This window comes from Meriones unguiculatus, chromosome 4 (assembly GCF_030254825.1).
Source record: "Meriones unguiculatus strain TT.TT164.6M chromosome 4, Bangor_MerUng_6.1, whole genome shotgun sequence".
NCBI lineage: Eukaryota > Metazoa > Chordata > Mammalia > Rodentia > Muridae > Meriones > Meriones unguiculatus.
Genome location: NC_083352.1, coordinates 69,048,491 through 69,109,037, shown reverse-complemented (window position 1 = coordinate 69,109,037; position 60,547 = coordinate 69,048,491). Strand labels below are relative to the sequence as shown.

The 60,547-nt window shown below is 47.7% G+C and overlaps 2 protein-coding genes across 4 annotated transcripts; both read left to right on the top strand.

Annotated features, from left to right (window-relative positions):
• The first annotated feature begins 3,395 nt into the window (after positions 1-3,395).
• LOC110551991 (potassium channel subfamily K member 16-like) lies at positions 3,396-9,468 on the top strand. Its single transcript, XM_021642940.1, has 5 exons — positions 3,396-3,596; positions 6,885-6,999; positions 7,992-8,152; positions 8,837-9,002; positions 9,251-9,468. Exons 1-5 carry the CDS (start codon positions 3,396-3,398, stop codon positions 9,466-9,468), a joined length of 861 nt encoding a protein of 286 aa, XP_021498615.1.
• A 1,614-nt stretch (positions 9,469-11,082) lies between these two features.
• On the top strand, positions 11,083-20,705 carry Kcnk17 (potassium two pore domain channel subfamily K member 17). Of its 3 annotated transcripts, none has more exons than XM_021642938.2 (5): positions 11,083-11,400; positions 13,671-13,785; positions 15,053-15,213; positions 15,506-15,680; positions 20,125-20,705. In XM_021642938.2, the coding sequence occupies exons 1-5, from the start codon at positions 11,134-11,136 to the stop codon at positions 20,409-20,411; spliced, it is 1,005 nt and encodes a 334-aa protein (XP_021498613.1). In that variant the 5' UTR covers positions 11,083-11,133; the 3' UTR covers positions 20,412-20,705. The 3 variants fall into 3 exon arrangements, with proteins under 3 accessions (XP_021498613.1, XP_060237270.1, XP_060237271.1); XM_060381287.1 differs by having other exon boundaries at positions 15,478-15,680; positions 20,125-20,371; XM_060381288.1 differs by having other exon boundaries at positions 20,235-20,367.
• The last annotated feature ends 39,842 nt before the right edge of the window (positions 20,706-60,547 follow it).

The window sequence follows — 60,547 nt, the reverse complement described above, 5'->3', positions numbered from 1 at the left end:
ACTGGAATTCTGCTTGGCCATTAAAAAAGTAAAATCAAGACATTGTCAGGAAAATGCACAGAACTGGAGATTATTGTGTTTAGTAAAATGATCCAGATTCAGACTGGCAAATACTGCATATTTTCTCTCATAAGCAGAATGTAAATTTAAGTGTGTGTGTGTGTGTGTGTGTGTGTGTGTGTGTGTGTGTTTCTACATGGAAGCAGAAACTGGGCCTTGAAGAAGGAAGAAAAACTCTTAAAGTAGGGTTGGGGAATGGTAACGAGATGCTTGTGACATATACACAGATTGTGGTAGTATATCGGGTGAAGAAGGGCAGTGAGAGTGGGGGTGGGGTGCTGGTTAGTTTTAACCATCAACTTGACACACGATCTACTATCCCTTGGGAAGAGAGTATTCATGAAGAAATCTCTACACTGACATGTCTGTTGGGGACTGTCTTGATTGCTAATCTCTGTAGGAAGACTCATCCCATTGTTGGTAGCACCATTCCCTAGGCGTGTGTGTGTGTGTGTGTCTGAACTGTATGGCTGGAGAAATTGAGCAGATTGCAAGCAAGCAAGGATCCATGATTCTTTTCTCTCTGCTCTTGACTGCAGAGCTGACTAGCTGCTTTGACTTCCTCCAAAGGCCTGGGACAATAAGCAGAGTACACTCCCTTCACCCATAAGTTGCCTTCTGTCAGATGTTACAGGGTGTTACAGCAACAGAAATAAAATTAGAAGAGGGCAGTAATAGAGAGAGATGAATCAGAACAAAGTATAATGACATCTATGGATGAAAATGCCATAATCAAGCCCATAATTCATAACTCAACTTACAAATTGAATGGAAATAAGTGAGGTCGTTAAAGCAATTAAGCATACTCACCAAAGCAAAGCTTCCACTGGGAAGACAACTGACTTACAGACGTGTGGAGATAAAGTGGTTGTTTTTGTTTTTTAAAGTTTGTTTTCTTTATTTTTTTTTAAATGTATGTATGAGTGTGTTTTGCCTGAGTGTATTTGTCTGTGTGCCAAATGTATCTAGTACCCGAGAAGGCCAGAAGAGGGTGTTGGATTCCCTGAGATTGCAGGTATAGAGGGTGGTGAGTGCTGGGAACCCAAGCCAGGTCCTCTGAAACAGCAGCTAGTGTTCTAACCACTGGTCCAGAGGTTTCTGGTTTCTTTAAAGCTGTTTTGTCTATAACAATAAAATTTATTTACATATAAATATAAATACATATATCTGGGGAGACAGCTCAGCAGTTAAGAGTACTTTCTGTTTTACCAGGGGACTGGAGGGTCAGTTCCTAGCATGTAAGTTGAGTGCCTCACAGAGAAGATGTGCAAGTGCTGGCATTATGCTAAATGCCTGAGGCACCAAATTTACAAGCTGGGATGTACCTCAGTTGGTAAAATGCTTGCCTATTACCACAAATCCCCAGCATCCTATAAAGCAAGCATGGTGGTTCACACCTGTAATCCTGTCCCAAAAGAGGTAGAGACCAACAAGATCAATCCAAGGTCCTCCTTGGCTAAATGCCAAGTTTGAAGTCACCCTGGGCTAGGTGAGATCTTGCCTCAAAAGCAAAAAATTGAGGGCTGAAGAGATGGTTCAGTGGTTAAAAGTTCAGCAGCCACAGTTGTTAGCATCAGCTGCCTGTAACTCCAGCTACAGAGTATCTGACGCCCTCTTAGACTCCATGGGTGTCCACACACATGTGGCATACATGCACACACACAAATGTACACACATATAAAAATAAATACTAAAAAACAAACAAATAAAAAGGGCTGAAGAGATAGCTTGGTGGTGAAGAGCAAACACCGTCTATTCTCCCAGGAGGACCCAGGTTCGAATCCCAGCATCAACAAAGCAGCTCACCACACCTGTAATACTGACATCCTCTTCTGGCCTGCACATGGTGCACAGACATACATGTAGGCAAAACACCCATACATACAAAATAATACTAAACAAATATTAAAAAAATACAGTGGGATAGCTGGTCATGGTAGTGTATGGCACTCAAGAGACAGTGGATCTCTCTGGATTTGAGGCCAGCCTAGTCTATGTAGCATGTTCTGGGCCAGCTAGAGCTATACTGAATCCCTGTCTTTTTTTTTTTTTTCCTTAACTTTTCCACTTTTATTTATGACAAATATTCCCAATCTCTTCTGATCAAAGTAAGACAATTCCATCAGCTTTAGCCAGCTGGAGAATAGAATCATCTGACTCGCCCATCCTGCAAATAGCCCCGCAGATAGCACAGGTTTTAAACTTGCCATTAAACCGGCCTGTGACCCTGTCAGCCTTGGCCACATTCATTTGGATGGACACGTGGTCCTTGGTACCAATGATGCAGTTGTTTGCTGAGCATTTCCACAATATGAACAGGTCTACTATCTTGGTTCTGCATGTCAAGGCTGTGCCTGCTCGCTGGTCCAGTGGGAGCACAAAAAAGAGAGTTCCTGTCTTAAAATCAAAACCAAAACCAAAACAACAAAAAGATAGACAGACAGATAGACGATAGATAGATGGATAGGTTGGTAGGTAGGGAGGGATGGAGAGATGGCTCAGTTGCTAAAGGCTAAGCTAATAAAAAAAAAGTAAATAAGGGCATGTATATGCAATATGTTAAGTGAGCTAGTATATAATGTCACTAAAGCTGCCACATCCACCAAAGACCAAATGAAGCTCTCTAGGTCCTCCTGTGGAAGAAGGGGCCACCAACAACACCATGGGGGTGGAGACTCACTTCCAGTTCCTGTCTTCTTCACACTTCTGTCTCTTGAGCTCAGCATCCTGCAGATAACCTGCTCAAGGTCTCAAGCAAGACCAACCATTGGCAGAAGTGATAGCTAGTGGTAAGCAGGGCCTCCTGTGCATCAGTAGCAGCAATTGATATGCTGCTAAGCAAGGCTATCATCTGCCTGTTTGCTCTGATTTGTTTTACTCCAGTTTACTCATCCCCAGTCTCTCCCAATAGGTGGCTCAATCCTCCCTTGTTCCATTCTGTAACAAGGCCAACCCACACTCTTTGGAGACTTTCCTCCTAGCCTATCTGTATTTCTTCCCAGGTGAGAAATCTGCAGTTAGCAGGATCCCTTCAGCGAAGTCTCTCACAGACAGTCAGCCTTGCTTGGAAGCAGAAGATGAGGACAGATGAGCTCAGGAGAAGCCCATAGGTGTCACCGAGGGGCCCATACATTGGCTGTTTTGCTGCTGAGCATGGAAAAACAAGGCTGGGTTGGGGATGGCAGGCCTGTTTGCGCACCTCACTGTTCAAACAGACTCCCCTGCCGCAGACACCTGTGCAGTGGAGGACAGGGCAGGCAATAGCAGGGGCTCTCACCTCTTCTCGATGCTCCTCACAGCCGCCCTGGCAGCTGCTGCAGAGTCCGGACCACATCATGCCCCAAGCTGGGCTCTGCAGCTGCTGGGGTGGCCAGGTATTGCACCTGCTTCTGGTCTACATCTGCTACCTGCTGCTCGGGGCCACTACCTTCCAGCTGCTGGAGAAGCAGGCAGAAGCTCAATCCAGGGACCAGTTCCAGCTGGAAAAGCTACGCTACACCTGCCTGGACCAGCAGGCCCTGGAGCAGTTTGTGCAGGTAAGGGAGTAAGGAAGGATGGGACAAGAAGATGGGGAGGTGAGTACAGGGGCCAGTGGTAGGTGCAGAGGTTGGTTCCTTGTTTTGAAGTGGAGCATGGAGGATGCCAGAGCCTGGAGAGATCTAGTCTGAGGCCCTCGGGTCTATTCTTTGACCTTGATCAAGTCACTTCACCTAACCGTCCTCATCAGTAGGGTGAGAAGAGAAAGCCTATCTGGGGCTGGGGAGGTGTCTCAGCCAAGCATCTGCCAAACAAATACGAGGACCTAAGTTCTAGGCCCAGATCCCACGTTCAAAAGCCAGGTGTGGGCTGGTAAGACGGCTCAGCAAGGAAAGGCACTTGGCACAGGGCCCAAGGATGGGAGTTCGATTCCCAGAACCCACGTGGTGCAAGGAGAGGACCAAGTCCTGGAAGTTTTCCTCTGATCTTGACACACATACAATGGCACATGCATGTCCACATATATATAAACACACGCATACACACACACACAGCTATGTACTAACTTAAATGTAATTTTAAATAATAATTAAAAAAAGCCAGGCAGGGTGACTTGTAAACCTAGCATTGAAGAGGCCTACACAGGCAGATAGATCCCTTGGGCTCTCTGGCCAGCCAGTCTTGCCAAATGGGCAACTCCTGTTTTGAATTCCAAGCACCCAGGTATAATTCTGGGTATGGCTGCAAGGGCCTGTGATCCCAGCATTTGGGAGACAGGTAGATCCCGAGAACCAGGCCAGCCTAGCCAAAAAGGCAAGCTTCTCAAGAGACAGACAAAATCAAACAAGGTTGACCCCTGGCCACGCACATACATTATGCACACAACTATCTGCACGTACACAAATACATACAGACACATATCCATACTCACAGAAAATGCATGCTGGTGGTCTAAAGCTCTCTCTGAACATCTGCTTGCTTCATGAACATGAGCTGTCAGTTATCAACACTCTAGAAATTTCTTCTCCCACACTCTTCCACTTCTCAGGAGGGCACTTCATCTGCTGGCTCCCAGCTTGTGTCCCTGGGTGGAGATGCAGACAAAGGTGAGAACCAGCTGGGCTGGTGGACAACCATCAGTCAGGGTGGATGAGCACTGCCTGGGTGCTTTCACTCCCTGCCCGGGCCCCTCCTGCCTTCGTATCTTCCTGAAACAAAGCAAAACTAGGTATTTTGAGCAAAGGCAAAGGTGGGGGCATTGAGAAGATGGGCAGAACAAATGGACCAAGTGGTGTTGGTCACTGCAGAGCGGCAGGGCAAGTGCAGTCAACACAGTGATATTATATGTTGATGTGGATCCAGGCTGTTCCATCGTGCTTTAGCACCTGGGGCTGAGTTCCCTACAGGTGTTTTCTCCCAGCTGCTTACTGCAACCAGAATCTCCAGCTTGCAGGTGGGAGCTGGGGCTTGGGGAGATGCCAGGGTGCTGGGGCTGCACAGTCACCGGCTGAGGCAGAGCTCACAGCCACGCCTCTCTCTGGGGAGCCCTTTACTCTTCACTCTATGAACAGCTCACCTGCTGAGGGCAGGGCACTGCTGAAGCTGAGAGTTCTTAAGGTTGGGCCTGTGGGCCTCCTCCACCAGCAGCAGCAATGCCTGAGAGGGTTGGGAAAGCAAGTGGCAACTCCCACCCAGACTTGCTGACTCAGGTGCTTCAGGTGAGGTCACTGGGTGGTGCTGAGGCCCTGAGATTTCTGAGAATGAGAGCAACTGGCCTCCTAGATGAGATGTAAGCAGGAAGGACGGCCCCTGTTGTTCCAGGATGTACTCCCTATACAAAGTAACTCAGGGCTGATGCTCACCGCCAGGCCTTCCAGCATCCCAGAAGTAATCCTGAGACAAGGACACCTCAAAACCTCTTCCTGACCTGAGCTTGAGGGGAATGAAGAGTGGGCAGACAGGTGGCAAGGCTTGAATCAGCTTTCTTGTCAAAGGGCAAGGATGGGCTAGATCTGGCTGTATCTCAAAGGGGCCAGTGCTTAGCCCAGGGACTAGGAAAGATGGAACAGAAAGTCCTCAGTCTCAGGACAGACTCTTACTTTCCAGAATAAGTAAGGCTTGGAGATTTGGGGGAGCCCAGTTCCTAGCAAACTCACACCCTGAATTCACACATAGTGCTAAGTGTAGTGTTCAAATGTGATTTCCATGAGGACGAAAGCTGTATATCAGCTCCTTTCTCCTTTACCGTTGGATTCCCTGAGGCCACTCACCCACACTCAGAACCATCACAGGAGTCAGAACCATGAGATGGAGGGCTCAGAGGTGCAGTGGTGACAGCCAGGGACCTGGGCAAATGCTGTCCCCAAAGGTGAAAATCTCCAGAGAGGGTGCATGCTCTGAAAAGTCTGTCCCAGCTGTCTGGGTATGAGGGGACTAGGAGGCCAAGCCTACATCTTAAGAGGTTAGTTCCTGCCCACAAGGAGATCTCCACCCAGCTGGTGAAAATCAGTTCCCACAGGAAAGGGAGGCAGGAGCAGCCATACTTCCCAATGGCTCCCCACCTTTGGGCCATCGCCAGATACCAAGGCTGAGCTGCTACCACCCTAAGACAAGTTCCCAGCTACAAGGGAGAGGGCTAGAGCCTGCAGAGAGGGAACCTGCCAATTTCCCACGAGGAGATGAGGGCACAGTCTAGAGCCTGTGAAGGCTCCTGTTCTAGAAACACAAAACATGGACACCTAATGCAGACACACATGCAACATATAGCACTATGCAGCACATGCAGTCAACACACCACATGTGAATAGAACCACTGTATACCCATAAGAAAACACACACACACACACACACTCACACCTTCTTGTGGGTCTCTCTGATGGAATTTCTCCTGCAGGCATGAGTTGCACTCACTAGAGAGTGTCAGAGAATGAGGCTGCCAGCACCCCCCCCATGCCCTCCCATGGGAGGGCAGCCCCACACTCCAGTTTGGCTAGCAAACCCTTCCAGAAGCATTCAAGACAAAACCCACCGTGTCCTACACCCACCTCTGTCTCTGTCTCTCTTTCTCTGTATGTGTATGTGTTTCTGTTTGTGTGTGTGATGTTTTCCTAGCTATCAAGAGTATTTCCACACACCTCCTTAGTTCCCTGGCTCATCAGAGCACAACTTCAGTCAATTGCTAACTGCTTAGAAAGTGTCTGAGCCACTGAGAGCATCAAAGCTTTCATGTCCATTTCTGAAAAAACAGGAATGATGCTATCTAAGAGACATGAAAGCACTCTTTTGAGACCTTGGTGACAGTGTGCACTTAGTGACTGCCGATCCTGCTGACCATGCCACCTCCACAGGTCATCCTGGAAGCCTGGTTGAAAGGCATGAACCCCAAAGGCAACTGTACCAACCCCAGCAACTGGGACTTTGGGAGCAGTTTTTTCTTTGCAGGCACAGTGGTCACCACCATAGGTAAAGGGGCGAGGAGGGAGAGGGCTCCCCAGGCCCTGCTCTGCTTGGGATCTGTTCCAAATGCCATCAGTGGGACAAGGATATGGTTTAGTCAGGAGGTAGCATGTAAGGTGCAGGTCGGGAAGCCAGTAGGGGACACTTGTAAAAAAGGAAGGCGACCAGGCTGGCTGTAGCTGTGGTTGCCTGGGCTCACTTCCCTGGCGCACATTGAAGGGCTAGGCAGAGCCCTCTCTCAGCATAAAGGCGAGAATGGGTGCCTGTCTTTTTATCAACTTCAGTCCTGCTAGGCAGATAGCTGGTCCTAGTGTGTTAACACTTTGTGCCTGGTCATAGACCAAACTCACACCTAGGACTTAAAGTCCTCTCAGGGAACAGATGGAGGGACTAGAAGTGAGAGGACATTTGTGCACAGGACCATTTCTCATGGCAGCAGGTGATAGCTCAGTGTCCCAAAAAGATGGGGTACTAACTGAAAGCCCTTTCTGCTCACTGCCAGGGAACCCCCAGGCCTCCCACACACAGACCTCCCTTCCATTCAGTTAAATCCAAATCCAATTCCATCCATCTTCCTTGGCAAGCCAGGCAGAGTGACAAAGGAGGGGTGGGGTACAGACTTGGATCTGTCCCAGGCTTGGCCTTCAGAGCTTTCAACCCACCAAAGAGGGATTAAATTGTGATAATTACACAAGACAAAGTGGGTAATAAGACAGAAATGACACAAAGCATCTCAGGGAATCATGCCTGGCAGGGAGGCAAGAGTGCCAGTCAGGAGGGCTTCACGAAGGAAGCATCATTGGAGATGAGTGTTCTGTAGGTAGAGAGTGTTCTATCAGAGAAACAGGGTGAGTATCAGTGAGAGCAGGGAGCTTCCCACCCTCCTCCAGAGGTGATGGAGACAAGCCTCTGCTAGAGCTGGGAATGAGGGTGGGGTGGGTGGGAGTCAGTTCTGGGCTCTCTCTTCCCCTGATCCGTAGCACTCCCTTGCTCTGCAGGCTATGGAAACCTGGCACCCAGGGCAGGGCAGGTCTTCTGTGTCTTCTATGCCCTGATGGGCATTCCACTCAATCTTGTTTTCCTTAACCATCTGGGCACAGGGCTGCGTGCCCACCTGGCCACATTGAACAGGTGGGAGGACCATTCCAGGCATTCCCAGGTAAGGTAGAATCCTCCCTACCCTCTAAGCCCTTGGGGACAGATAGCTGAAAATTGGGAGAAGGGCTTGGGTATGTAGCCCCCACACACACAGTCAGTTTGGACAGCTGCAGGGCTGGAAGAGTAGAAGGATGATGCCGACTGGGCAGGGTGTGACCGCAAAGGCTCAATGGCATATGTGACTATGGCATCTACCTGCAAAGAGGTGAGGGCCAGGCACTGGGCATGACCTCCTTGAGAGGACTGTGTCTGTGTGCCAGGCAGCTCTACACAGCACCCTTTCTTTGGTAGAGAATCTGAACAGCACATTATCTCTCCATGGTCATCATGGGCATACTTTGATGTGGTCCAAAACAATCTCCAGGCTACCCAGCATGCCCCACAGAGGAACCTGGGACGATTTGGTGGGTGACAGATCTCAGTAGGCTCTGGGGAGCCTGCTCAAGGGTGATTCTCAAGTTCAAAAGAGTCTTTGGCTCTTTCCTTGACCACTAACACATTCCCCTGCCCCCAAATCTTGGCACATACATGTCAAATGCCCATGGGTGCAACCCCACCCAAAAGTCTGCAGCAGGGAAGGGGGTGGAGCTTAGATATTGCCCTGCCCACACTCAGTTTCTTCCAGACCTCCCCCATATGCTTTCAGAGTCTTCCAAGTAGTCTCAAGGGCAGCCTCTTCTCCCAGTTCCTGCAGGTCCTGGGCCTGGCTCTGTTTCTCACCCTGGGGACCCTGGTCATTCTCATCTTCCCGCCCATGTTCTTCAGCCATGTGGAGGGCTGGAGCTTCCAAGAGGGCTTCTACTTCACCTTCATCACCCTCAGCACCATTGGCTTTGGGGACTATGTTGTTGGTGAGAATGGGATAATCAGGGTATCTTGGTGGGCACCCACTAGGAATGATGGGGATGCCAACCAGGTGAGGTTGGTTACTTCTGGGACCACTGTGGACTCTTGGTGGCATCCTCAGGGGTTTCTGATATAGTATCCACCACTGCTTTCTCCACTACTAGCCCTTGGTATGAGGGCCAGGGAGGAGGTATCTCTATGGAAGCTGGGGGTGGCAGTGCCCTCAGACACCAGCCATCACCTTCCCCGGCAGGCACAGACCCCAGCAAGCATTACATCGCTGTATACCAGAGCCTGGCAGCTGTATGGATCCTCCTAGGGCTGGTGTGGCTGGCAGTGAGCCTCAGCCTGGGATCCCTGCTCCTGTGCAGGTGCTCCCAGCTCTGGCTGCTCATCAGAGGCCTGGAGCCCAAAGATGGAGCAGTGCCTGACTCTGACCCCAGATCACAGAAAATCACCATCTCTGCATGAGATACAACTGCCCTGCCCTCCCTAAACCCATGACATTCCCTGCCCTTCCTTTTCCTTCTCAACCCACACACTATCTAGCAACTCCCAAGAGAGAAAGGAGATAGGTGTGCCTATAAAGCAACGGAGGGGACATGAGGAGACAAAAATCAAAGACCTGTGAGAATGAAGATATGAAGGCTGACCTTAGAGCTCTTTTTTCCTGTATTCAACTCAAAGAGAACCCAGAGAAGTCAAACCCAACCTGGATCATGGTGGTCACACTATCATCTCACACACTCCTAGGGGAGCCTTAGGCTGCAAGCAAAGATGACTTGATTTTTGCATTATTTGCTACATACATGGTAGGCTCTTAATAAGCCCCTATGGTGTACCATGCACTATGCCTGGTTCTGGGGATATGACAGTGATGGTTTCTGCCTTCGGTGTGTCTTCAGTCTTGAAGGAGGCCCAATGCAACACTCGCAACCTTGACGAGACTAATCCTGGGGAGGGTGAAAGTTCAGGGCAGTGGCTGGAGGAAGTGAGCTGGGCACACATGTGGGGACACTTTGGTGCCCACAGCAAGCTGTCCTCAGAAGTCTCACAGCTGAAGAACAGGAAGGCAGCCAGTCAGCATTCTCCAGCCCTTCTAGAACAATGCCTGGGACCTGTTTCAGGGGTTCCACTACTTCCCCTGACCCCCAGAGCACCCTTAGACCTCATTACTCCCTGGAGTTGCTGGAGGGACAGCAGACCCCAGAGGTGTTATAGAATAGGAGCCCCCTAGTGGCGTGGACTCCATGGGAACACTTCATCCAAACCTGGTCCTTCTGGCAGACTGTGACACTGAGGGCCAGAACGGAGGAGAGGTTTGTCTCACAGGTTAAGGAATTAATTTTTCTCAGACTTCCTTCACCTCCCCAGTGGTAAGGGGTTTCCAAGATCTGTGACCTCTTTACAGCATCAGAAGTGAGGCTGGGACTGTGAGCCCAGGAGGTGAGGGAGTCCTGTGAAAGGACCCACATGGGCAGAGGGTTCCCAGAGGGCAGTCCCAGGAAAGGACTGAAATCTGAAGTACACATGCTGGGCCCTGCTTCTGTTCTGGGTGGATGGAGCCATGGGAACTCCCCTCCAAAACAGCAAGGGACAACCTTCGTCCCCGGTTCTCTTGCCTGCTACCCCTCTTCCCAGAACACAGACACAGCATACTCAGCTGGCTCCCATTTTATGTCTTTGAGTGCATGGCTGTGTGAGACCTAGAGTGACACAGGCGCTTGGAGGAAGTCCTCCGCCCCTCACCTTGTGCAGGAGTCCTGTAACAATAAACTTGGCTGCTATTTCTTCTTTGCACAGTGGATTGTAAGTGTCTCCTCCTGCATGGACACACTGGGGGGTGAGAGAGTAAGGGAGGTCTCTGGGCCCTTCTCTCCCCTGCCTGTGGCTACCCGGTAGCTCTCTCTCCTTCCTTCTAATGTGGGGGCGGGCACACCACACTCTACTGGGAGAGGCCATTTTTGTCCCAGGAAATGGACCCTTGAGGGTGGGCAGGGCCATCCCATCGTCCAGCACTCCTAAACAGGGAAACGAGACAGGAAGGTATTTGCTTAGAGAAGGGGACCTTTCTGGCCCTTCCTGCCCAGCCTGGTTCCTGTCCACCATAGCTCTCTGGAGCTCTCACTCTCCATCATGCCAGCGCTCCCAAGCTCCCGCTTCTCCATCACCTGCCGACCACGATCTCCCTCAGTGCCTTGGTGGGCTGGGGGCTGCCGGGTGCGGGGCACTGGGTTCCTGCTGCTCTCCTATCTGGCTTACCTGGTGCTGGGAACTGGTGTGTTCTGGGCGCTCGAGGGTCGCTCGACTCAAGACCGTGGCCGCAACTTCCAGCGCGACAAGTGGGAGCTGCTACAGAACTACACGTGTCTGGATGGCCCTGCGCTAGACCTGCTGATCCGGGTTAGGGGCCAGCCTGGGAAAGAAGGGATGGGGCAGGGGGCTCGGGATGCACGGTAGGGATGCACGGTAGGGATGAAGGAGCTCTGGCTGGGGACAGTGAAGCGCTCGGAGTGGTTATTCGATGGAGAGGTGGAGGACACAAGCCTGGGAACAGCAGGGCTGTGCTGTTGGGGGTGGCGGTGTGTGTGGGGTGACCACAGGGTTGGGCTGGACAGCAGTGGAAAAGGCCTCTAACCTTAAGGAACTACGGAGGCATGGCGAGCCTTGTAAGAACACAGCTATCCTAAATTTGGAAATAAGGAATACAGACAGCGTTCTTCCCTGGGTCACAGGCTACAGGGCTGTCGTGATAGAGGTCAGGTAGCATTTGATCTGGTGGCAGCCTGATATGGAACTTATTGGAACAAGGACGAAAGGCCACATCTTTCACAGGGTTGGGGCAAATAAGAGCCTTTGGGGTTAGGCTAGGCTCTAAGGTGGGACAGGACCCTGGGGCACTTGGGAAAGGGCTCATCCAATAGAGCTCATCTTTTGCCCGGTAGAGGGGCAAAGGAGACAGGGGCTGTGAGTGAGGGGACCTCAGAGGACATCCTACCCCACCTGCAGTAAGGTAGGGATGAGAGGAGTGGGCAGAGGAAGGTGCGCAGATCACTGAGCCAGAGGCTCCTCAGCTAATGAGGACGCAAAAGGGGAGGGAGGCAGAGGTGGTTCACCTGGCAGGGCTTCCGGTGGAGGGACTTTTACACAGGCAGACAGCTGAGCAAATCAGTGCTTGTGTTAATATCCTGCTCCACATTCCTCTGCCGAGAGCACAGAGACCCGGCTTAGACCCACATGCTTGGGTGCAGAATCTTCACACTCCTGCAATAGTTCGTCAACAGAGAGGGGCAAGACTTGCTCCCCAAGTCTCTAAGCTGAAGCCAGATACCAAATGGAAGAGGAAATTGTAGGGGTGGGACAGGAGGTCTGCTGAGAAGAGATAGACTTCTGCACTTTTGGACAGGCCAATTGGGAAAGATCTGCAGTTAGGCAGGGCGGGGGCTGTGTCTACTCACAACCACTACAATCAGTAAATACTTCTGCTGTAGCCTTTCCCTTGCCCGGCCCCCTCCTCCTTCTCACCAGTCTCATTAGCAGATGCTATCACCCCCAAGGCTCAGAGTAGGCTAGTATGAATGCTGCACAGCCAAGAGCTGAGGGCACTGACTGCCCAGAGGCTGCTTGTGTGTACCCCTATGCATGTGGATCTTTCCAGAATTCCCAGGCATGCACCACAGATTTAACCTTCACAGAAGGGATTTGCCACAGTTGATATTAATATTTTACAGATAAGGAGATTGAGGCATGCAGAAATCGAGCAACTTCAACACAGCCTCTTTCATACCTGAAACAGCCTTGATGGACTGTGTCAGCGTTAGTTCAGTTCTCCTCTGTCCCACTAAAGGTCGTGTCCCTGCCATCTTCCAGTGACACTTAGGCTATTGCTCCCTGCAAGGTTGGAAATGAGCTGGGCAGCAAGTGAGTGGTTAAGCCACATAGATAGCACAGGACCCATCTGGATCCCCCTCTAGGATATGGAGTGGAAGGGTTGTCCTCATGTTCCCTGCCTCTGGGGAGCCCTATGTTGGTAAGATGGATAGAGACCCCTTGCCCTGATTAGGCTTGGAGTAAAGAATGAGATACTGTGTGTTTCCCTGGGGACACATGAACAAAAATCTTTTCATCTCAGTTAGGGCACCACTGAATTACCAAAGGAACAACCCAACCCAGGTCTATATGGATGAACAGTGAATTTATTGGGGTTACTAACAGGGGCATGGGTGGGCCAAAGGCAGCTGCATCCCTGGAAAGCCCCTCCCAGCAGGGCAGGGCCTCAGAAGCTCAGAGCTCACTGCAGAACTGCAGGCAGCCACACTGAGGAGTCACCACTCCTCGGCAAATTGTCACTGTCTATACAGCATGAAAGAGGGACCTCCTGAATCCTGTAACTTTCTGAGCCTTAGAACCTTGTAAGTTAAAAAAAAATGAGAATGAGGACATGCAGCTCCTACGAATGGTTGAAGAGAAAGTTTTGTTGTAGATATGAGAAACAACACAGCTATGGACATCTGGAAGAGTCCAGACTGAACATGGCTGGCGACTGAATCGGGCCACGAAGGGAGAGTTACGTGTGTAGGTGTGGGTATAGATGTGGGTATATGAATGTCGTGGGGTGCAGGTGCCAAGCCTCTCTCCCAAGATCCTATTGGTTACTTCAGCTTCTTCCCCAGGGCATCATCCAAGCATACAAAGATGGGACCAGCCTCCTGGGAAAAAGCACCAGCATGGGACGCTGGGAGTTTGTGGGCTCTTTCTTCTTTTCTGTGTCCACCATCACCACTATTGGTAATGGCTGGGTGGGGACAGTCTGGGGAGGTGGCTTCCTCCTGAGAGTCAATAGAGCCTCCATGAGAGGCAGTGGACCTTGTGGTGGCATTGGGGGGAGGAGCACAGCTAATTTGTCACATGACCTCCTGCCCCAGGACTTAGTTTCTGCACTTCACCAGGCACCAGGGGACTGTGCACATTTTCAGCTTTGAGAACTGCTGCCCTATGGGGCGTTAGTCGTTCCACCCAGGCCCTCCGACAATCCCTTTTAGCCCACCAGCACCTCACATCCCTGTCAACATTCTAGAGACTCAGTTCCCCTGCAGACCCAAGCTGAGATAGAAGATGTCCCAAAAGAGCCCCTACGGATTGTTGTGTGGAAACAGTATGAGCCGAAAGCACTGGGCTCCTGTAGTCCTGAATCCCGTGGAATAATGCCAGTCAGTGGCCCTAACGATGCCTTTGTTCTTGGCATCCCCTGCATGACCTGGCACTTACCACCAGGGGGCGAGCTCAACCGACGATGACTCAATTCCAGCTTCCAGCCTCCCTGACCAGCATTCTTGCCTTGTCCTCCCAAAAGGGGGCAGGTGAATTGCACTATGCAGAGCGAGCTCTCTGTGTAGTTTAAAGTCAGCCACTAACTCTAGGAGAGAGCTCTGAGGACTCCAGGGAGTAGGATAAATCTTTGAGACAAGTGTATGTGGAAGGTCCCTCTGTCTCCTGGTTTGTTTTGTTTTGAGACATGGTCTCTATTATGTAGCTCTAACTGTCCTGGAACTCATTATGTAGTGGCCTTGCACTTACAGAGATCCACTTGCCTCTGCCTCTTGGGCACTGGGATTAAAGGCATGTGCTACTGTGCTGGACTTTGAGACCTTGTTTTTAAGGCAAACAAAAGAAAGCCAGCAGCAGCTTTCCATCATCCATCACCGTCTGTGTATTCACTCAGCTCTTGCATGCATTGCCTGCTCAGGGATTCGCATTCCCACAGCGTGTTCCCACAGTGGCTTCATTATAGCTGTGCCACGTGAATGTCTGCACCCCATTTTAGGTCCAAGGACACAGGCTCAAAAATATCAAGGCCCTTGTCCAGAGTCCCCCAGCCTCACAGGGGACAGGGCAGCTGGGTAGGGAGAGCACTGACTCATTGTTGGAGCTGCCCATTCACAACAGCAGGAGTGGAATTTGGGAGGTTGAGCGGGGTGGGCAGGGAAAGGGCCTCAGTGGCCCTGTGCGGAGAGAGGGGAAGAGCCCCTTCAAGCACTCCTCTCTCTTGCCCAAGGTTACGGCAACCTGAGCCCGCAGACCATGGCTGCCCGCCTCTTCTGCATATTCTTTGCTCTGGTGGGGATTCCATTTAACCTCGTGGTGCTCAACCGGCTGGGCCACCTCATGCAGTGTGGGGTGCACAGATGTGCCCACCGGCTGGGGGCCAGATGGCAGGTAAGGGAGTGGTTGGAAACCCCGATGACTCTGTGGTGGATATGGGGTGCAGGACCAAGAAGGGTGGAATGGAGAAAATGAGGGGGTGGTTAGGATTGGGGGAACAAAGTCCAGGATGGGTTCTTTAATCATTAAGATATCCATCATAAGAATGAGAAGTATGGCAGGCATCAAAGCCACTGAAGACTCTTGGCAGGAAATGTGGGGCATACACAAAGATGGAGAAGGGGGAATAGAGCACCTCCTTCTCCATCCTCCGGTCAGAGCCATGGGTCAACGTTGTGCACTGCAGGACTCTGCGTGGGCACAGTGGCTAACAGGCTCCGCTGCGCTGCTCTCAGGCCTCCTGTTCTTCCTGTTGTTGCCTCCGCTTCTCTTCTCCCACATGGAGGGCTGGAGCTATGTGGAGAGCTTCTACTTCGCCTTCATCACTCTCAGCACCGTGGGATTCGGCGACTATGTGATTGGTGAGAAAGGCTCGCGGCTGGGCTGGTGGGCTCCGGGACTACCTGATCGGTGAGAAGCTTGGGGTGGGCAGGGCTGTGACTCAGCTACCTGCACCTTCTGGGCTTGGCGTTCACCTCAGGTGTCTCGTGTAGGTGAGCTTGGCACACAGCTTGTAGCCCAAGCATGCTCTACCCTTTCCTAGTGTGGTAGGCTAACATCTCTCTTCCTTGCTGGCAAGTGTAGCATCATCCCCCAAGGCTATGGACTTACATGTAGATGAATGCTTTAGAGGGACAAGGAGCCCAGTCTCCTTCCTACCTGATCTCTTCCCCCATGTATCTCATCCCCCCAGCTGCGGGGGAGGAACTTGGCAAAACAGTCAGAGAACCAGGACACCTCAGTCTCTCCTGGGCCCAGGGGGAAACAACAGCAAGAAGCCTGCCAAGAAGGCCCCAAAAAACTGCAGTACTGTCACCTGGGACCATGCAGGCAACCACAGAGGCAGCTGGCTTTATAAGAAACAGTGGAGGCGAGTTCCAGCAGGTGGCAGTGCAGGGACAGTCCGAGCAGCAGCTGAGGCTGACCATAGCCTCAGCATCTCTCTCCCCTGCTGCCCCTGAAGATCCCTTAAGAATGAAGGTCACAGGTTCCTCCACCTCCAGGCTGGCACTGGGAATGCCACACACTTCAGTAGACCAGTGCCCTGTTCTGAAGAGGGGGTCTGTCAAAAGAATGTTCTCCAGGGGCTGGCAGGGCTAAGCAATGCCTATCCCCCCTTTTTCTGAGGTTTCAAAGTTGGACTCCATCACCCGCCCACACACACATTGAGGAACTGTGAGTTTACTGGGCTTATTTGCAGAACACAGGTGAAGGGTTACAGGAAGAGTGGGGTGACCCCAAAGCACTGCACTGGAAGGTTTTCATGACTCCCTCATGGCTCTCTTGCTCCAAATATATGTATTTGGAGCCCCCTCTCCTAGTCTTCTTTCCCAATCTATATACTACAAACCATATACTATATAGTCAGGTGAGAGCTCAATGATTCTTCTCTTCCCTAGCTTCTGTTTGGGAATGCCAGCAATTCACAAGCTCAGCTATGATAATCTTTTTGATTTGTCTTTTTGAGACAGGGTTTCTCTGTGTAGTTTTGGCTGTCCTGGACTCACCTTGTAGACCAGGCTGGCCTCGAACTCCCAGAGTTCCACCTGCCTCTGCCTCCCCGACTGCTGGGATCACAGGTGTGTGGTACCACCCCTCCTGTGATGAGCTTGCAGGCGGGTTCAGCTGATGTAATGTAATTTGACTTGGATGGTAGTCCTGTACAACAGGGCCCTTCCCATAATTCTTCAGTGACAGTTGAGTTAAGGCTCTGCCCGCAGGACGGTAAGCCACTCACTCAGCCTGCAACCCAGAGTGAGTGCCATCATTTAGCAATGAGGAAGCTGAAATTCAGAGTGGCCAACCTGTCTACTTGAGACAGCACAGTGAAATACAGCTTCTTATCGGCTCCATTCCAAAATCTAAGCTGTTTCTAGAATCTTCTCTGGGCCTCTGGATCCCTAACTGAAAGGATCCAGTTTGAGGCTTGCTGAGAACCTGCTGCTGCCTTCTGGCCTCTTGGTTCAAGGCCTTACCTCCCCTGAGAGGAGGAGCTCATAATGGGGACCCTGTACCTCAGCCTGGCTTTCTCCCACCTGTGGCTCAGGAAGAAGGCACTTGGACAGATTGTTTCTAACTGGGTCAGGTACTCACCTCCACCCTCATGGTGGGAGCCTGTGTCTGAGGAGAGCTTCAGCCAGAAGCAAGGAGGGTCAGGCTTACCCCTCCTAGTTCAGGAGACTTTCCTGGAAGCTGTTTTCCCTTCCCCGTTATTTCCCCTGTCGCAACAGGACTACAGCATAAACGTGCACAAACTGGGCACCACGCAAGTCTACAGGGTTCACATATGCATAGTGTAATGAGGCTCAGCACGTGCATCACACTTAGCCCCTTTGGAAACCTTCAGTCTTAGGATGGAACTCAAATTCTACATTGAGCCCCTGGTGTGGTTCAGCCCAGCCATCCCAGCATTTTTTAAGAAGACAGGGGGAAGCAAGAGGATCGTGAGTTCAAAGACAGCCTGATCTACACCATGAGGTCCTCTCTCAGAAACAAAAGAGAAGAAATTCCCCAACTGGGTGGCATTCTCGAGACATCAGCATTCTGGAAATAGGAAGAGAGGCATCAGCCAGCTTCCAGTAAGGGCAGAGACATGGTGCCATCGCCTGTGATTATAGGAGTAAGGGGGGCAACCAGGGTCTTTCTGCTCAAGAAGTCACTCTGTGGAAGGCAGGGCAAACTGCTCAGTCTCTTGCACTGTAGCTCCTTGCCCTGAGCTCAGTCCAAAGTCCTGGATGCTAGAGGAGCTGCTGGGAGAGCAGTGTGGCCTACCACGATCCCCTTCAGTTACCCAGCATCACTGCAGAGGACCCAGGCTGCTTCACCTGCAAGGGCTGTTGCTTATGTAAATGGAGAAACTGAGGCCTGGAGAAGGGCAGAGTAGAGCCCCAGCAGGCAAGTCTGGGCAAAACTAGGGTGGATTCACAATTTATAAGTGTTCTGAAAATTTCCACACCTCTTTCCCAAACATCAGTTCTCTTGGTCCTTTATGGATGAACCAACCTCTTTCTTGGGTGGGAATGCTTCTCTGTCTCTCTGTCTGTCTCTGTCTCTGTCTCTCTCTCTGTGTCACACACACACAGACACACACTCACAAACACACAAACACACACACACACACACACACATCTCATGGGGTATCATTGTCTCTACATGAAGCCACTAGCCAGAGTCACCCTAGACCCCAGCCACCAGCTCCTCCCATGATGTGAAATTCTTTTAGCTGATCAGTGAGTGCCTTGCCAGCTGCCCACTCTCCTGCCAAAAAAATGAAATCAAGGGGAGAAAATGCTTCCCCCACTTCTGTGGCCAGGGGCTGGAGCTGCTGCCTGGGTTCGGCACTGGTTCCGCTGATCACATTTGGTACCACAAAGGAATCACAAAGCTAGCCACATAACCCTATCATCTTAATCCAGGCTGCCAGCCAGAGCTGGGACACTGGCCAGGTCTGATGCGGAGCCAGTGAACAGGGTGGAGGATGGGCCAAGACAAAAAAGGCTGTGGGAACCTAAGAGGCAGATCTCTATCCAGGACGGGATCCCACATTGATAAATGAGGTGGGTCAGCTCCCTGGAAGCATAGGCAGTAGAAGGGAACATGTTACAGGGTAGGCCTATGGCAGGAGCCAGCTGAGTCTCAGGGTGACCCCTTCTGTCTCTTTTTCTGGCCATGGCTGATCCAATGTGTCGGGGCATCATGGGTAAGCACTGGATGAACAGCCCTAGATTTTGGGAGTGTGTGGCACCCAGTGGTTTTAGGATACATGATCCCAGAGACAGTCATGGGAAAGGGTTCTTTTGTCACATCCAAGGAAGAAGACACACAAAGACACTCCAGCTTTGAGAGTGCGACAGGCTATCTCTCAGGAAAGATGTCTGAGCCAAGATGCAAAGATGATGGGAAAGATCGCAGGCCTCAAGTTGAAATGAAGAGCTGTGGGAGCCAAGGGAACAATGGGTATGCAAGAATCCTGAGGTAGAAAGAAGGATAAAAACAAACATACAACACAAAGCAAACAAACAACAACAACAAACAGGGAAAGAGAAACAGCAAAGAGGGGGTGTGCTGGAGACGCAATAGAGAGCTCGGAAGCCAGGACCTACAGTGGTTTCTAGATCCAAGAGGGAGATTTCCCTCTCTTGTCACAAGTTCAGGGTACTCAGATGGTGGTCATCACTGCTAGGAACAGAGGCAGTACAGTTCTTTAACATCACTATGGTTCTTCTTAAACTCCCTGGATCCCACTACCTGTCCCGTTTCGGCCCAAACAAAACTAGAACATATGGAGTGCGATGTAGCTGAGTGGATAGAGTGCTCCCCTAGCATGCTTCAGACTCTGGGTTTGATCCCCAATGGCGTAGAAGTGGGTGTGGTGGCACTCAGGAGGTGGAGGCAAGAAGGATCAGAAGTTCAAGGTCATCCTCGGCTACAAAACAAGTTCAAGGCTAGATTGGGCTAGGTTAGATCCTCTTTCAAAAATAATTGGATAGGGGTTGGAGAAATGGCTCAGTGGTTAAGGTCACTTGCTGCTTTTGTATAGGACATAACTTTAGTTCCCACCTATCTGGTGGCCCACAACTACCCGTAATTCCAATTTCAGGTTATCTGACACCCTCTTCTGACCACCAAGAGCACCAGGCACACATCTGGTGCATAGACAGATATTCAGGCACATAAAAAAAAATAAATCTTAGGAAGTTTTTTTTATTATTATTTTAAAGCACCCCACTAAGTTGACCAGCCAGAGCTCCCAGTTTCTGTCTGACTTCCACAGGTAACCCTCCTCTAACCAAACCTTTTCCCCAGGTATGAATCCTTCTCGAAAGTACCCTCTGTGGTACAAGAACATCGTGTCTCTGTGGATCCTCTTTGGGATGGCCTGGCTGGCTCTAATGATCAAACTAATTCTGTTCCAGTTTGAGACTCCGGGGGATTTAGGCACCTGCTCACAGTGCTCCAGGAGGAACTGGAGGCCAGGCCAAGAAGGGAAACATGGGGTTCCATGGCCAGGCTGCTGTTTTGAGGGGTCTGAGGGAGCCACACAGCATCTAGAACCTTCTGCTCAGGTTATGGACTTTGACAACGACACCTAGCTGTATTTCACAATTGCTTGTCAGACCTCTAATTTTAAGCCAGATTTTCCATCCTTCTTTCCAAGCGAGGTTCAAGTCCAGCCATAGGTTGCCTCCCATGGAACTTATGGGATGTGACTTTGGAAATAAAGAATACCTTTCTTCCCTTACATCTTTATTCTTGCCTTTTGCAATGTTGGCACAGTGGCTGGAACTCCAGCAACTATACTGCACTGTGAGGTAGAGACCATGATGAATGAAATTGGTTGCATAGCAACAGAAGCTTGGATTCCTGGTCATCACACCATCATCATAACAAACAGGAACTGAATGCCATTTAACTTGACTGGCGTGAAAACAGTAAACATCGTATTTGAAATTGTTATTTAGATGTTTCTGACACAGTGAAACCTAAATTCAAAATTTTACATACATATTCAGAAACAGACAACAATTGAGGCTATCACTGAAGAGAGGCAATGCCTGCCCCAGAATAAAGTTTCCTCAGGATTGGTGGAAGGATAGACAGAGGGAACGGGAGATTCCTGGGCTCTCCATCCTCAGGCCCTACAAAGGAATACATGGGACTTTTTGATGATTTCCAGGGACGGTCCAGCAAGCAGGTATAGCAAGAACCCAGCTAGCTACCGGATCCTTCCTTGCTCTCCGACTCTCTCAAGCCACAGAAAAGCAAGGCCTGACCAGTGGTCTGCCATTGCTTCCCCTCAGTCCTTTGCCTTGGAAGGCTCAGTTTACAGAGCCCATCTGTTTACAGTGTGTCCTCTCCATATCTGCACTTTTCATGCCTCTCCTCTGGTGCTGTGACCACAGCAATACAAAGTCAGTCTCTGCAACCCAACCATACACACCCAGGCCTCCAGAATACCCAGGCAAAACCCTGGGCTCCCCTGAGCCAGTAGGGTTCTTGGCCCTAGCAGGCACTTATCACTCTGTCTCCTCCATCCCTCCTGTAGGCATTCTCTGTACTGAACTCTCAGACCCAGGGGCCTCCTGGAACTGGGTCAGTGGCAGCCTTTTGGCCAAGAAAGCCTGGAAGGCTGTTACACCACCGTGTTTGCGCCATCTGATCTGTTCTTAGGTGGGCCAAGGCCAGGCAGAACCAGAGCCAGACCAGAGTAAAGGCCAGGGTCCAGGCCTTCTTCCAGAGACCTTGGGTCTGGACAAAAGAAGCAAAGATGAGACAGAGGTGTACTCTCGGCAAATAGGACCTGGTAATTCAATGCTCCCCTGGTGGGGAGGGGGCAGTGTCTTCTCCTCCACCTCCTACCCAGTGGTGCTCAGCAGTATTTGCCTTCAGGAGACAACCTAGGGAGGGTATCCAAGGGAAGGCTGCTGATTGGCCAGATCCTCATACTTGTGCACCAATGGGAGGAACTCTTGGCGTTTGGCCCTCCAAATCTGCCCAGATATCAGCCAGCTCTCCTGGATTCCCAGCACTGGGGAAGGTGGAGGCAGAAGGATCAGCAGTTCCATGCTATCCACAACTACACTGTGAGTGGACGCTAGTCTGTCTCAAAAACCAAGCAGGAAAAAAAGAAATCACCACACCAGGAAGGGTGCACAGAGGGGGGCAGGAAAATAGGGAAAGGATAAACAGAGAGGCTGAGTCTAACTTGTTGTCTGCCGGAGGACCAGCATCCTGCCTCCCTGGCAGCCTCAGATGTGTCTGCCCATTACCCACAGACCGGAAGGATGCTCCGAAGCAGGCCCTTCGGGGGCCAAGTTTGCAGCCCACCTTCCTGGGTGGGAACCTTGGTTCTGCCCTGTTAAGCTCTGTTACTCCAGGCAGGCTCAGGAGTGAGCGTCAGTTTCCCTCTGCAACACAGATAAGATCTCCCAGGATTGATGACTAAGGCTTGCAAAGAACTGTAAGCAGTGCGTCAGCCTCTGCAAACACGCATGCCTTTCCAGCCAGGTCGGTGGGCCAGGGCAGGAGGAATCACTGCTCTGCAGGCCCCGGCTGACGTGGCACCTTTGCTGACCACTTCCGCAGTAGCCAGGGCTGATCTGGGCTCTATCGGGAGGGGGGCAGGGGCTCCCTGCTGACACTATCACATGCTGGCCAGGATGAGGGGCTCTGGACATATGTGACTCATGGAGGAGCATCCAGGCAGAGGCCAAGAAATGTGGGCCAACTGTGCAGATGTGGCTCAGGGACCAGCCACAGCTGCTCCAAGATGCTTCCTGCAGCCAGATCTTGCTCTTCTGTCCCTCCAGCACTTGCTGTCCTGACTGCTTGGCTTCCAGCATGATCCCAGCACATGAATGGATTGCTTTAAAACATCTTTATCATTATTCATATCTTGTTTTGCTTAGGTTTGGTTTTGAGTTTTTGAGATCAGGACTCATGGGATCCAGGTTGGCCTTGAACAAACTATATAGTTAAGGATGATCCTGAACTTCTGATTTTCCCTGTCTCTACCTCCCATGTATTAGGATTAAAAATGCGCACATGATCAGGAGCACTGGCTTAGTTTTCTGTAGGGACAAGATTTCCTAAAGCCAAACCATGCTAGGTATTGAATGCCTGTTATCCCAGCACTGAGGGAGGCAGAGGTGGGCAGATTTCTGAGTTCGAGGCCAGCCTAGTCTTACAAGTCCAGGACAGCCAGGGCTACACAGAGAAACTCTGTCTCAAAAAGCCAAAAAAAAAAAAAAAAAAAGAGTTCCTGAAGCCATAGAGAATATGCTGTTTGTTGACGGGCATAGTGCCACTAATCCCAACAATGGGAAGGCAGGCCAGCGAGAAATAAGATATATATAGTGAAATACTGTCTTTAAAAAGAAAAAAAAAGTTGGTTGGATGGTTCAGTCAGTAAAAGCACTTACCATCAAGCCTGATGACCGAAGCTCAGTCCCCAGAACCCATGAGGTGGAAGGAGAGACCTAGCATCTGGAAATTGTCCCCTGACTTCCACCTGCATGCCAATACACATAAACACTGCCCCAAACACAATAACAAACAAATTCTAGCTATGCCAGACACGGTGGTGCAGGTCTATAATCTCAGCTACTTAGGAGGCTGAGGTGTTGCAGCTTGGCAGCAGAGTGCTTGCCTAGCACGTAGGAAGCCCTGGCTTCGAAGAACAACAAATATAAAATGATCTTTCCAGGCAGACAGGGGAGACGTCCTTCATATCCTATAAAGTCAAGCATTTCCTCCCACCTATGAAAGATGAAATGGCTCCAGGGCCTTTGCCTTCCTATCTGTCCCTTCACTCCAGAGAGCGTTCCCCACCCTACCTTACCAATTAATAATCTCTCTCTCTGTCTCTGTCTCTCTGTCAGAAAGGAGACATGCATTAGGTTCACTAGGACTCAGTCCACTTGCCCCCAAGTGTCCTTCTGGATCTTCAGCCTGAGGAAGTATATCCAACAATTCTAGGAGCCAGACACAAAGGTGCTCCACCGACCCTGAAGAAGCTTGTGAACTCCTAGGGCTGAGCCAACTCTAGTTTGAGACTCTCATCTCCAAGGGCCCTGGGCCCTTATCTCACCAGATCCCCACCCTGGGCTCCAGGCCAGGAGCTTGCCTTCTTGAAGTAGGCCTGCTGACCTCCACCCTCACCAGGCCACCCACTGGGTTATTTCCCACCCATCCATGCTGCTCCAGCCTCCCTCCTGCCCCAGACATGGCTGGCGCCTGACTCCTGCCTTCCTTCACCCTTAGCTGGACAAATTCCTGAGTAAAGTCCCCCTTGGAGTCGCAAAGACATTCCCTAGTCCAGTTCCAGCACCTTAGCCTGGCGCTGGTATCTAGCCACAGCAGGACCTGTCCCTTTCCCACCCCACAAACTGGTGTTTCTCAACCTTCCTAATGCTACAATGCTTTACTATAGTTCCTCATGTTGTGTTGACCCTCACCAACCATGAAAATTATTTTTGTTGCTACTTCATAGCAGTAACTTTGCTACTGCTAGGAATCATAATGTAAATATCTAAATATGCAGGATAGCTGATGTGTGACCCCCATGAAAGGGTCATTTGACCTCCAAGAGAGTTGTGAGTCACAGGTTGAGAACCATGGATGAAGACATGCCTGCTCTGAGCTGCTCCCTAAACCACCTTCTGACCCATCTGTACAGGAGTGCTTTCTTTCTTTGCCAGATGTATCTTTTCTGTAGCGGCCACCAACCTGTCGGTCACTTGATCACTGGCACAGCTATTGAACAGACTGCACCACTGAAGCGCACGGTCAGGGTTCTATCTGCAGTCTCGATTACCCACTGGGGTCTGGGAACCTATCCCCCTGCAGACAAAAGAGATCCATATGTCCATTCATCCCCCTTGCTGAAGACTCTGGTTTGAACAGAACCTGCTCACCTGGTTTAAGGACATAGTGTCTGTCTGGGCAGTCCTTCTCCTAGTGTTGTGCCCTCAAGGCACTGGCCCCAGCATTAGACTGCCAACTATCATTATTGCTGGAAGCCACACCATCCTCAAAGCTGACCCCACCCCACTCCAGCACACACACACACACACACACACACTGGGCATTGCCTCTGCATTATGTGTCCTTAATGCAGCCTGGGGAAAGCCATTACCCAGAGCATTAGGCTCCTGTAGCAACAGGGATAGAGACTCGAGCAGGAACTGACTGTGGAGAGTGACACGAAGTCACACCCCAACCCCTGGAGGTGCCACATCCCTGGACTTAAAGATAACAGAAGGTTGTCATACTACAGGGTGCCCATGGGACAAGTCACCTGTGCCTGCATAGCTCCTGTTACCACAGCCCTGGACAGGACTTAATGCAGAACTTAACAGAAGGTTGTCATACTACAAGGTGCCCATGGGACAAGTCATAGTCACCTGTGCCTGCATACCTCCTGCTGAGAACAGTTACAAGAAGGAAGGAAAAGGTTTCCTGTAAAGTCTAGTCTTATAACACCTTGATGTCATGGAAAGGCATAGAAGTTCAGAGTGTAATCTTCCTGCCTCCTAGCAGGAAGCCACTCATGTCAAGGCCCTCAGAGCAGGAGAAAATTTGCTAAATTGTGCCTCCCAGTCCTACCTGGGTTCTCTTCCAGTATCCTATTATTCTGATCTATGTGCCCTTAGGCCAGTCACCTGTCCTTGGGGTGACCAACTCTCCTGCCAAGTTTCCTGGAATCATTCTGGGAAATCACCACACTTAAGGTCCCTTTTAGTCCTAGGAGCAATGGGACAAATGTCCTGGATTCTCTCCACTCAGCTGCTGGTGTAAGGAACGGCTCTGCCCACACATCATTACAGGGAGCAAGTGTTTCCTTCCAAGGGGGCACTGAAGGAGACATGGAGGCACCCAGCTCATGGGAATTCTAGGCCCAACACCTGGAACCTTCTATAACCTCTGTCTCCTCTGTTTGTATTCCCCAGAAGTATAGTCTGGAACAGGATCTAGCCAGAAGCAGCTTATTTGAAGACCAACTTTAAGAAGCACAGAATTAAAGAAGAGTTGAAAGTGACACATAGAACAATGGCAAGGAGGGGGCTGCTGTGAGCAGCCAGCTCAGCTACAGAGGAGATTTTTGTAAGGCTGGAGAAACACACCTCCTGGCCCCTCTGAGGGGCCAGAACAGTCAGCTTAGTGAGCACAGGGCCTTAACTCCAAGTTCTTTGGCCTGGAGGCCTGCAGAGAGCATGGGGATGGTGGGTGAATGGTGGCCTTTGCCAGAGTCAGCCATGATCTCCCTAATCATTTGTGCCAGGTGCAGGAGGCATGAGGAGGACAGAGAGAATGTCCTGCTCAGTTGTGGGAAGGGCCTCAAGGCAGGTGAGGACGAGGGTGTTAGGTAAAATTGGGAAAGTTGAGATATGGATGTAGGAATGATCAAGAGTGGAGAGGCATGAGCAAAGAAAGGAAGTGGGGGGAAGAGTGAGAGAAAAAAGGAAGGGCTGGAAGGAGCAGAAAGTAGGGAGGGAAGAAATGAGAAGGGAAGAAAAGAGCTTGAGATAGGAGAAAAGTCGAGGAAAGGAAATTCATCACAAGTCAGGTAGGGTGGTGCATGCCTGTGATCCCAGCACTGGGGATCCAGAGACCCGAGGATCAAGAGTTTGAGGTCATCCTTGGATACACAGTGAGTTAGAAGCCAACCTGGGCTACATGAGACCCTGTCTCAAAAATAGAAAGATGAAAAGAAAGAAGGGAAGAAGGGAGGGAGAGAGAGATAGAGGGTAGAAGGGTTGGGGTTTGACCCAGATGTTGAGAGCCTGCTCAGCAAGCACAAGGCCCTAGCTTCCAGCATGGCAAAAACTGAAAAATAAAAATATAATCTCTGTTCTCCAGCTAGGGCTGACGGGATGCCAGAGCCTCTCTTGTTCTAGAGGTTACAGAGGTCTGGGGAATGCTGGGTCCCACCCAGAGCAGAGGTCAGGCAGGCTTCTCAGGGCGGAGGTTTTAGGCCAGGAGCCAGAGCGTTGAAGGAAGGAGGCCTTGGGGTGGGTAAGGAGCCAGCCCTGGGCCAGGTACAGCCAACTAGCTTGGAGGGAGGAGGCTGGTGGTTAGTACCACGCCACACAAATATTGTTGTTTTGACTGTTCGTGGGATTGTGTTATTTTCCCAGGGAACCACAAGCATGATGTGTGAGCTCATTTCAGAGCAAGGTCCACAAGAAGAACAGCAACTTCTGGCTTTTTCTTTCATCTTCCTGGCCAGGCGTAAGTGTACTTGAACACCTCCCCCCACACACAGGAGAAAAGCACCCTTGAACAGGTACACACCATGGCACAAAACCCAGAGCCCTCATTCTGTTTGCAGCTCACTGCTTTCTAGTAGTTACTTAAGCTTTCAGTACCACAGATACTCACCTCTCACATGAAGCAGTGGCTGTCTCACAGGACTGAGAGGAAGGGGTGGTAAGAGTGGTCCTGAGTGAACTGGTAAAGAAGTTGACTAGCTTTACACAAAGTCCTGCATTTGATCCCCAGCACCACATAGATGAGACATGGTGGCCCACACTTGTAATATTTGTACTCAGGAGGCTGAGGCAGGAGAATCAGTAGTTCAAGACTAGCCTTGGCTATCTAGTATATTTGAGGGTAGCCTAGATTAGGTGAGACCCTGTCTCAAAGAAAGAAGACAAACAGAAAAAGCTGACCAATTATAAATTTCATCACTGTGTGTAATGGTCCATTTTTAATAGTCAAATTTATCAGATTAAGAAATACTTAGTAGAGGGTGGGATTGGGAGGGAATAAGGGAGCTGGATACAGCTGGGATACAGAGTTAATAAAATGTAACTAATAATAATAAACAATAAAAAAAAAAAAGAAATGCTTAGTAGGCTGAAGAGATGGCTCAGCCGTTAAGGGGACCCAAGTTCTATTCCTCCTGCTCATGTTGAACAGTTCACAATTGCTTGTAACTGCAGCTTCAGGGGGATCTGACACCCTCTTCTGAAATGTGAAGGCACGACACTCACATGCACACCTACTCACACAGACATAAACTAATTTATAATTTAGAATAAAAAAATAAATAATTTTAAAAAGAAATAATTTAGGGTTTGTGTGTAAATCAAACATACCCCTGGGGGTAATTGTGGGCATTCTCCAAAACAATTAGATTCCGAGGGCTCCAGCCTGGTGAAAGGCTCATCCCTTGATGCAGTCACATGCTATTACTGGCAGGTAGTGGCTGGCAGGAGCTGGGGCCTGCTAGGTCACTGGGGACATAGGCTTGTGGCTGTATCTTGCCCTGGTTCCTTCCTGTATTCCCCCTGCTTCCTATCTACCAAGAAGTCAATAGCCTCCCTACCACTCTCCTACTGCCATGATAATGTTCTTTTCAAGAGCCTGGGGCTGAGGGACCCAGATCTGATCCCACTGAAACCCTGAGCTTAGATACACCCTTCTTCCCTCTTTTGTTACTAGCAGTATATGGTCCCAGTGACAGCTCACATCTGTGTGAGAAGGGCAGAGAACCAGTGTTTTTACCAGTTTAGTCAGGTGCATGGACAACCTCTGAAAACTGTCCTTAAAGGAAGAGCTTCCCCCCACCCCCTCTGGACCTTTGTTCTTCCAACCTTGATAGAACATGGATGTGATGGTTGATATTTCAACAGTGGTCTTGGATCAGGAAGCAGAAGTTCTACGTTAAGAAAGAGGATCAAGCAGGCTGTGGTGTCTTAACATTTTTACATTGACAGACCACTCTGAATAGCCTTCCCAAGCTCACTGGGCAGACTTGGCCCCAGGAAGTGCTGGCCACAGGCACCCTAGAAAGGGGAAATCATGGATGGCTTGAGAAAGCTTGGCAAATTTGGAATTAAGCGATCAATCTCTGCCTTTGTGTGTGTGTGAGTTTTCTGAGACAAAAACCTTACTATTTAGTCCTGGCTGGCCTGGAACTCCATATAGACCAGGCTTGATTTAAACTCACAGAAATCCCCCAGCTTCTGCCTTTTGAGCACTGGGATTAAAGGTGTGCACCACAATACTCTGCCTGCTCCTTCTTGGTAACAGCCATGAGAACATTTTAGGTTAACCTTTTCCTCTCCCTTCTTCCTCCTTCCTTCTTTTCCTTCTCTCCCCCCCCCCCCCTTCTTTGAGAACATGTCTTCCTGGGGAACCTGGAGAAATTTAACTGCTTAAACATGGGACACCCTGGCAGACATTGTTCTGAGTTTGGGGAGGCTGGACTGTTTCCCTGAGTCGTTAAAGATGCTTAGATGGATACTGGCTGATTGCCCTGAGGTGTGGGTAGATTGGGACTGGAGATTCCAGCCTTCTAACCAGTGCTCATACTTAGCCTTGGGGATTGGGTAAACCCCCAAGAATCCTCACAGTTACAAATAAAAAGTCTTTAAGGACAGGCACTGGGGTTTCTGTGTGGAGCTGAGGATGGTAGAACTCCAATTCTGGAATCAGATATGCCATTCATATACCTCTCTGCCCAGCCTTGGCCAGCACCTGACAATGTTCCTGTAGTCAGCTCAGTCTTATGTCTCTCCACTTTTCCTTTTTGAGGCAGGTTTTTTCCTCCGAGTCCCTCGATCCCTAAACTGCCTGGATTATTCCCTTCTGTCTCTTCTCATGACCCATGACGGCTACTTGAGCTCTAGCCATTTTGTCCACATTCAATAAAAAAAAGAGGAAGACAACAGTGACAATGATGAAAAAGAGGGAGAGGCAGCGGAGAGGGAGAAGAGGATGTACCAAATTCCACACCCTTCTTTTACTTTGTTGTTGTTTTGTTTTTTGAGATGGTTTCTCTGTGTAGCCCTGGCTGTCCTGGACTCACTTTGTAGTCAAGGCTGGCCTCAAACTCACAGAGATGCTTCTGCCTCTGCCTCGAAGAGTACTGGGATTATAGGCATGCTCCACCACACCTGGCTTACACATCAGTGATGGAACAAAATCACACTGAAAGGGGAACTGGGAAATTCAGTGTTATAGCTACTTGACATAGTAACAAGTTATGAAAAACTAAAAAGTGGAAGGCTTAGAAAGTTCCAGAAGTTCCTACCATAATGTCTGGAAACATCAACAGACCTAGCACAGTTCTCTGTAATGGCACCAGCAACCACTGTGCACATGATTGACCAGACAGCTCCATTTAAAGGGCTAAAACCAAGAGTGCTTACCTAGCATGTGTGAGGCCCTGGGTTTTTATTCCCAACATCGCATAAACCCGAGATGGTAGTGCATGCCTGTAACATTAGCACTCAGAAGGAGAAGGCAGGAGGATCAGAAGTTCAAAGCCATCCTATGAGACCTTGTCTCAATAATGGGAAACACTAATGTACACAGATTGGTGCTATGATGTGAGTGGGTCCTGACCAGATCCTCCACCAAGAAGTCAGACACCACCTCTCAAACTGTGGTCCTGGCTGTGGGGAAGTCCATGGTGGGACACACACAGACAGAAACTAGGTAAGCTGGGATGGGGGAGATTGCTCAGGGGTGGGTGCTTGTCATGGAAGTGTGAAGAACTAAGTTCAATCCCCAGAACCCACATGAAAAGCCTGTGCGGTGGTACCTGTTTGCAATCATGGTGCTGAGGAAGGGGAGACAGGAAGCTCCCTGGGACTCCCTGGCTAGCCAGTGTAGCCTAATAGGCAAGTTTCTGGAACTAGTAAGAGATGCTGCCTCAAAACACAAGGAGGGTGCTGGAGAGATGGCTCAGACTGGCTCCTTCTGCAAAAGACCTAGATTCCATTTGCAGCACCCACAGGGCAGCTCATAACTGTCTATAACTTCAGTTCCAGAGGATCCAAAGACCTCTTCTGGCCTGTGCTGGCATTGCATACACGTGGTGCACATACAAACACGGAGACACTCACAAGTGTGAACGTTTGTTTTTAAATCTTTAAAAAGCACACAAAAAAGAACAGGTCCCTTGAGGTTGTCCACAGGTACAAATATTAATGGACACATGTGTATTAGTTATGTTTCTCTAGAGGAACAGCACTTATAGAATGAATCCATATATTTGTATACACACACACACACACACACACACACACACATACACACACACCCCACAGGCTGTAGTCCAGCTAGTCCAACAATGTCTGTCTCCCAATGGGAAGTCCAAGAATTCAGTCCACAAAGCTTGTCTTCAGTATGCACCAAAATCCCAAAGAAGTAGGCTCTATGCCAGTGCAGGAATGGGCTTAACAAGGCAAGCAGGCAAAGAGCAAGCTTCCTTCTTCCATGTCCTTAATACAGGCTGCCACCAGAAGATGTGGCCCAGAGTAAAGGTGGGTCTTCACAACTCAGTAGATCCAGATTAAAAGCCACTCTTCCCACACCAAGGGATTTAAAACAAACACAAAAAAACCTCACAGGGGTACCTAACCAACGGGTCTTAGTTAATTCCAGATGTAGTCAAGTTAAAACCAAGAACAGCCATTACCAACCTCCTCCCAAAACACGCAAATACACACAGACATCTACATACACAGAAAAAAAGTAGTTCAGTTGCTGCTTGGGATGATGGAAGGAGGCAAAAGCTTAAGGAGTTGGTGTTCCAGAAGTGATGAGAATATTCTAGAGTGGACTATGGTGATGGTCACAATTGTCCATGAACAGACGAAAAGCTAATGGACTCTGCCCTTTAATGGATTGTTGTGTGATACATGCATTAGATCTTCAACCTTTCTAGGAGACTGGATGTGCAGCTTGCCTCTGTCCTCTCCTCCAAGTCCCTGCCACATGGTGGCCTCCCTGAGCACGTGCTTGGCCTCTCTCTCCACACTTTCCTCAGGACTGACTGGTTCCCACTGGCCCTAACTGTAACTTCTTCCCAGGCTTAACTGCCACCAAACCAGCCCCAACTCCCACTTTTTCCACCTCAAAAACACCCGATGCCCCTCACTATCTTTCCTGTCCTTTATCTACCCAGGAGCCAGGAGTGTTGGGAGGGGCTGAGGAGATGGCCGGGTAGATAGGCAGCTTACTGTGCGAGCACAGGGACCCAGGCTCAGTCTCCAGAATATATGTGAGAAGCTGTTTGCGGTGGCCTGTGTTTGAAAGCCCAATGCCGAGGAGGTGGAAACAGGTAGGTCCCCAAGGCTTGCTGTCAATCTGTCTAGCCTACTTGTCAAGTTCTAGGCTAGTGAGAGACATCTGTCTCAAAAGAAAAAAAGGGGGCTAGCTTAGGAAGAATGATATCTGAGGTTGTCCTCTGGCTTTGACATGCCTACAAACATGCACATACCTGCACATGTGTGCACATGCACACACAGAAAATGTCGGACTGGATTTATCGTGCTTTTGCCAATCACCTCAGTGATTTCTCACTGCTTTTAACATATGAGAAAAGCCTAAGTGAGAGCTAGTTTTGGGGCTCCCCAAGCCTGCCAAGGGCCCCCCTTCACAGTCAGCCATCTTCTCCATCACTGTCCCACTCTGGTCTGGAGGCTACATCTCTCAGCTCTTACCACCCCTTATGTATGGTTTGGGTCCCAGACAACTCTTCAGTACCTCCACATCTGTCAACTTCCTTCAAGACACTGTTAGTCCATGTTAGTGATCACATGCTTAACATGTGGATTCCCACTCAACTGAACTCAGCAAATATTTACAGAAGAGTGATCATACAGAAAGCCAGACTCAGTGGGCAGTGGTGGTCCACACCTTTAATCCCAGCACTCTGGAGGCAGAGGCAGGTGAGGTGGATCTTTGAGTCTGAGGCCAGACTGGTCCACAGATCAAGTTCTGGAACAGTGATGGCTACACAGAGAAACCCTGTCTCAAAAAAACCAACCAAACAACCAGCCAAATAAAACCCAGAATTCCAGACTTTCCTCTGCATGTTATCACCTCCTTCACCCTAGCTCACAGGGCCTGTGATTGCCTCTGCTGTCTCCTAAAGGAAAGGGACCACCCTGCTGGATAATGGGAACTGTGGTAGCCATGAATCTTGTCTCTCTGCCACCCATCTTCTTTCCCAGAACCCTGCATGCTTATTCCTTTACTTCATAATCCAAAATCTTGAGAGGGGTACATTATGGAAGGACTTGAGTCCACCTTCAGCCCAGCCCAGCATAGAGTATCAGCTCAGGAAAGCTGGGACACTGCAGGTCTCTGCATGAGTTGCCCACAGCTCAACGGGCCAAAGTGTGTCTTGTAGGCAGCTTGCCCCATATAAGCTCCTTTCAAATAGTTCCAATGATCTGAGCGCCTCTCTCAGTAGTCTTTACTGCTCATATACCTTTGGGGAAGAATAGACCTTGTATGTTTTAGTTTCAGGGACTTCCTAAGACTTGTGAGTTCTTTACTTCTGCAGTCTTCAGAAGCCTTCTTTCAAAATTTCCTGAGTCTTAAAAAGCTTCTCTTTAAGAGGAAATGTTTTAACTTAGAACTGTGGTTCTCAATCTTCTTAATGCTGCAGCCCTTTGCTACAGTTCCTCATGTTGTAGTGACCCTTCCCAACCATATATAATACATATATGATTGTTTTCTGCCTGCCTCTGCCTCCCTGAGTGCTGGGATTACAGGTGTGAGCCACCATGCCTGGCTCATAAAATTATTTTTGCTGTTTTTAGCTGTAATTTTGCTACTGTTATTTATCATAATGTAAATATATGTGTTTTCTGGTGGTCTCAGGTGATCCCTGTGAAAAGGTCATTCAGCTCCCAAAAGGGGTAATAACCTATAGGTTGAGACTCACTGACAGAGAAGAAATTAAGTTAACAACTATACGACAGCCTGGAGCATAGCTCAGTCCTGCTTCTCGCCTGAGGTAATTTATTATGATGTAAACAAGCAACACTGCAAAGCTCTATTGCCACGCATGGAGTAGTGCCAGCCACCAGGATGGACTATGCCCTCAGATTGATCCAAAAGAAACCTTTCCTTTTTTAAGCTGGCTGTCAGGTTTTGATCACTGTGGTGAGAAAAGTAACTGACACATACCACACATAATCCCAGTTCTGCTTGTGCAAGGAAAGGTCCCTACCTACATTCTAGAATAGTACTCATATATATACATATATATAATGCAAGCTTTACCCTTGTCATCTCTTCTTCTCTCATGTCCTTTTATTACTATGAGTACTGCCTAGGTGACCCAGCTTAATTCTTACTCCACCCTAACCTTGTTTATCTTGGAGGATGAAATGCCTATAGGCCAAGTAGTTTCTCCTGAACTGGGCTGGATGAAGCTATTTAAGTATAAGATGGCTGCCAAGATTACCCTGGGCAACCTCTGACTTTATTATAATTCCATCTTTGTGCTAAATGACATATTCTTCACTGCTTGGACAGTTGACCATTGCCATGGCAACTTCTAAAAAGAGCCATAAAAGGAGTGAAAAGAGGCAGTGGTCATATTCTTGGAAACATCACATTTTCAGGAAATACATAAATACTCCTCCTTTTTTATTAGTCTAACCTTTCCCTCATTTTAAAAAAGGGTCACTTTTGTGTTATGTGTATGGATGTTTGTCTGCATGTCCATTTGTGTACCATGTGGGTGCAGTTCTTGTGAAGGCCAGAAGAGGGCACTGAAAATTCTGGAACTGTAGTTACAGGTGGCTGTGAGTTGCCATATGGGTGCTGGGGAGCAAAGGAGCAAGTGCCATCTCTCTAGTCTCTCTTCTTTTATTGTTATCACCTTAACTTTACAACCTCCTGAACTGCAAGGGTATATAGGTTAATTTATGAGTTTACCTTTCACTAAAACTGTTCTTGGCCAAGAGTAAAAATCTTCCTCACTGGTCAGTTGGTGCTTTTTCCTGTTAGTGGCTCCACAATTCTAACAGAGAATAAAGACGAATCTCAGGAGCAAACAGTAGTATCACTTTTGGTCTCTTTTTTTCCTTCTAGCCCAGAAAAAGTAGTTTTCAAGCCAAGCAAATAACTTAGGTAGGAGGAGGAAGGAATCTACACGATGTAATGGTTGATTTCGATTGTCAGCTTGATGGGATTTAGAATTGGCATGGGAGCAAGTCTCTGGGCCTGTCTGTAAGGGAACTACTAGATTGGGTTAATTGAGATGGGAAGACCTACCATGAATCTGGGTGTCACCAGCCACTTCCTGCTACCTGCTATGTCTTCCCCTCCACTGTGGACTGTGTTCCCTAGAACTGTGAGACAAATAAAACCTTCCTTTCCTAAGTGGCTTTTGTCAGGTATTTGTTACCACAATGATACGAGTGACTAATACAATCATATAGCAAAATACTACAAAATTTAGGGAAGTGAAATACTATTTTATTTTGCTCAGGAATTTGTACTTTAGTCAGGCCTCAACGGGGTCATGTTTGTGTCTCCTGATGTCAGCAGGGTTCCTGGAAAACTCAGCTTAGGGTCATCTGAACACTCACTTCTTTGTCTGTTTTTTGATGGTGGCTGTTGACAGAGACCTTAACACATGTTTGTGTGGCTTCCTCCTGTGCCTGAGGCCTCCTCACAACATGGCAGCTGTTCCTCAAGGGTGAATATTGAGAGAAAGACATAGTTTTATTGCTTCCAACAAAGATTGGAGCCATTCAGTAACACCTTTTCACCCTTTCCACCTGGCCCAGCCAGTTACAGTGAGGCAAGAAAACAGCCATCTCTTGGTGGAAGGTTCTAGAAAAGTGTATGGTGAAGAAAAGGTCATTTTTAAAGAAAAAATTCTGAGCCAGGTGTGGTAGCACACCTGTGATCCCAGCACTCAGGAAGGCAGAGACAGGTAGATCTCTGTGAGTTAATTTTTTAACATGTCTCTCATGGGTGGGTGGCCTCATCCTCTCTGCTTCCTGCCTGATCGTATCTGAGGGGGTGGTCAGCATCTCATAGTTACCCAGACTGAAGCTAAATCCCTCTGAAAATCATGCTAGCCTGAGAGATAGAGAATCCCTGATTGAGGAGGAAGGAGAAACTAGAATGAGCAAGAATCAAAATTGGAGAGTACAGTACTGAGAAGGGACACTGTGTACAGGCCACAGAAGATACTGATAGAGGAGAGGAGGGAGGGGATAGGCCCTAGCTGGACTTCATATGGAGTCTGTGACAAGTCTTGGAAAGGGTCAAAGCAAGAGAAGAGGGTAAGATTTGCTCTATACAAAGATGACTTTGTATTAAATGAAACAGATTCAAGAAGCATTTGGGAGAGAAACAGAAAACGTGGGTATCAATGATGATGGGATAGTGTGGAAGTTGGGGGCTTCATTCTCAGGGTCTATGCACATTTTGACCAGGCAAATCCCTGAAAGACACTGCTGAGAGCCGTCACACGCCCACATGTATGCCCATGGCCTTTCAAGATCTCAGTTTACATGGTACACATCTTTAATCCCAGAACTCAGGAGACACAGGCCAGCCTGGTCTACAGAGTGAGTTTCAGGACAGCCAGGGATACACAGAGAAACAATCTCAAAACAACAACAATCCCAGCACTCCAGAGGCAGAGGTAGAGGGATCTCCATGAGTTCCAGATCTGCAGAGTGAGTTCCAGGACAGCCAGACCTACACAGAAAAACTGTCTTAAAAAACCAAAACCAAACCAAAACACAATACAAAACAAAAAACCAACACCCTCCAAACCTCTAAACAAACAAAAACAACAAACAAACAAGCAGGTCTCCTAAGCTGTCTTATTATGAGTCTAAGCCTGGACCAAATGAGATTTTGTCTCAAAAAAGGAAAGAAACGAAAAGAGAAAAGATGAGCCACATTGAGTAGCTCAGGTAGAGGCAGGAGGATCAGAAGTTTAAGTCCAGCCTGAGACATGTGAGACTCTGTCTCAAATAATAATAGTAATGATGATAAGAATAAAAATAATAATAGTAATAAAGATGATGATAGGAGCTAGAGAGAAACGTGGTGATTAAGAACAGTTGAGAAGGACACAAGCTTTGTTCCTAAATTCACAATGAGCATCTCACAACTGCCTATAACTCCAGTCCCAGAGGACACCTGACACCTCTGGCCTTCCCAGACACCTGCATTCCTGTTCACATAACCACACACACATACATACACATAATTAAAAATAAATGAAAATTTTAAATAATCATAATATGTATTACTATGTTAAAATCATGTGACATACTAGAATGCATGATTGATCTGTGGGCTTTCAGCAAATAAGAACTTGAGCCCACTCTCGCAGGGACCGAAGGCTGGTTGTGTGGAGCCGAGCCCTTTCTGGAATGTGGTCTGGCCTCTTGGATGTTAGAAAAATTGGAGAAACACCACAGAATTCTTTAACACCTGCAGTTCCCCAGAATGGCCCTGCACGTGATTGCTGCTGTGTGTCAGTGCAGCTGCAGGCCACAGACAGCCTGCACAGTGATGTGCTCCAGGCATAGCAACTGCGGATTCTGTCAGATGCTCCCAGAGCCTTTCTGTTATTGCTCCCCCCGAGTTGCAGAGCAATTCCCTGTCACCCTCCATTCTCACTGGAAAGCCAGCCCCTCTGGACTTTGGTCAGCAGTCAGCAGGAGACGACACAGAAGGGGGCAGCCACACCTTGTCCTGACCAGTTTGTTTTGGCTTTGGCTTTCCCTACAGTGTCCAAGTCTACCACCTTTGCCCTTTGGCCCTTGTCAATGAGAACTAGTGGTTCTAGATTAGAATAAGAGAACAAAGGGCTGCCTAGAGAGCACACATGGGGGATGGGGCGAGGGGTAAGCCTAGTGGGGTCTGACTGAAAAAAAGGAGACAGGAAAGAGGAGCATGCACATGGGAGAAAAGAGAAAGCTCACTACCTGTTATCTTTCCTGGTGTGAAGACAGAGCTATGTTCCAGTCAGTAGGTCCAGTAACACTGCAGGGGTTCAACTGCCCCTCTGATGTAGTGGACTTGGGACAGAAAATTAGACCTGGACTCATTCCCCAGAAAGTTCAGTGTAAGGAATACACATCTTATTTTCAGAGAGCCTCAGTCTGAGGGAGATGCGTCCTGTCCTCGGAGAGCCCCAGACCACTAAGGGAGACATGGCCTATTCTCAAGGAGCACCACTCTGACAGGATGGCCCTGGCCAGGCCCTCTGGGGCCTCTACTCTCAGGAAATAGTCTCCTTGGGCCTCTGCAAAGGCTCCTGTCTCACTCACTCCAGGAACTTCTGCCTCTGCTCTGGATTCCTGTAAGCAGAGGTGGGGAATCCCAGGAGCTGAAGCACTTTTTAATCACCCATTTTATTGTCTTTTTGTAGGTGACTCATGCATAGGAAAATCACAGCTCTGGAGTGAGCCTGAGATGCAAACTGAGAGGGCTCTATTGACACAGTCCAAGTGGTTGCTGGGCCTTGTTCAACTGGTCACTGTAGTCACTGGAACCATTGCAGAAGCAAGGAGGCAAGCTGAGATTAGAGGCCACCCCGTCCATAAGGAGCCCTGCTTACTTCAGGGCTGGCTGTATATTCAGGCAGGAGCTGTGTGCAGTCAAAAGAGCCTAGCAATGTGGCCCCATGGGTGGGCTGCTGTTAGAGCCACCTCCTTGTGAGAACACTCACACACACAGAGACACATGCAAGATCTCTCTCAGTTCCAGATTCTACCCTGGTCAGCCACACTAGACCCCTTCGGAGCTGCCATCACCCTTTAGTCTGAGTTGGGATGTTTGTGTTTTATGCTCTCATCTGAACCCTGAAGCCTCAAGAACAGGTGTTGCCTGGAACAGAAATGAACTTGGATCTGGAGAAAACAGGAAGGGTTTTGGGGGTGTGCCTCAATTGGTAGGATGTTTGCTTCAAATGCTCGAGGCCATGGGTTTGATTCCCCAGCATGACTCATAAGGTGGGCGTTGTGGTAAATACCTGTGAGCCCAGAACTGGGGAGATGAAGGCAGGAGGATCAGAAGTTTAAGGTCATTCCTGACAGTAACCTTCATGGGATCCATGAGACCCTAAAGTGGGCAGGGGGAGAAAAGGAGAGAAGGGAAGAGAGGGAAAAAAAAGCCCAAACTTGCAAGTTTCTGAGCAGAGGAGAGGGAACAACATACAGGGGGCTCCAGACCTGTGCCTTTCCCCAGGTGTGTGTGATGAGGGCACTTCTCTAAGATGAAAGGGACCTTTGAACTCACCTGGAAACAAAGCTCTGGACAGGGAGGGGTTGTCTAAGGTCACAAAATCTGTCAGGAGCAGAGTTGGGGTTGCCACAGGATTTCCACGGCTCTCTCCCTTTGCTTGACCCTCCACCCTTTCACCTGGACCCTGGGCTCTGGGCCAGGCTAACACCCATAAGGAGACATGCTGTTCTGAGCTTCTTTAGTGGAGTAGGGTGGGGTGGGGCAAGGTGGGGCGGGGTGGCCATGGCAGTGGCTGGTGTGCTCTGCCCGGGATGGGCACATTTCATCACCAAAGGCCTGGCCAGGGCTGGCAGCTGCTGCAGCCCAAGGGAAGGTGTACTTTGCAAACCTTGAACTAGGTCCCCATCCTGGCTTTTAGCTAGGTCTCTAGAACACTCTGTCCTGGGCAGCAGGGTGATAAGGGCCTAAGCTACCTCTCTCCCACGGAGGCAGCCCTGGACTTCAGAGCAGGCATCCAGGCATGAGAAATCCTGACAGATGTTCCACCCAGATGTCCCCACTTGGGATAGTATACACAGGTGATCTAGCAGATCATTAAGTCCCCCATAATCCAGTGAGCTGGCCACTGTCATTGCCGTTGTTTTACAGGATTGAGACATTGGAGCCTGAGAAGGGCAATGACCTGCCCAGGGTCACAGCCAGCACCTGATGGAGCTGCCAGCTGCTGTTTCACCCCCCCCCTCAGCCTCCAGAGAGAAGGTACTTACACAACAGACATTAAAAAAAAAAAAACAGGCCCTCCATATAAATTACAGTGGTTGCAAGTGCCAGGAGTCGGAGGCAGGACCCTTCACTTGGCCATAGCAGAAATATCTGCTTGGAATCTTGCCCTGTAGGGAAGGGACAGGAGCTAACATTGGAAAAGAGAGGCATATGCTGGGTGCCAGCCTTTGGCTAGCTACTTGCAGAAAGAGGGTACTGGTACCTGAGAGATTACAGGAAAAGCCTTTACTGGGGATTACCAGGGCTCCCTTGGATGAAACCTACCCAGTGTGTCCTTAGGGACTTTCATGAAGACACTAACATCCTCTACTGGGTTGCCTAATGCTGCTGCTCAGGTGGCCTAGCTAGCTTGATGGAAGATAGTCCACAGGAAACACGGAGGCTGAGTTGGTTCAATATTCCCAGGACAACCCACAAAACAAAAAAACAAAAAACAAAAAATGAGCAAGTGTGGCTCATTCAAGGTCAGCCATGGATTTAAAATCCAAGACTGGTTCTAGCATGATCCTGCCTCCTGCATATTGACCTCCCAACATATTAGTCAGTATGTGTGATTCGAGTGAAATACATCATATGGATGAGCTTGTGAGGAAGAAAGGTTTAGTCTGGTTCACAGCCTTGGAGGGTTCAGTCCATCATGATTTGCCTGCTGCTTTGGGGCCTGTGTCAGCTCAGGGGGCTCATGACAGAACACTCACAGAGGAAGCTGAAACTTTCCACTGCCTCTCAATAGCATTTGGGACCAAGTCTTTAATACAGGTATCTGGAGAAAGCTTCAGATCCAAGCTATAGCATCAAGAAGGTGAGTTGCTAAAACTGTTGCTAACTTGCTTTTCTAAATATTTTGTGAGTGTCGGTGCACTTTGGGTATCCTTTGCACTGTAGTATGGACTACTGGTCAGCATGCTTAGCAAAAGCTCAACAAAGAACATGGCAATGAGGAAAATATAGAAGTGCAAGGGTTGCTGGGGTCCTGAAGGAACAATTGGAGGACATATTGGGTTTCACAACAGGAGCAGGCTTTAAAAAAAATAGGCCATGGAGAGATAATACAATTTAAAAGCAGGGAGAGCACTCAGGGGAGGGTGAGAAGGTCAAATAAAAACTTTATCAGACAATTTCTCCTTCTTAGGGTGAGCAGTTGGGTCTGAAGCTACTGTAGAGATCTGCCCTGGGGTTTTTCTGAGATGTACTATGTACCTTGAAAACATGAGAGTCTGACTGAGTTCAACCCCAGAACCAACATGAAGATGAACGCTGTAGCACATACCTGGAACGCAAGCTTGAAGAGGCAGAGAGACAGCCCAATCAGCAACTTCTTGGCCAGTGAGAGAGCTTGCCTCACAACACAGGTGTGAAATGACACCTCAGTGTGCAGGCAGGGTACACAAACACACATGTACACGAGCCTATGTACACATACTCATATAGACACAAAAACAAAGAAAATAAGATAGGTGAGGAGCCTCACTGAACATCTGGCTCAAGATTTTTAGATACCATAAGCCAGCAGTAGGATTCCTGCTTTCTGGAAGTATTCAAGGTCATCCCCATGGTAACTAAACTTGTGTCTTTTTGTTTTCATTAATTTTTGTTGACGTCACCCACTTGCCTCTCCATCCACCTGTAACATGGAGCCAAGGGGCATGAAGCCAGAGAAAACAAAATAAGAAACTATAAAGAAGAGACATTTAAATGGGTGCTATTTTATTCCCTGAGTGAACTAACACTTTGGTGAATGTCCTTCTGAATGCTTTCTCCCTACCTTCCTTCCTCTCTCTTTCATTTTTTTTTTTTTCCTGAGAAAATCACAGTTTTCCCACCTTGACCTTCCAAATACTAAGATCACAGGCATGAACCACCACACCAGTCTTCTTGCTGCGAAGCACTTTGGGCACCAGAGAAAAACAGGTCTGTGGGCTTAGGTAGGTCCAGTTACAAGCTCATTTGCAAATATTAATCCTTCAGACTTATTTACATGAGCTGCCTTGGAACCTGGTCCAAACATTCATAATTCTTGAGGACAGGCAGCCCTCCAGCTTTCAGGTACAGCACGGAGCACTGCCCAAGACTAGCCTGGCACTGGGAACTATGGGTTCTCTGTGTGCTCCACTACATTGGCCTCTCTCCACGAAGCTGCCTTTGTTATGGGCTCAAAAGCAGAGTCTTCAACCTGAACAAGAGTCTCGAAAGGCCCTGGACAGCTTCTATCTGCACCCAATGCACATGTGGCTGTTCAGCCATCACCACAAAAGCCACCTCACATCCCATTGACACCATGCTCCACAGGGTTTCCCTGCACAGATTAAGGACTTAGAACATTATTAATAGTACCTGGCTACTTGGGAGGCTGGGTATGTCACAGGGTTAAGTCCAGCTTGGGAAACAGAGACATCCTCTTCTAAAAATAGATAAACAAAAACTGTCACTCACTCAGGGCTGGCAAGTTCTTCATTCCTCTCCTTCCTTTGTTATTTGATTTTCATAGGCACATTCCAGGATGTTCTTAGATCCCACTTTACAGACAGGGAAACCAAGGCACAGGGCTAGAAGCTGATTTTCCTAAGGCTATCTGGCAAGATAGTTAAAAACCCATTCCCCACTGTTGTATTGTCCAAGGAAGGACAGGCTCATATGTCAAGACAAATCAGGATATTTCCTAGCCTACACTAACCAGTGTTACTTATGGCAAAAGATCCAGCCTATCGATAACCCTGAGTTACTTTTCTGGCATCGAATACTGCCTTCCAAAAGACTTTGAGGTCTCTAAGGCCTCAATGGAAAACAATCCATTTTCACTGCTGAAACGGTGCCACTGTGGAAAGCAGTATGGCACTACTGGGAGAAGCTGTGAGGGGACCAAGGCTTGAAATGGAAGGAGGTTCTTACATGTTCCTCAGACTGAGCACTGCCTTAATAATAGTCTAGGAGCTGGGACCCTCAGGGTCCTGCCTGGCCCAGTATGAGGCTCTCAAGTTGCCCACACTACCCCTGACACACACACCACCCTGCCTGCTAGCTTGTCCCTCTCTAAAGGATTCATATATGCAAATGAGCTGGAAAGTTCCTTAAACCTGTTTTTCTGTGGGTGACCAAGAAGCTTGGCTTGTCCCCATGTCTGCCGAGTTCCGAGAACCTCCTGTGAGCCAGGTTTCAGAAGGTACCAGGAAGGGATCAGGCCCAGGGTCTGTCCTTTCTGTTCAGCCCTGTGATGAACTGCAATGTCGAGGGGCTGGAGGAGTTTTAAAGAGACTGCAGGTGGGGCACTGTGGTCTCATGCCTGTCTAGCTTGCACGCCACACTGGGTTCCATCCCTAGCATGAGGAAAAAAAAAAAAGCTCCAGAGGGGGGGTTGGAGGCTTTTGGTGCCTTGGTAGACACACACTCCAGAGGCAAGAAAGAAAAGGTGGATCTGGTGGCCCACTGGTATCTGCGGGGACTCTCCCACATACCCTGAGACAGAGAGCGGCTCATATAATCTTGGGCTGGGCAGCTGGGCTTTTGGCCAGGAAAAGAAAAAAAAATCTGCTTCTTTGAGAACAAGAGAGTGGAGAGAGAGGGAGAGAGACACACACAGAGCAAGACAGAGACAGAGAATCAGAGAGAAACAGATGAAGAAAACACAAGGGCCAAGAACCAGGATTGGGAGGAGCCTTTTGGACAGGAAAAGGCTGGGGAGTAGAACGTGGGGATTGAGAGCTGAAGATAGGGGCTGTCTTGCTGTGAGCTGCAGGCAAAACTTGTTTGATTAAGATGGGAGTGGTAACATTTAGATAGCTCTTTGCAGAATGTCCCCAGGACTCTCTCTTTCCAGTTTAATCCTTTGCCATGCTGAAGCACCCGTATTTATCCCTCCATGGAGGCGGCTTTTGGTTTGCTGTTTCCTTTTCTATGCAATTTCTGCCTCTGAGCTCTTCCCTCAACCCTGCTGCACAAACAGGAGTTCCAACCAAAGCAATTCCTCATAGCACCCAGCTCTCCCCTGCTCCCAAGTCTTAGATGCCATGCCACCCACTGGCAACACCTGGGCCAGTGTCCTAGTTCCAGCCTTTGCAGCATGGTGGCATCTGCCCAGCTCACATCAGATCCCTGTTTCCTTCTCTGGGCTTCCTTGAATGACTCAGATAGGTATTGTGTTCCTGTTTATTTCCCTGTCACGTCTTTCTCCCATGGATAGAAAGCTCTTCAAATCTCAGATCCCAAAGAAGCTATCTCTGAGTCTGGCCACAACAGATGCTTTGATGGCTGTGACACTAAAGGCCACCTTCCTTTGATTCCTTTTTTTTCCAGACTTTGGTCAGCCTGGCTCAGCTTAGACCAAGTGAAGACTTTTGACTGTCAAGTCGTCCTGGGTCTACTGAGTTCTTTCTGTTTCTCAGAAACAAAGCACCCTGACTGCCAGGAGGTTCAAAACCCTCCCCTGTTTTCCTGGTCTTTAACAGTGGCATACATTGAGTCTCAGACAGACTCAAAATGTCCTGCCCTTCAGGGTCCTGAGCCTGAATAGGGACCAAAAGCATGAGGCACAGGGCTCTCCTCTGCTGACCTCCCCCAACATTACCCTTCTCCTTTTAAGGGTAACTACCTAATACAAAATGCTGTTGTATTATATCAAACATGAATTTGATATAAGCCAAGTCACAGACTGTCTTTAATGGTTTTCTTAATTCAATATGGTTTTGAGTGACTTCCTAGTTATTGCCATAATAATTGCTCTTTTCTTTTGTTTTTGGTTTGTGTGTGGTGGTGGTATAATTTGTTGTTTTTTGTTTTTAATGTGCTTTAGTGTTTTGCCTGCACATATATTGGGTGAGGATGGAGCTACAGACAGTTGTGAGTACTAGGAAATGAATCCAGAGCAGTCAGTGCTCTTAACCACTGAGCCATCTCTCCAGCCCATGGTGATTTGTTTTAGAGACAGGGCTTCACTGTGTAGCCCAGGCTAGCCTGAAACTCATGATCTTCCTCACCTCAGCCTTCCAAGAACTGGGATTATAGATGTGTGAAGCAAGACCCTTATGCTGTAATAAATTAAAAAAAAAAAAAAACAACAAGCTAGGGAATCCAGGCCAGCATGAGCTACATAGTAAGAGCCTGTCTCAAAACAAACAGAACACTAAGGAAAAGAAACAGTTTTCAATATACAACTCTGCAGAAAGGGTACCAGCATATAGAATAGCCAGAAATGTCTGGTGTGCTGATTTGATTCAAATCTGTGGCTTTTTAAAATCCTTGATTTTGAGAGATTCTTGCCTTCTTTTTTTCATAGGCTTAGACTTTAGAGAGTCACAGAGAGTCTGGAAAACCCCCTTCCCAAATTCTCTATCCTATTGGTTCAAGATGCAAAGCCTTGTCTAATGAAGATTCCTGCTCTTGAGATTGCCTCCCTTTCTGATTCTGGGCTCAGTCATGTGTGGCAGACTGCCTGTAGCTTCCCAGCTCTCAGAGTTTTGAGACAAGCATTCTCCAGCCACCAGCCAGGAGGGGAGAGAGGTCCATTATCTCCTGCTTACCTGTGACCATTGGATAAGCTCAAAGAGCACTTCATACTGAAAATGGAGCACTGTAATTTATTTCTTACACAGGCAGGTATCACCATGTCTTGGCTGCATCTTTCTTCCCATTGCTGTATAATAAAATTATTTTCTCATTCACATTGGGATGTTTCCAGTGTCTCCCTCTTAAACCTATTTTCTCAAGAGCTTCTGAATGGTTTCCTGGTCATTAGTCATGAAAGAAAACTGCTTAGAAACCACGATGTCTCAGGCATACAAGTAGTCACCTTTAGAAGTTTCCAGATGCCTTCCCCAAGTGGCTGAATATTTTTTTTTTAATTTCCATTTCCTTTCTCTTTCTTTCTTTCCTTCTTTCTTTCTTTCTTTCTTTCTTTCTTTCTTTCTTTCTTTCTTTCTTCCTTCCTTCCTTCCTTCCTTCCTTCCTTTCTTTCTTTCTTTCCTTCTTTCCTTCTTTCTCTCTCTCTCTCTCTTTCTTTTGCATATGTGTACACTGTACCACATGTGGAGGGCAACTTTCTGGAGTTGATTCTTCCCTTCCACAATATGGGTCCTGGAGATCAAAGACAGAATTTCAGGCTTAGGAGAAAGCATTTTTACCTACTGAGCCATCTTGCCAGCCCACAGACCTGTGTGCACACTAACATGTGTACTCTGCCATGCACACATGGAAAGAAGACTGGTAATAGAGTTGAGTCAGGAGTTGGAAATTTGGACAAGCTGAGGGGAGGGGAGACAAATCTCAACAATCTGTATCTTTGGAAAGGAAGCATTTTAACAATTTTATTATTAATTATGTGCATATATGTGCATATGTGAGTGTAGGTGCCTGAGGAGGCCAGAAGAGGGCGTCATATATTTTAGAGTTGGAATTACTGGTGTTTGAGAGATGCCCAATTTGGGTGCTGGGATCCAAATTCAGGTCCTCTGCAAGAGCAGCAAGCACTCTTAACCTCTGAGCCATGCTCCAGCTCCTGAATGGAAGCATTTTGAAGTATTTAGTGGTATTGTTTTTCAGTTACAGGATGAGTGCGGAGGCATCCCTGAGGTGCTTCTGCTCTTTTCCTTTCCATTAAACACACTAAGATAGTTATCTGGCTGCCCTGAAGCCTAAAGCTTAAACCTTCTTGACCCTCACTGCTCTCTGACAAAGCAACAGCTATCAGGGAGCAGAGCTCCTTCTAGGGGCGTCCAGCTTGGGGGAGGGGAGCTTAACAAAACAGTGAGGCTGGAAGAGCAAACACAGTAGCTAACCACAACCATAAATTCCAAGGGACTGTGGAACTAAGGTGTGGCCAGGGCTCTGCTGACAATCTGGAAAGACTTGCTGGTTGGGAAGCCTTGGAAGGCAAGAGGATAAGGAAGGAAAGTGATCAGATTTGTGGACTGTGGGTGCTGCTCCCCTTCTCCTTCCTTTCCAGAACATTCCAGCATCCTCCTTCCTGCCCTACTCCTGCTACACACACTTCACTGTAAGAATACTGGTTAATTCTCATTCATGACATCTCCCTCATTTATCCACTGGGTTTCCAGGCCTGGCCTCACCCCACCAGTCTAGGGGTACTTGTTTCTGCATCTGGAACCAGCAGGATGTGGCTGAGGCACTGGCCTGTAGGGACCAGCACCACTAGCTGTTCTACTCTTTCAACCACAAGTCTTTTGAATATAATGGCAGGAAACACAGGACCATTGCTGTCTCTTGGTGAGAATTGCTACTCAGGGTCATCCCAACAGGCACATCACTTCCTCTCTCATTTATTCATCCATCCATTTATCCATCCATTCACTCATTCACTCACTCATTCATTCATTCATTCGTTCATTCAGAGACGGGCTTTTGTGCAGCTCAGGCTAGCCTCAAATTCACGATGTAGCTGAGGATGACCTTGAGCTCCACTCCTCCTGCCTCTACCTCCTGAGTGCTGGGTTAGAGACGTACACCACCATGCTCATTTGATGTGGTGGTAGGGCCTGAACCCAGGCTTTGTGAATGTTAGGCAAGTGCTCTATCAACTGTGAACTCCGCCATTCTTGCCATTCTGACCTAAGAGTCAGGAATGTTGACCCTCAGCTGCTGGAACTGCCTAAACCCTGACTAGTGGTGAGGAGGGAACTATATCTTACAGATATAGTCTCTGCTTCCTTTCACAAATAAACTTATAAATACTTGAACGCTCATTTGAGTCTTGCAAACTTTCAGCATCTGTCATCTATTATTCCCACTCTTGCCTTATGCCTCACCCATTAGACCACACTGAGACTGTGGTTTCCTGGGACCTGTCAGTTAGCCTGTGGCCTCCCCTCCACTTTCTCATCCATTCCCTATGTAGACCAGGCTGGCCTTGAACTCAGACTGTCTCTGCCTCTGGGATTATAGATAATTTCCTTTGTGTTCTAAAGACAAATCTGTAACCTTTGTAGTCAAAGAGGCTCATCTGGTAAGGTGATGCAGGCCTGTAATTTAAGCATTCAGGAAGTAGCGGCAAAGGACAACAGGAACAGCCTGAATTATATAGCAAGTCCAGATTTACCTTAGAAGGCAATCGAGATTCTCAAAAAAAAAGGCTCAGTAGCAGCGGTGGGTGGAGCTTGGGAAGGGGCCCAGCCAGAAAGTCTGCTGAGGTGGGGCAGAGGGCAGAAGAGTCTCTGTTGGCATCTGTTCCATGGACCATGTGATTCTTGCAGTCATCAGTGCCTGGACCCCCCACCTGACCAGCTCTAGTAAATGACTAAGAATTGAGGATGACAGGAGAGAATGGTTATGATTGAAGCTGAGGGACAAGAAGGGTGAACATGTGCAAGGACAGACAGACAAACACAGAGACTGGGGAGATGATTCAGTGGGTAAAGTATTTGCAAGTGCTCAGATCCCCGACACCCATGTAAAAGTTGGATGCAGCTGAGCATCTGTAATTCCTGATCTCCTACAGGAAGGTGTAGAGTGTTTCCTTTGTTCCCTTCATCCGTCCCCCTCCCTCTTTGATCACTCATTCCAGCTACCCCGCTAATGTTCATCTGTAACGAGCTATTTTATTTCTCCATCCTAGGGAGATCTATTGCAGTCACCTAGTCCTTTCTCTACACCTAATCAGTGGTTTTCTGGATTGTACTTTGGTTATCATTTTGCCTTACAGCTGGCCTCTATGTATAAGTGAACACATATCATATTTGTCTTTCTGGGTCTGGGTTATCTCACTTGGGATGATTTTTTTTCTAGTTCCATCCACTTACCTGCAAATTTCATTTTTGTTTGTTTTTAATAGCTGAGCAAAATTTCTTTGTGTAAATGCACCACATTTTTTTAATCCATTCATTTGTTGATGGACATCTAGATCAAAAACTGCTCTTGAGGGCAGGCTGCACAACATCTTTGGAAGTTCTGTGTCTGATAATGATATTGTATCAGAGCTTTTTTTTTTTTCCTTACAAGCCTTTTTTGTATATATTATGGCTTCCGGTTTTGTGTTTTTATGGGATTCCTGTGGGTGTGGACATGTGTGTCTCTTTGTCTAATTATTTCTTGTGGGTTTTTTTTTTTCGCTATTTTCTTTGTTTGATTTGCCCTATTCCAATTGGTTTGTTTTATCATATTAATACTTTATATATTATTATGTTAATTACATTATACTCCTTTAGGTGCCTGTTTTATTTTTATTTTTTGTTTTTGTTTTTGAGTTTCTTTGTGCAGCCTTGGCTGTCTTAGAACTCAGTATACAGACCAGGCTGGCCTTGAACTCAGAGATTTGCCTGCTTCTGCTTCCCAAGTGCTGCAATTAAAGGAGAGCACCACCATGCCTAGATTCCTGTCTGTTTTCTGAAGAGAGACAGAAAAGAGTGGATCTGAATGCAAGTGGGGTAGGGAGAATCTTGGAGGACTTGGTGTAGGGAAAACCGTAATTACAATGTATTGCATGAAAAAAATATTTAAAAAAAATGAAAAACAAACAAATAAATAAAAACCAACAAGTTAGAAGATAAGGACTAACATTCCAGGTTGCTCTCTGACCACTATGTATGTTCCTTAGCATGTGCATGCCTACACACAGGTGCACACACACACACACACACACACACACACACACACACATGCACATAATACAATACACACATTATGTGTAAGCTGGGTATGGGGGTGCACTCCTGTAATTCCAGTACTTAGAGGCAGGGGCAGGAGGATCTCTGTAAGTTTGAGGCCAGCCTGGTCTACAGCCAGGGCTACACAGAGAAACCTTGTCTCAAAAAAAAAAGAAAAAGAAAAAGAAAGAAAGAAAGAAAGAAAGAAAGAAAGAAAGAAAGAAAGAAAGAAAAGCTGGACAGGGTGGCACATGCCTTTAATCCCAGCACTCAGGAGACAGAGACAGGCAGATCTCTGTGAGTTTGAGGCCAAACTGAGCTACAAAAGGAGTCCAGGATAGCCAAGGCTACACAGAGAAACCCTATCTAGAAAAAAAAAAAAAAGAAAGAAAGAAAGAAAGAAAGAAAGAAAGAAAGAAAGAAAGAAAAGAAAAGAGTGTAGACTCGGCTTTAAACTGAAGAGTGTGTCGTCATCCCATGGCTCTGTCCCACTTCACAGATGCCAGGAAGAAGCCATCATTCTAGGCAATGTAAAAGTGAGATGTCCCAAGAGAGGGGCCCACCCTCCCCCATTCTCATCCTAAGCCAGTCTGATTGAATCAGGCTAGGGCTTGGCTGACTTCTTTCTGTGCATCAGATTTCTGAGTGGGCAGGTGTCTCACCCCATCCCTTTCCACCACCAGCCCACTCACAACCTAGCACTTTGTCATTTCCCATCGGAGGTTCCTCCAAGGCCCTCACGGTACCTTCTTAAGAACCATAAAGGCCAAGAATATCCCAAACACAAGGAAAACAATGAGTCAGCTCCACCGGAAGCAAATACACAAACAGGACCAATGTCCAAGACCCAAGCTCCCCTCAATGTCCTGAGACAAATTTATCCTACAGATCATAGATATGTAAAATAGTCTTGTAAATATCAGACAAAAATTGGAGAAGACCTTAATGCCCATCAGTGGGGCACTGCTTCAGAATGGTGATATAGCTAGACAACAGCACAGTGCATAGCTATGTAAAAGAATGGGGGCTGTGCTTGTTAGTTTTGGGTGTTTGTTTTGTGGGTTATTTTGTGTTGTTTTGATTTGATTTTTTGTCAACTTGACACAAGCTAGAGTCATCTTGGAAGAGAGATTGTCGGTTGAGGGATTGTCTCCCTCAGACTGGCCTGCAGGTAAATCTGCGGGGGCATTTTCCTTATTAATGGTTGTGGGAGGACCCAGCCCACTGTGGACAGTGCCATCCATAGACAGGTGGCATTGGGGTGTTGGGCTGGTTGTTTCTGTCAACTTGACACAAACCTAGACATATCTGGACAGAGGGAGTCTTAACTGACAAATGCCTTTGTAAGACTGTCCTATAGGCAAACCTGTGGGGATTTTCTTGATTAATCATTGATACGAAAAGGCCCCACCAACTGTGGGTGTTGCTATCCCTAGGCAAGTAGTTCTTGATAATAAGACAGCAGGCTGAGCAAGCCACCATGGGTGCAGGCCAATAGGCAGTGCTCCTCCATGGCTTCTGCTTTAGTTTCTGCCCCCAGGTTCCTCCCTGAGCTCCTCACCCTGATTTTCCAGCATGAGGAACAGTAAGCTGCAAGATGAAATAAACCTGTCTTCCCTGAGTTGCCTTTGGTCATGGTGTTCATAACTGTAGCGGAGAAGCAAACAAGGACAGGGAGAAATCTTTACACACTGACAGAACTTTCTTCAAGATGCTATGCATGGTGACTGTGGAGAATCCCTTTCCTAGGGAGAGGTAAATAACATCGGCCACTTCCTTACAAGGTCCCAATGACACATCAAAGCGCAATTCCACTGGAGTTCACTCCTGGGAGCCAATCAGTGTACTGGGTGAGGGATGACTGATAGGTTCCTGAGGACCCTAAAAGCAGCAGCAGTGTAGGAGAGCCAGCATGGATCCAGCATGGATTAACCTCCTCCATCTACACTCCTCAGCATTTCTATGTAAGATAAGGCCAACAGTGCAGAGACCCAATTATGATGGGTTCTTTTAAGCAGGCACAGCTGATCTGTCAAAGACGACAGACATTTTACTCATAGCACTATATGCTACAATGCTGGAGGAACTTTTGTCTCAGTGCTTGAGAGGTTGAAATAGGAGGATCACTGAATTTGATACCAACCTGGGCTACAAAATGAGATCCTGCCTCACAATAACAAAAACTAAGACACAATAAAAGATATACTAATGTTGAAATGGAAACCAAGACAGAAAGAGGGGGCAGTGAGGGGACACAAGACTCAGGATTTCTGAATCAGGTGAACACAGTGCTTTAAAACTGTACTGAAGTAGTTAAGCGGGGATCTTGTCTACTTTCAGCCTTTGTTCCTATAGGTATTTATCAAGGGTCTCTTAATTACTGACAGGACTTCCACATTAATGCATACATACTTGTGCATACTTCTCTCTCTCTCCCTCCCTCCCTCCCTCCTTCTCTCTCTTAAAAACATGGCCTAAGGGCTGGGCGGTGGTGGTGCATGCCTTTAATCCCAGCAATCTGGAGGTGAATCTCTGAGTTTCAGACCAGCCTTGTCTACAGAGAAAGAATGCCAGGATGGCCAGGGCCACACAGAGAAACCTGTCTCAAAACCCCAAAACAAAACAAAACAAAAACTAAAGCAGAGATTCACAGCAACATTAAATTTTACAGGGATGAAAAGGTGGAAGTAACCTTTGTTAACCTTTGTTAACCTTTTCTCAAGTGTCCATTGACAGATGGGTAGATAAACAAAACATGGTATGACCCATGTGATGGACTAACACTCAGCCAGGAAAAGGAATAGTTTTCTGCTTCTTGCCACACATGGTTGAATCTTGCAAGCACCATGTTCGGTGAAGGGAACTAAACAGAAGATGACAAATGCAGTATGATTCCACTCAGAAGAAATGCCGGGCATTATCGAGAGCATAGAAACAGAAAGTGGATTGGAGGTTATGGGGTGGGGTGTGGGTGTGTGTGGATTGTTGCATCATGGCTGGAGTTTCTGTTTAGGATGATGAAGAGCTTTGGTGATGGGTGGGTGGTTCTAAAATTGAAATGGTCTTTTCCTCAGCCACAGGAAAAAGATAAGCAAATGAGCCATGGATAGGACATTCCTATCATATCCCTCCCTACAAAGGGCAGAGAACTTTGTGGGAGAGGGAGCAGAAAGAGATTGGGAAGGACCAGGAAGAAAGGCTGTCTTCAGGACATGACAGGACCCCAGCACTCATGCACTCACAGCTGCTGTGTGGCCTGTCAGAGCAAGCCAGTTAACACTTCAACTCAGGAGCTGGGGAGGGGTGGTGATACTCCCACCTCTAGCTGAAGAGCTCCTTGTTGCTGATGGCTACTAGAGGAAGGATAGCTAATTTTGTTAAAGAGTTTTGGTCCCTGGTAGGTCGACTGTACTCCAGCAGAAGGCCCCACTAAATAAATATACAGTACAGATTAGAATCAGTGGGTTTATAATAATGACGAAGAAGAAGAAGAAGAAGAAGAAGAAGGTCAAGGTGGGAGGGTATTGGATTCTGGAGAAGTTAGTGAAGGAAGAGCTGAGTGTTGACCTCTGGCTTCCACATTTACACGCTCACGCTTGTGCATGTACCTGTACACACATGCAATTACATGAACACATACACACACACAGTATCTTAGATATACACAAATTATGGCTCAGGAAATTGATGTAGCTCAGAAGCAAGCATGCACACACACTGGCGCACACACATACACACACACCTGCATGCATATATGCTCACACTACGGTCCTGAAGAAAGAAATAAAGATTCAGCCAATTTAGAAAGAAGAAACATTTGAAAAGTCTGGTGAAATGTGACACTGAGAAGCAAGATGGCAGTGGGGACTGTGTGGTGGCCAAAAGGACCCCTAGGGATCAGTCTAGTGGTCTTTCTTGGATCCATAAGGATGAGGAGAGTCAACATGAGATTAGGGGACAGGGAGGTGAGAAAGGACCTCAGCATCAGTGGTATTCATGATATAAAAGTAATGCAGGTGTTAGGATGGTGGAACATACCTGCAATCTCAGCACCCAAGACACTGAGGCAGGGGGATCAGGGGCTTGATACCATCCTTGATGACATCACAAGTTTGAAGCCAGCCTGGGCTACATGAAACTCTGCTTCAGAGAAACACAAAGATTTAAAAGTAAATGCTTCAAGTACAAGAATAAACATTTAGGGTGGGTACTAGTCACTGTATCTTGCAGGTGGGTAAACTGAGTCTCTGTAGGAGGCAAAGCTTTACTCAGTATAGTATAACTCACAGATAGTATGCTGTGTATTCTATTCTATTTTATTAGACACCTGTGTCTGTGGGAGGCAATGTCACAGGAGTGCACTGTCCGAAGAAGCCAAAGAATCCCTGGAGCTGGAGAAAGAGGCAGCTACGACCTTTCTTGTGTGGGTGTTGGGAACCAAATTCTAGTCTTCCAGAAGGGCAGCAAGTGCTCTTGGCCACTGAACTAGTTCCCCTGCCCCTTATTTTTTTTTTTCAAAATTGATAAATATTTGCATATGTTGATGGGTTGGAACTGATGTTTTCATATATGTGTATATTATGGAATGCTCAAGTTGAGACTGGGTCACAAGTCAGGCCGAAGTAACAAAAATGCAAGCGAGGAAATAAAAGCAGAAAGCCCTCAGACAAACTGGCTTAGACCCAGCCTCCTAGTTACTTCTCTCATTGTTGTAACCAAATTCCTGAGAAAAGCAACTTGGGGATGTGTGGGCTACTTGGCTCACAGTGTGGGGTAGTGGTGGATATGGCACATCACGTTCACCTTTCTCCTGACTCCTCCCAGACCTGGTCCCTCCTTCCCAACCCACCCAACTGTGTCTTTTTTTTTTTTTTTTTTTTTTAATTTGGTAGCCTTGACTGTTCTGGAACTTACTCTATAGACCAGACTGGCATCAAACTCAGAGATCCATCTACCTCTGCCTCCTGAGCCTTTTTTCCTCTCATTGTCAGGGCCAAGAACCTGTGGCTAGAAAGGTCATAGGTTCCAGGGGGAAGCTTACTGCTATCACTGACTCTGCTAAATAGACCTTCAATTAAGCTGAGTCTAAATGACTTATCATCCACGAAGCTTCCTTTAGCTGGCGAGTAACACAGTGACCCACAATTTGTCAAGATGCAGAGAATCTGAATCCACAGAATGCTGGGCTCTAAATGAGACATCTACCTCACACCCCTTCCCAAGGCTGGGAGATCATTGCATAAGAGTGGGTGGAGAGAATGTAAGAGCCAGAGGCTGTGGATGACTACAAGAAAACAATACTTCTGGACACAGCAGGGCAGTTACACATATCAGTTCACAGCCTGTGGGACAGCATGCACAATGCCTGCACGTGCTCAAGCCAGAGGAAACCCCAGCATGGAGAGAGGACTTGAGCACCAAGTCCCCTAGCCAAGGAGCTACAGGCAATTGAGAGCTGCTAGGAGAACAGCATCGTGGTTTTTTTTTTTGTTTTTTTTTTTAAAGGGTGTGGCTCCTGGCTGGTTGATCACTCTCCAGAAAACGCCACTTATCCAAGAATATATGGGTAGCACAAGCTGTACTGAATGGGATTTTTGCTCTTTGGTCCTGGTACATGGTAATGCACACATTCTAAGCTTGTCACTCCACCAGTGAGACATAATTATGTGTCACATGTTCAGGGTAAAAACTTTCTGTATCCTTTCTTTTAGCTTTTTGAGACATAACAGTACATGAAGAAACTCTGGCCAAAAATCACAGGAATGGGGCATGTTCGTCATCTCAGCATTCTGCAAGTGGAGGCAGGAGAACTTAGAATTCTAGACCAACTTGGGCTATACAGCAAAACTCTGTTTCAAAAACACTACACACTACTAACAATAAAGCCCCAGTTCCAGTAATAAAAATTCTTACAGAGAGAGAGACAGACAGAGAGAGAGAGAAAGAAGCATTAAGGGGTGCTTAAGGCAGAAATGCAAATTAGCATGGCGGCAATAGAAACTGTACAGGGGTGACTCTGTGAAGAAAGTCAGTTTTCCCTCCTGTGTTCATAGCAGTGGTTCTCAGTCCTGGCTGCACAGTTATGGTCCAGAGTGCTCCTAATGAACCCACCCCAAAAGCCCTCCTTGGATACCTCTCTCGCTCATAGCCTGGGTGGGGCTTGGAGCCTTGTGGGCACACATGTGGGCCTGGATTGCACTGTGAAAGATGTTGCTGCTTTTGAGAGTCAGGGGTAAAACTGGTATAAAAGCGATATCATGACAGACTAAAGGCAGGATGAGATCAACAGGAACATACCTGGGTTTTCCTTGCTCCCTGTTGGGGACAACTGAGCAGTGAGGCCCTGAGGATTTGTATCCTCCACAAGCAGTGGCGCTGACTTTGGAGGACACAGCTGTGAGCAGCAGGCAGAAGAGGAGGGTCTGAATAGGCTGAAGAAACAATCACAGAAGGACACATTGCCAGCAGAGAACAATGTTGCTCACAGGAGAAGCAGGAAGTCTGGAATTGATGTTGATATTGGAAGGTTTGGGTATGAATCTAGTTTTGGATATACTTATACAGATACACATTAAAATGGAGTGTTTTGCATAGGTGAACACACACACACACACACACACACACACACACAATTCTCCTTACTGGCAGATTCTGTACTTAGAAATCTGTCTACACTGGCTAGATTTTCCTTGTCACCCTAAACTCAATGCTCCTGTCTCTTTTTGCAGCTGCACCTGGACCTGTACAAGCTGTGAAAAACCAGAGTTGCCCAGAGCACAGGTTCTTCTTTTGTCTAAGGTGAAGCAGGGAACAGGCCTTCTTATTGCAGCTCTCATGCCGCAAACAAGGGACCTTTTTAAAATCCAGTTAATGACGTGTGTGTGTTTGTATTTTGGGTTGGCCTTTGAAGCTTAAAATAGTCCTTGAGTGCTGGGCCGAGGAACTGTCTGGCATTTCTGAACACAGGGAGGACTGTGATGTACCCAGAAGGAAAACACTTGAGCTGAATTCGGCTTCACTCGGTTATCCAACCACAAGTTCAAGGTGTTATGTTAGGAAGATATGTTAAAAAAAAAAAAGATGTCTTGAAGTAGAAACACATGATGAGGTTGTGTGTCTATCAGCTGAAGAAAATGTTGAGACCACTGACTAATAATAACTTGTCCTGTGGTTCTCCAAGGGGTGTGGTTTGGTATTTGCTCATTTAAGATGGCAGGGGCTGGAGACATGGCTCAGCAGTGAAGGGCACTGGCTGCTCTTGCAGAAGACCCAGGTTTGAATCCCAGCATGAATTCAGTGGCTTCCACTGGCATTATATGCATGTGGTACACATACACACATGCAGGCAGAACACTCATAAAACAGATAAATTAGAAAAATGTTTTTATCAAGAATAGGTGCTTGCTTGCTTATGGACACATAACCTCATGTATTTCTACTTCTAGCACCAAGCCTAATGACCTGAATTCCATTCCCAGGACACACACACACACACACACACACACACACACACACACACACACGTGTGTGTGTGTAAAATAAAATGTAAAAATATAAAATAAAGAAATAAAGGTGTAAAAGCTGGGTGTGGTGATGCATACTTGTCACCTCAGAATACTAGAGCCTGACACAGGGTGGGCATGAGTTCAAGGCCAATGTGGACTACATAGTGAGACCATCTCAAAAAAAAAAAAAAAAGGAATGAATGAGTGGATGGATGAATGAATGAATGAATGAATGAAATGGACCCAGTGCTTTGCAGAGTGTCTTGAAGTTGGGATGGCAGCAGTGAAGCAGCAGGACTGCTCCAGCCTGGGTGATTGCACAGGGGGTGGCCCAGTTGCCATGGCAATATGCTTATTTACCTCCCAACCCCCACTTTAACCTCTTTTTCCCCAGGGCAACACTGCTGCATTCTGTGCTGCAGCCAGGGAGGGGCCACACCTGAGCAAACAGCAAACACAGGCTCCTCTGGAATGAAGGCCGGCCAGGGCTCTTGCGTTATCTTCTGTGACAGTTACCAAAGCACTGCCCTGCTGTCTATTTATACAGAGACTATCAAACAGCAGGGCCCAGATCCCTGCTTGCTCAGAGCCTGGGAACTGTCCACACAGGGCTTCTGACTGCAGTAACTTGCTTCCTGCTTTCCTGGCTGAAAGTTCTCATTGCCTGGTGGGCTTGTTTTCAGTTTGGAAATGGGGACCCAGAACACAGGATTGGAAATCATGATTCTCAAATTACTGAGTCATGGCAAGTGTGGGGTTGACTGCAATTTGATGACTGAGGTATTTGTTATGGGCCTAAGATGGGCAAGGTCTGACCATGGGAAATAAACAGGCAGCCTTCAGTTGCAACTGTGTCTGGAATCTTCAATCAGATAAAGATTCAAGGAAAGGGAGGGGTATGGCACTGTCCGGCAACCTTCATTTGTTTTGGTTTTGGCTTGTTGGGACTATAATAGAGCCCCAGACCTTTGCAGGTCCCTAGATCTTAGCACAACTGACTCCATGATGAAAGTGTCACTCAGGCTATGAAACTCAACAAGTAGACATCACCACCTGCCAAAAATGAAAAAAAAGAAAAAAAAAGAAAAGTCCATAGTTATGGGAAAGTCTCTAAATGTTCTTACTAACTTTGCTTCTCATCTTCTTAGTTCTGCTTCTGGCTAACTGTTCATGTTTGGGGGCTTAAAAGCTTACCCTGAGTAAGGCTTGGGCCTACACTGGGATCTCGAACACCCAGGGTAGTAGCCAGCTGGTTAATAAATACATTCTATTGGCTTGAACTCATGTCCAAACAGTCTCCTCTGGTGAATACCCCACAGCAGAGCTAGGGCCTCACATAGCCCAAGCTAACCTTGAACTTGATATGTAGGTAAAGCTGACCTGGAACTCCTGATCCTCCTACCTCTACCTCTCAAGTGCTGGGATTACAGGTGTGTACCACCACACCCAGCCCTATCTCATTTTTTTAATGTAATGAATATTTATTAATCCTCAACTATTTGCCAGCCACAGTGTTAATCACTGGGTATCCTTTAGAGAGCTAGCAGACAAGATGCTAAAGCCAGGCAAGGCGGTGCTTGTCTGTGATCCTAGTATTGGGAAGACTGGGAAAGGAGACTTTTTCATTTGGAGCTGCCCTGGATTACATAGGGAGATCTTATCAGATAATAACAACAGCCAGGATATGGAGAGAAGGCCATTCAAGCATAAGGACTGAGTTGATTCCCAGAACCCATACAGAAACACTGACCATGGTGAGATTACTTGAAATCCCAGCACTGAGACAAACAGGTCTCCCTGCCAGCTTATTCTATGTGGTTAGTGAGCGCCAGGCCAGTGGGAGACCTTATCTCACAATACGTGAGGACACACCCACACACCCACCAGTAAACACCTGCACATATATGAACACATGCACACACCAGTAAATAATAAATTAAACAATAAAAGAAACTTTAATAAGCAACTAAAGAGAAATGAGACATGATCTTTTTCCTCAAGGTAGCATCTACTAGAGAATACAGTCATAGGGCCTGTAGCTGGCAACTTCATATAAGCAGGAGAGAGGATGTCACAGGGCTCAGGGAGGCCTCTCTTATGAATGCAACACTGAGGAGGAAGAGAAGTAACAAAGTGGGGAAATGGGAGTGGCAGTCAGAGCATTCCAGGCAAGATGGTTCCTAGGTCCCTGCTGCCTTGGAGGTGTGAAGACTGACTTGAAGTGAGAACTAGACTTCCAACTTGAAGAACATCCTTCTCTATATTACCACCATATCTCCAGCAGCTTCACTGACCAAATCACACAACCGCTATCACCAACACCACCCGTCACCATTATTCCATCATATCACTTTACTACCACCACAATCACCACTAAACCACCACCCCCCACAGCTGCCATCACCAACATCATCACAGTCGCCATCACTGCCATCACCACACTCCTACCATCGCGCCATCACCGCCACCGTTACTATCACCACCATTACCATTATTGCCACCATCACTACCAAATCACAACCATCATCATCATCATGACAATCAAAAGCATCACCTTCACCACAACTATCATGAGTTCCATCACAGCCATCATCATCACCATTACTACCAGCACCAGAACCAGTACTGCCACCACACTATTATCACCACCACCATCTCCATCACTACCACTGTTACTGTCACCATCACTATTATGGGCTGAGTTATGTCTCCTCAGAAGACATTAAAATCCTAACTCCCAGTACCTCAGAACTGGACCTTGGAAACAAAAACCTATGTATAATCGAGATGCGATTACATGTTACATGAACCCAGGTCCAACAAGGCTAGCATCTTTATTTAAAAGAGGAAGTTTACATATTGAGAAAGACTTGTAAATACAAAAGCAGGGATCATTGATGAGTCTACAAGCCAGAGAATGAATGCCAAAGGTTGCCAGGAGCAAAAGAGAGAAGCATGCAACAGAGTTTCTTACAGTTCTCAGAAGGACACAACCAGGCCAGCACATGACCTGGGCATGCAACACTGACAGACGATGACTTTCTATCCAGTTTCCTATGCGGTGTCATGACATCTTTGGAAAAAGAATTCAACCGTCATTATCATCATTGCTATAACCATTCTTTTTCTTCACAATCATTACCGTTGTTACCACTGCCACTATTAGATAATCTGTCTATCTATCTATCTATCTATCTATCTATCTATCTATCTATCTATCTATGTTTACCTATCTGCATATCTATCATCTATATATTATTTATCATCTATCTACCTATCATCTACTTATCATCTATCTAATCTAGTATCTCTTTACGAGCTATCTTCTATGTATGTATGTACGTATGTATCTATCATCTATCTAATGTTTTGTTGTTGTTCTTGTTTTTCTGGTGTGATGGAGTTATGGTGTCGGTGTTACTCCATTCTCAAAGACACCCAGGAGCTAGTGGGCATCATGGGCTGGGTCAGTGCAATCCATACTTCTGTCTGTACAGAGAAGGTGTTCCCAGGCCTGAAGCCAGCAACCTTCAGCAGAAGTGTCAGTCACCTTTAGATGCGGTACTCAGGTAGTTTATAATGGATTTTATTGCTACAGCTAAGCTAACCAGGGACATTAGTCAAGGTACACAGCAATCATGACTCAGAGGAACAGATCTGAGTTGTGTGCAGGTATTCAGAACAGCTGGCAGAAAAAGCTCAGGGTGTTTGAATTTGCACAAACAATAAGGGAACATGGCTCTTCACCTTTCCCACTGTTTCTGGCACCATACTACATAAAAACATCCCTCTCTGTGTTTGCTCATCTGCTTTCCAAATATAAGCAGAACCCCTAACTTGTTTTTCAGGGTCCAAACCCAAGGCCTCGTGCAT

Coding starts and splice junctions, on each gene's coding strand:
- Kcnk17 (XM_021642938.2), top strand. CDS start 11,134: ATGCCAGCGCTCCCAAGCTCCCGCTTCTCCATCACCTGCCGACCACGA. Junction 11,401..13,670: donor CGCTAGACCTGCTGATCCGG/GTTAGGGGCCAG, acceptor CTTCTTCCCCAG/GGCATCATCCAAGCATACAA. Junction 13,786..15,052: donor GTCCACCATCACCACTATTG/GTAATGGCTGGG, acceptor CTCTTGCCCAAG/GTTACGGCAACCTGAGCCCG.
- LOC110551991 (XM_021642940.1), top strand. CDS start 3,396: ATGCCCCAAGCTGGGCTCTGCAGCTGCTGGGGTGGCCAGGTATTGCAC. Junction 8,153..8,836: donor ACCATTCCAGGCATTCCCAG/GTAAGGTAGAAT, acceptor CTCTTCTCCCAG/TTCCTGCAGGTCCTGGGCCT. Junction 9,003..9,250: donor CTTTGGGGACTATGTTGTTG/GTGAGAATGGGA, acceptor CTTCCCCGGCAG/GCACAGACCCCAGCAAGCAT.